We start from the raw sequence: 71486 nt of genomic DNA on the forward strand, positions 1-71486 counted from the left end.
ACAAGCTTCCTCCCAATCAATCAGTGGATCGATTGGGGAGAAGTGTCGCGCGAACAAAAGAGCTATGGATCAATCGGCCAATCGATCCAGAGCCCCCAATCGATCGGGCGATTGATTGGGAGGTGCGATTTCGCACGATAAGCCCTGGATCGATCAGCCGATCGATCCGGACAATTTCCCGAGAGCACAGAGGTGCTCTGGATCGATCAGCCGATCGATCTAAAGCCTCCCTGATCGATTGGGAGCAATCCAATCGATCGGGATTCGATTGTTGGCGTCGTATTTAGCTGCTGGCGAGCTGTTCTCTCGGTAGAACTTACACTGTTTCATCTCAGATCTTCATAGGGCTTCCAATGCTTCTCCACAAAGTTCTCACCACCAGATCTTGAGGGTTCTTGGAGGTTTGTCCAAGTCAAGAGGCGGATCTACAACAGAAGAAGAAATCTAGGGTTAGGATTTTCTTGTAAAAACTTATAAGCTTTTGCTTGTATTTTGTTCCCTTTCCCTTTCTTCTTGTAGTGTGAACTTGTAGGGCTTCTCCGCCTTTGGTAGTTACCATAAAGGAGTGTTTTTCATAGTGGAGGGTGAGTGAGTGTGTGGATCCTTGGATTAGTCACCTCTTGTGAGGTGGATACCAAGTAAATTCTCTTGTTAGCGTTGTGTATTTTGTTTCTTTGTATTTTCCGCTGCATATCTTGAAGAAACAAGCAACGAAGAGCAAGACGAGTGCACCGAGCTATTCACCCCCCCTTCTACATAATTGGTCCCAACATAAATGGTATGCTTTGTTTGCAATATTTGTTCATATTTTTGCTTTGGTTTACATAGGGTATATTTAGATTTGCCATTACTTTGCAATTACCATGGAGTTACCTTTACAAATATTTGAAAAAGAAAATAGTGTTGGTGCGGGAAACATCCGATGATCGAACCTAAGTTTTGATAATGGCAAAGGGATTTAAAGTTAAGATTCTTTGTTATCTAACATGCTTAAATAAGGTTTCAGGAAAGTCCTAACTGTGGTTAGGCAGGTGAAAATCCTAAGGGGTGGTAACCTTAGGTCTTAGGGGGTGGTAACTCTAGGTGAAGGAAAACTCTAAGGGGAGGCAACCTTAGGTCCTAGGGGGTGGTAACCTTAGGTGGAGGAAAACCCTAAGGGGCGGCAACCTTAGGTCCTAGGGGGTGGTAACCCTAGGTGTAGGAAAACCCTAAGGGGCGACAACCTTAGGTCCTAGGGGGGTGGTAACCCTAGGTGGAGGAAAATCCTAAGAGGGGGGGGGAGGGGGTAACCTTAGGTCCTAGGGGGTGGTAACCCTAGGTGGAGAAAAACCCTAGGGGACGGTAACCATAGGTCCTAGGGGGCGGTAACCCTAGGCGGAAAGTCCAGTCGGTCTGGAGGACCGGACTGGCATCAGGTAAATCTCCTAAGTGGAGTAGGTGAGGACGCGTTCCCCGTAGAGGGAACAGTAGGCGTCGGGTCGACCTAGGGTTTCCGGTCGGAAATCCGAAGTCAGACCCGGACAGTCTATTGACTGTCGTATATTCTGTTTATGATTATGTCTATGTGCTAACTTTGTGCTGCAGGATATTTTTGTGATTAACATATCTTGCAAGGACTAAAGTGTAAATTTGGCCTCGGATGAACAGTACCGAGGAGCCTCCATGGAGCTTGGAGGTGCCTCGGGTGCAAAACCTGAGCTGGCTACGAAGCAAGCTTCAAGGCGCCTTGGAGAGGCTGAAGGCGCCTTGAACAAGTTGATGAAGGTGCCTTAGAGAGGTTGAAGGCGCCTTGAACAAGATAAAGTTCGACCAGGTCAGTTCTGATCCACGCGGGTGACGCGGCCAGCCTGGAGGCACCTTGGAGGGGTTTAAGGCGCCTTGAACACCCTTTATAAAAGGGGTTCGAGTAGCAGCAAAAGACAATGAAATAAAAAGCTTCCTCGTGCTGTGTTCTGCTCAAGTATTGCTTCCGAAGTGCTGCTGCAACATTCTGACGACCCAGAGCTCAGATTTTTCTACCACTGTTGTCGGTATAACTTTAATTACAGTTACATTTGTAATTAGTTTGTAATAATTATACGAGCTTACAGTTGTTGCCCACGGAAAGCGATCAAGGATCGCGGGCCTTCGAGTAGGAGTCGATCTAGGCTCCGAATGAAGTAAATCCATTGTGTTCATCTGCATGTTCTTTTATTCCGCTGCTTTAATTACTCGACGAACGTTTTACGATTCCGATAATCGAACGAAATAGCCGCGAGCGCTATTCACCCCCCCCCTCTAGCACTTCTCGATCCAACAAATAGAGCTGATTATGTCTCATTTGTGGATTCTGATCACATACCTACATGCGGTGTGGGCGAAGAAGGCAGTAAATTGTCACAACATATTACTGTTCAGTTGAGAGCATCAAACAGAGATAGTATCTGCTTCATCCCATACAACACTGGTAAGATTTTAATTATTTATCAATTTCTACTACATACTAGTTAATGTTATATTTTCATTTGTGCAGGTACCATTGGATCCTGACTATAATTAATGAAGATAAGAATATGATATATTTATTGGACTCTTTGACTAATAGGAATTGAGATCATGCTTGACAAACTATTATGACCAAATAAGTAGTAGATTATGTTGATTGTGAATGCATTCAATTCATTAGAAGTTGAAAAAATAACTTTCTATTTTTTACAATGTAGTGGGGTCAAATTATCCAATACATCAAGAGGTATTTCAAAAGGACCTGGTTTTAAACAATTGACGATATGTACTGTGACTATGTATTTAGATATTAGTTAATACTTCTTATTATTTGAATTATAACTTATTACATGACATTTTCAATTTCATTAGGATAATCTAAAACAAAATGATCGTGTTAAATGTGGATATTGTGTAATGCAGTACATGAAAGAGATAGTCTTGGATGAATATTCACAATTAGAGATGAAGGTGAATTTCTTCTTTATGAAATATCTATTTTATGAAATATTGAGTTATTTTGTATTGACCCTCAAACTTCTGTTAATGTTTCAGTTTGTAACATCAAAAAATAAAGAGTATTATAATCAATCTCAGTATGATGAAGTCAGAAGTGAATAGAGTGAATTCATCTACTTCTATATAGGTGTTTAAGTGCATGTGATATAAATTTTGGATTGTATTTAGAGATTTATATATACAAAATCTTTTTGGTTATGGTTAAATATATCTTTTATTAATACACTTCTGGATTGTATTTGATACATATTTATAATATATTTGTTCAATTTGGCGGTGAAAATTATTGCGTTGTAGGAAAATATTATAATATACATTTTTGTCAATTAAAATTATATTGTAGTAAAATATGATCAAGTACTTTGACACTATAAATAAATGATGAAGTAATACAACACAAAATAGTTCCATAAATTTAAACAGTGACGTAGTTAAAGAAACTATTTACTTTACTATTGATCAAATTTGTGAAGAAAATTGTATTAATTACTTTGCTACATTAAATTTTTTGTTGTGATAAAATATGCTCTATTACTTCTATATTGCGATGAAGTAATACAATAATAAATACTTCGACCAAACCAAATATGTAGAAGTAAAATTAAACATTACTACATCAAAATTCAAAAATTGTGAAGTCATATAAATATTTTATTTCATCAAACAACGTAATCTATGAAGTAATTAATCATCAACTACTTCAATATTTCTACTAGTCTCGATAAAGTAATAGAGCTTGTTTACTTCGAAAATGGTCTGATTTTGAACCGGTGATAGACTCGGTAATCGTGTGGCGAAGGAAAAAATTGACTCTTTTAGTTCACATGCATCTACTTCGGTAATTAGCTACCTATTACTTCAGATAATATCTGAAATCTATTATCGATTTTCATATAATGTGCATATGGTGCATTTCATAGTAGCCAGAGACATTTTTATGCCACGTCTAGATAGAATCGACGGTAAATTTCATTGTAATTGTGTTGGTGTAGGTATTTAGTGACAATTATAATAGAAAATAATTTATCAAAAGATAATTCATTGAAAAAAAGTTTACGGATAGAATTTTATTTTTCGTCCATAATTTCCAACAGAATTAATTTTCATAGTTATTTTTTCCGATGGAAAATGAACTTATGTAGTAAATACTATCGACGGAATCACTGATTCCATTAGTAAATTCTAACAGAATTAATTTCCGTAGTTATTTTTAAAATAGAAATGAACTTCCATATCAAATACAATCGACGGAATCACCAATTCCATCGGTAAATTCTTCCAAAGCACGCGGCTAGCGACTGGCGAAGCCGCCAACATGTGGCTAGCGTCAGGTGAAGCCACCAGCATGCGGATGGCAGCTGCTGAAGCTGCTAGCACGCGGATGGTAGCCAGCAAAGCCTCCAGCACACGACTAGTGGCCGGAGAAGGGAAGGGAGAGAGACGATGGGACTTACCGGAGAATAGTCGGAGCAAATTTGGAAAGAAAGGAGCAGCGCACGTAAGGAAAAATTAGGGTTGTGCCCTAATTTTGACTAAGGGTTACTGACGGAATATAATTTCCATCGATAACCCAATCTTCCCAACGAAATTTAAATTCTGTAGAGAAAGTATATTCTGTCGATGATAAAATTACTAACGAAATTTTAATTCTGTTGGCAAATTATCGGCAGACAGGCCCTTTGTCAGTGAACTCCGATGAAACTCACATTCCATCGGTATTCTCCGACGAAACATGATTTCCATCGGAGACTATCGACAGAAATAATTTTTCTCAAAATTTTCGTTTATTTTGGATAATTTTTTTATGCAGATCATGCTAATAAAATAATTAAAGATAATAAAACGCGAAATAACTTTTAAAATTGAGTGCATGTGCACGATTAAGGTGCCTGAAGTATATTCAAACATCTTAATTGTAAAATCAAATTTTTATTTTTATTTTTAGTGAAGCATCTCCAACGAAATCCAGGCGCCTTATTATATGTATAGATTTTTTGAGCTCCAAGTTAAATCAATTAGATTTTGCTTTCTGAGTTTAGCGATTAGTTTTAATGTTCGAGTTAAAATACTTTTTTTAGAAAACAATTAGGTACTCAAGGGTATAATATATAATACTTAATATACGTAATTTGTTTTAAGCTTATGATTTAAAATTTAGGGTCTAGTATTTAGTATTAATGATATAATATTTAGGATGCATAAATTTTTTATCTTTTTAAAATTTAGAATTTAAAATTTAAAATTTAGTTATAGTATTTAGGATGGTAGGATTTAAGAATAAAATTATAAATTTTAACAAGAATATTATAATTTTTTAAAAATATATAATTTAATTTTTAATAAATATTTAAATTTATAATTTATATTTATTAAGCTCGTTTAGGTTCGATAAAAGTTCGAATAAGTCCGTGAGCCATGAATATATTCGTTAAATAAAGTTCGAGCTCGGCTCGATTATAAACGAGCCAAACTCAAACATCAAATAGATCGGCTCAGCTCGGCTCGATTACACCCCTACTTATAACTGTGTCGCCAAAACAACTAAATTTAGTGTTCTGTTTGTTTTTTTCACTTGTATTTCCACTTTTTCCTCTTTAATTATATTAGTGCTTTAAAAAAAATAATAATTAAAAAAAATAAAAAAAACTGGAGCTGCTTTGATAAACAACTTGTTGGAGAGATCCACAATCGATTCCCTCGTCTTGCCTTTTGTCCATAATCGCCATATAATTTTGGTGTCCTCTTCCTACGTTAATTCCCGAACATAACAGAATTTTTAGCTTGCTACACTAATTTGCATAAATTAAGAACATTGGCCTTCACGGTTTGCGCAAATGATCAAGCGAAGTAGTAAAGTATACACCACTCGCATAGATTGCAGATGACATCTCTCTCGATTTATACACACACGACAACAATGGATAAAGACTATTTCACTGTCAAGCTAGCAGTTCGAAGTTGTTTGTTTAATTAGGTGACGTAATTAGCATCATCATCTGGCTCTTGTAATCCCTAAGGAGAAGAAGAATATACCATGTGACCAGTGTGCTCAAGTCTTATATATATCAAAATTGGCTCATCATCCTCCTCGTTCTCCACCACCTGCTCCAAAGGAGTTCAATGGAGTCACTCAGTCGATCCACTGTAATCTGCAGCATCTCAAGGAATCCTCCTCACAGGCCATCTCCTACGAACTCGCTGCCTTCGACGTCGATCTTCAAGGTTAGCTTTTTGGTTGGAAGCAGATCGATATGATTCATATAACAGAGGATTGATAGATGTAGGAATTGGTCGTGTGTGAATCTATTCTTTAATTGGCAGCCTCTGCTGCGAAGGTTGAAACCGTTGCAGCTGAAGGTCGAAGTCCCAGAGCAATTAAAAACAGCGCCTTTGAACCTTTTGGATCGGATGGTGGAGACCGTCTTCAGATTCGAAAAAGAGCCTACGTTCATCGCGGTAGAAGAATTCCATTTGAAGATAATTAGTAAGCGTCCATCCGCAATGATATATAGTTAACATGCTTCGTTAGTTGCAGGGGAACTTTGCGCCCGTGGCTGAAATAGGAGAAGCGGTGCAGGTTTCAGCCATAGAAGGAGGCATTCCGGAGGGCTTCCCTCAAGGAATATACTTCAGAAATGGTGCGTATTGAGATTGAAACATTTGTTGATCTATTGATCAGTCGCTCGTCGATCATTGGCAGGACCCAATCATGTACACCCAGATCTGACCGCGGCAGTCTCGGTATTTGGAAGAACAGCCTACACAAGTGTTGAAGGTGATGGAATGATTCATGCGACGTATTTCAGCAAGGATGGCGAAGGGAACTGGAACGTTTCGTACAAAAATAAGTACGTAGAGACGGAAAGTTTCTTGCTGGAGAAGAACAGAAACAAGAAACTCTTCCTTCCTGCAGCGGCTGGTGACCCTTCCGGAGTGCTGGCTTCTTTTTTCATCAACACGGTATATAATTAAATGATGAATCCTTACTTCAGATGGGCATATTAAGTGCCGACTATATATGTTTCAATTGCGTTAGGTGAGGTGTGGCCAGCCAGTGAAGTTTGAAGCCAACACCGGTGTTTTTGTGCATGCTGGAAAAGTGTATGCAGTATCGGAGCAAAATTTGCCTTATGAAATCGATCCTTCTAATCTGGATACTCTCAAATCTTGGGATGTCAATGGCACTTGGGACCGACCTTTTACTAGTCATCCAAAGGTTGTGTTTATGCCAATTGAATTATTTCTAGCCTTATAATATACAAAGGTAATTAAGTTTACCAGACTGTCTTTTGGTATAGAGAGTCCCACATACTGGAGAGTTGGTTACCATGGGCGTTGACATACAAAGACCGCACTATGTTTTGGGAGTCATATCAGGTACTTGTCGATCTCATTTATGATTCTAGTTCTAGCAACTGAAATGAATGCATAGGTTTTAATGGAGAAAAAGAAAGGAAACTGTCTTTCTTTTTATCATCCATATACTGATGCTTGAGTTTTCCTTTTTCTGCTGTCTCATTAAGCTGATGGAACTAAGATGCTTCACAAAGTCGACCTGAAATTTAAAACTGGGGTTCTAGTTCATGATCTTGGCGTGACTGAGAAGTGAGCACTTCATCACTTGTTCCTCTGAATATAATTTTGATTCAAGTCTCTCCAATAGTAGAATGTATTTAAGTTAAACTAGGAGCAAGTTCCTAACTGATTGATTATGTTCTTCAGCTACAATATTATCATGGATTACCCACTGGGAATTGGCATTAATAGACCTCTTTCTGGGAAACCGTAAGTTAACTGAAACCTCACAATTTCCAACTATTTTTTTGGGGGTCGAATTATAAAGGTTTAATCCAACTCCATTTCGACAAAATTGAAGGTTCATTGGTTATGAGCAAAATGGAAAATCGAAGATAGGAGTTATGCCTCGTTTTGGCAATGCAGAGTCAGTTTCTTGGTTCAGAGTTAAAAATCACTGCAGTTTCCATATCATCAATACCTTCGAGGATGGTGATGAGGTAAAACTAGGTCCCTAATCAATTGCTAGTCATCAAAGAAAAGATGGTTTACTAAATCCGTAGCAGGTTGTCGTAAGAGGGTGCAGAACAACAGGATCAGTGATTCCTGGTCCAGGCCACAAGGCAAACAAACTGGAGTGGTACCGAAGAGCATTCCAATTTCCTGACAAGGACTCCAATACCTTTGATCCTTCAGTGGATGGATCACTTTTTTCGCGTCCTTATCAGTGGAGACTCAACATGAAAAATGGTGCTGTCACAGAAGCATTCCTCACAGGGAAGGAGTTCGCAATGGACTTTCCGACGATTAACAGCAGATTTGTCGGTCTGAGGAACAAATACACTTATACTCAAGTAGTGGATTCGGAAGCAAGCTCAAACTTAGGTGACTGTTAAATCTCAGCACTCTGATTCTATCAAATAAAAAGCTCATGGCTAGATAATATTGTTGATGCAGGTGTTGGAAAGTTCAAGATGATCGCTAAGCTACACTTTGATTTGCACGATAAGGTTGTGAATTGATGCAATAGAATGATGAATGGATTGATCACATAACTTTGCTAGTTTTTGTCTCAGGATAATGAGGAGCTGATAAAGGTTGAGTACCATGCGCTTGGTGAAGGCCAGTTTTGTTCAGGCCTAGAATTTGTTCAGAACCTACAAGGAACCGAGGAAGATGATGGCTGGTTGATTTCCTACGTGCATGATGAAAAATCAGACAAATCCATGGTAAGAATTTCCATTTTTTATGGTTAAAACAAATCTGAGAAAATGTCTGTTGCAGGTTTATATCATTGACGCGAAGAGGTTTACTGAAGGGCCTGTAGCCAGAATAGAATTACCCCAAAGGGTGCCTTATGGCTTTCATGGTACTTATAAATATATGTAAACGTTGAATTTTAAGTCATTTGTGATCAAATGGTTCTACTATGGAATCATCCCTAGATTAGTCTTTGGCGTTGTACTGGACCAAGATTTTTTAGTTTAATTCTGAAGTAAAGTTGTGGGCTAATCCCCTATTTCCATAAAAATATTCAGGAGATATTTTTTCAGTTTCGGTTATGCCTGTGGCATAGATAGAATTAGTAATTGGATAAAATAAATCAAGTTTCAAGATTTTATGTAATATGTAATTATCTAATGAAATAACACAGTAAAAATATTTAGCTTCTCTTTTATTTTCTACAAATACTACAATCAACAGCAAGGCAAATATGCATAGTTAGTTGCCTATAGGCAACTAACTTTTTTCCTAAATTTTAATATAAAAATTCTCTCCCTATCTCTTCTCGTTCCCTTCCCCTTCTAGATTCAAGGATCTTAGCTTTTATGCAAAGGTCAAAACGTTATCAACGACTATAGATTCGCTGTACTAAGAACAGTTGTTAAAATTAGTGTGTTAATGATAATAGTGATAATATGATGATAGTGGGCTGATGAGTTGACATGTTGAGTTAGTGGTAGATAAATAATAAGATGTGGTATTAGTGGTTAACATTGTCGTGTTAGTGGAGTTAGTGTATTTTTGAATATGTATGATGTATTAGCTATAAATAGGATATGTAATGATCAATGAAAGTATGTGAAATTTTTTTTTTATCCTCCTTGTATCCTCGACTCGTCAGTTTTCTTATCAGTGGTATCAGAGTGAGGTTTCGAAGAGAGTTATGTATTCCGAAAGTTTTGTACAACCTGTCATTCCTCAATTTGATGGTCACTATGACCACTGGAGCATGCTTATGGAGAATTTTTTAATATCCAAAGAATATTGGACGGTCGTGATTTCTGGAGTAGTAGAACCGATAGAAGGTGTTGTGCTAACAGATGCACAATTGAAAGATCTTAAAGCAAAGAATTATCTCTTCCAAACTATTGATCGCTTAATCTTGGAAACCATTCTCAGCAAGGATATTGCCAAAGCTATCTGAGATTCTATAAAAAAGAAATACCAAGGTACGACAAGAGCTAAGAGGCTGCAGCTTCAAGCACTTCCTTCGGAGTTCGAAATGCTCTAAATGAAATCAAGAGAATCGGTTTTAGATTATTTTTCAAGAATAACAACAATCGTCAACAAAATACAGATCCTTGGCGACAAGATAGAGGATGTTCTCATTATCGAAAAAAATTCTTTAATCTATGACACCAAAATTTAATTTTGTTATCTGTGCCATTGAAGAAGCAAATGATGTAAGTCTACTTTCAATTAATAATTACAAAGTTCATTATTAGTTCATGAGCATAAAATCAATTAATATGAAAAAAGAAGAGCAAGCATTGAATGCTTTATCAGAAAATCACTCTACAAATGGTAGAAGTGATAGAGGACGAGAAAGAGGGAGAGGTCGAGGAAGGGGAAGAGGAGATAGAAACAACAATGATCATGAGAACCAAGGACAAAATCAACACAAAGAAAGCTATTTTCAAAAGAGAGATAGAAGACGTGGAGACAATTATTTTACAACTAATATAACAAAGTCAATAGACAAGTCTAATGTTGAATGTTATCGATCTCATAAGTATGACCATTGATCCTGTCCAGAATTTGAGTCGGATGAAGGCCAAATGAGGTATCACTGGTGTTGACGGAGGAGAGACTGTGATGCTATGGTCGTGCGAGCTTAGGCGAACAAACTCCCAGGTGGCCTTGAAGGACTACTGGGCATGAGCCGGCGGTACTAGAACTCTGCGCACACTCATACAAGTACACAGAACGTTAGAGACCAAACACTAGGGAAAAAGTCCCCGGAGCAGGCCCTCTGACGCTTAAGTCAGGTACTTTTTTCCCAGAAGAACAGTGTACGAAAGAAGAAGAAAAGTAGACAAGTGTGTGAGTGAGTGTACCTATACAAGGGAGAGGACACCCCTTTTTATATGACAGTGCGTACCTTCTGGAGACTGACCCCTGTCAGAGTGTCAGGTGTTATGACTTATCGAGTGATGGAGGACACGTGACCTTCTTTTATAGATGGAAGGAAGGTTCCACTTGCAGATGACCCCAACCGCTGGAATATTCTCTGACATGCAACAGATATTCTCTGACAGGTAGTTACGATTCCCTGACCTGTTGTCGCGTAGCGCCTTTTATCCCGCCCGGGTACCATCGGAGCAGCCCGGGTCGGTCTACTAAGTGTTGATGAACAGATTGGATGGATGGAAGGGCGCGACCAGAGTCCCTCTTTGCCGACCTTTATGCTTCATACCCAACCGAGAATGACAAGTTTGTTCACATAGGCTAGTTTGAGAATACCCGATCTGTAAAGCCAGGTTGAGCCTGGTCCTGATCACCCTTCCTGCAGCAGGCCTGGTTTCCCGATCGGTAAACCCCACCCTGGCTTTATACGCCGGATGAGCCCAGTCGGTCCTACTCCGCATATTGATTGCCACATTTTCTTGATTTCTGATTGCACATCTCCTTGACTTCTAATTGTCACGTCTCCTTAACTTCTAACCAGGCCTGGCCCTGGAGGAGGGTCATCCTGGGCGATGGCCCTGGGCCTTGAGTTTTGGGGGGCCCAATTTTTTTTTTTAAAAAAATATTATGTTTAAATTTTAATAGGTGTAGTGCAGGATTAGATTTAGGGCTTTTCTTCTGCCGCCTACACCTGTGCTGTGCGATGAGAAACTCGCCGCGGTGCCCCCTGTTGGCTGCTGCCTTCGGCTTCACCTGCGCCTACGAGAAAGAGGACTCAAAAGATAAGTCTTCTCCTCCTTTTCTATTTGAAATTTTCTATCCCTATCGCATCTCTTCTTCTCCTTTCACTCACGGCTTGTCTTCAACGGCTATTTCTGTCACATCTCTTCTTCTCCAGTTCTCCTTTCAAATCTATGTCACTTCTCAAGATTTTTTTACTGTTATTTTTTTATCCACAAAGATGATAAATACAACCCATTGAATTAGATTTTTCATTGTGAACTACTGAACTGTGAGCTCTGCTTTGGTTGTCTACTTGTTTGTTGTCGTTGTAAAAAAATTGAAGACTTGCTCTTGGTTAGTTGGTTGTATACTTGTATGCAACTAAGCTAATGATTTAATTGTAAGCTTCTCAAGGTGTTGTTTTTCTTTACTCAAGCTAATGATTTAATTGTCTTTCTTCAACTTTACATCTAAACTTTGTTTCTGCTTCAAATGATTTTTGCATTACTTGCTGCAGAAATAACATTAAAATCTGCAGCATTAAAATTTGTAGAATTAAAATCTGCTTCAAATGATTTTTGCATTACTTGCTGGCTTGCTACAGAAATGACATTAAAATCTGCAGCATAGTGACTAGTGATTATAGAAACTAGTTAATAAGGCCAAAGAGAAGTCTCACTATGATGTTGTCTAATGTACTTAACAAGCTAATTTTGAACTGCTAATTTATATTATGTGTTTTATCTTCAGTATCCACTTTCTTGTGAGCTTCTCAAGGTACTATTTTTCTTTACTCACTTGAAGAATTGCTCTTGGTTGTATGCAGCTAAGCTAATGATTTAATTAGTCAACTCATATTGATCATGCATACATTGTATGCAGTTACAAGAAAAACTTGTTGCATTTTGCATATTTGTTGTTTGTTAACTCAGATATCCATAGTGTAAATGACAATGTGCAATGGATATAGTTGGACTTATAGTTGAAAACCTAATATAAAAATTTAGCACAAACAAAGTTTGGACTTGATCTTAGGATGTTAGAATGATTACAAAATAACTCTCCTTTCAAATGGAAATGAAATGCTAAGTCTGTTGGTACAATGATACTCTTAAGTGGCCAAGTTTTATTTAACTGAATTACTTATTTTAATGTGTTTTACAAAGGGTGTTGTTTCTATGCGCTTGAACTTGTTACTTGTGTTGTTATAATTAGTATTGTTATTTCTTTAAGTACCATAATTTTACTAATTAGTTTTAATTTGATAATGATTTGATTTTCTTTTAACATGTGTTGTCTGACGAGGTGCTTAACTTAACGACCTAGGACATTTCCATTAATATTGAAAACTATCATATTCCAGGTGCTATTATTCCTTTACTAGTGAAATAATTTGAATTATCTTTTTTTTTTTGTAATTGTTGTGGTTTTGTACATTATAATATGTTGCCTAAAAAACATCTTTCTAGATACGAGAAAAGGAAAAAAAGAAAAAAATTAGAACAATTGACTGAATCACAAAGATGTGCTATTAATAAATTCTTTATTAAAAGTTCTCATGATAATGCACAAAATTCAACTATGATTGTGAATGATGTAGATGAGTGTAATGAGATTCACGATGATAATGAAGAAAGGGAAAATTTGAATGAGCATGAAAATGTTATAAATAGGGTAGATAATGAGAATATTAACATTGATGAACAATTTATTTCTTCACTTGATATATATGATCCAAGAAATTGGGATAATCTTGATAACAATGCACATGATATTTTAGTTGAAAAATGGCCTATAAGAGAAATGAATATTGTATATCCTTTGGATGATACTTCTAAGCATTTTTCTTGTGCTCATTATTCTAGACATTTAAGTAATGGAGAAATAAGAGACCGAAAGTGGTTGGTTTACAGTAAATATGTAGATAAAGTTTATTGCTTTTATTGCAAGTTGTTTAAATCTGAAAACAATAGAAGTTCATTAGCAAAGGATGGATTTAGAGATTGGAAACATCTTAGTGAACGACTTAAAGAACATGAAAATACTATTGAACATATAACTAACATGAACACTTGGAATGAATTAAAAATGCGATTAGATTAAAATCTAACAATTGATAAAGACTTACAACGAGAAATTTCCAAAGAAAAAGAGCATTGGAGACAAGTTATAACAAAATAATAGCAACTGTAAAATGTCTTTCTAAACGTTGTTTGGCTTTTCGAGGATCTAATGAAAAACTTTATCAAGACAATAATGGAAATTTTTTGGGGTTGATTGAAATGATTGCTGAATTTGATTATGTGATGCAAGATCATATTAGACGTATTCAAAGTAATGAAATTCATTATCATTACCTAGGTCATAAAATTCAGAATGACTTGATTTCTATTTTAGCTAATAATGTTAAAAGTGTTATCATTAATAAAATTAAAGAAGCAAAATATTTTTCAATAATTCTTGATTGTACCCCAGATATAAGTCATCAAGAACAAATGACTTTTATAGTACGATGTGTTAATATGTCAAGTAATAAAGTTAAAATAGAGGAGTACTTTTTAGAGTTTCTAAAAGTAGATGATACATCTGGTTTATGACTTTTTAACGAATTACAAAATGTGTTAAAATCACTTGATCTTAGTATCGAAAATATTAGAGGTCAAGGTTATGATAATGGTTCCAATATGAAAGGAAAACACCAAGGAGTTCAAAAGAGGTTACTTGAAATAAATCCAAGAGCGTTGTACATGTCATGTGCTTGTCATAGTCTTAATCTAACTCTTAGTGATATGACACATTCTTGTGTTAAAGTTGTTTCTTTTTTTGGAGTGGTGCAACGCATATATACATTATTTTCAAGTTCTCCTAAGAGATGGAAAATTTTACTTAATAATGTGAAGGGATTAACCGTCAAATCTTTGTCGAATACTCGTTGGGAAAGTCGTATTAAAAGTGTTCAAGCTATTAGATTTCAAATTGTGGAAGTGAGAGCAGCTTTACTTGAATTAAATAATATTTGTGATGATGCAAAGTCAATAAGTGAAGCTGAAAGTTTAGCTAATTCAATCGAAAAATTTGAATTTTTACTTGGTATGGTTATTTGGTATGATATCTTATTTACTTAAACATGGTGAGTAAGAAATTACAATCAAAATCTATGTGCATGGACTCTGCCATGAAACAATTAGAAGGTGTAATCTCATTTTTTGAAAAGTATAGGAATGAAGGTTATGCTGCAAGTTTGACTATTGCTAAGAGTCTTGCATTAGATATGAATATAGAGCCAATATTTACAACAAAGCACCGTATTTTTAGGAAAAGACAATTTAATGAAAGAGAAGATGATGAAGTTTCACTATCATTAGAAGAGTCTTTTAAAATTGATTATTTTATTGTTGTTGTGGACATGACAATTGCTTCTTTAAAATGTAGATTCGAGCAAATGAAAACCTTTGAAAATATATTTGACTTTTTATTTGATTCAAAAACATTAAGAACTTTGAATGATGATGAATTAAGAAAATATTGTGTCAATTTAAAATCTACTCTAACTCATGACAACTCATCAGATGTTGAGTTAGATGATTTATTTACTGAATTAAAAATATTACAAACAACTTTACCAGATATAATAATGTCTGCAATTGATATTCTTGAATTTGTTCAAAGTATAGATTGTTATCCAAATGTTGCAATTGCTTATAGAATTTTCTTGACTATGTCTGTTACAATAGCATCGGCTGAAAGGAGTTTTTCAAAATTAAAATTATTAAAAACATATATGAGATCGTCAATATCTCAAGAAAGATTAAATGGATTGACAATTTTATGTATTGAAAAAGACATCTTAGAAAATCTTGAAACTGATAATATTATAGAAGATTTTGCAAATAGAAATGCTAGAAGAAGTCATTGTAGATAAATTATATATTATTAAAAATTTATTTAGGATCTCATTTTATTATTTCGCCCAGGGCCTCCAGAGTCGAAGGACCGGGGTTGCTTCTGACTGTCACGTCTCATTGACTTTTGACGACCGGGCCCTACCATTATGCACCATATCAACCATTATAGATTAGAATGTTATACTAATTTGAAGAAACAAATAGAGATCAGACTGACTTTGCAGAAGAAGAAGAAGTGCCCCTTTTAATGGTATGCCATGAGAAAGAAAAAATTCAACGGAATATATGGTATTTAAATACAGGCTACAACAATCACATGTGTGGAGAAAAGGATACATTTTCAGACTTAGATGACTCCTTTCACAATTTTGTCAAATTTGGCGACAACTCTACAATTTCTGTTATGGGAAAAGGAAAGGTAACCATACAAGCAAAAGGAGATTCTACCCATATTATCTCTAATGTTCTTTTTGTGTCAGATTTAAAGACTAATTTGCTTAATGTGTGTCAATTACAAGAAAAAGGATATGAAATTTCTATTAAAGAAGGAGTTTATCGGATTCAAGATGCAAAGTTGGGCTTAATTGCACAAGTTAACATGACAGCAAATTATATGTTTTCGCTTTATCTTCATACTACATCACATTCATGTTTTTCAGTAAAATTTGATGATGAAACATGGTTATGGCGCTTTTGCTACTAACATCTAAATTTTGGTGGATTGAAAACACTAAAATAGAAAAATATGGTGATCGATTTTCCTCAAATTACAACTCCTCAAGTTCATGAACAATGTGTTGTTAGTAAACAACACCGTAATCAATTCCCATAAGGAAAATCTTGGAGAGCAAAGGCGGCATTGGAGCTTATTCATTAAGATATTTGCGGACCAATAACACCACATTTTAATGGAGCTAAAATATACATAATTACTTTTATTGATGATTATAGCCGCAAAGTATGGATTTATTTGTTGCAAGAAAAATCCGAAGCCTTTTCAGCTTTCAAAAGTTATGAAGTACTTGTCGAGAAAGAAATTGACAACTCTATTAAAGTTCTACGTACAGATTGTGGTGGAAAATATAACTCATATGAATTTGTAAGTTTTTGTGAGAATCATGGAATCAAGAGGCAACTTAGAACAGCTTACACACTTCAACAGAATGGTGTATGCGAGAGGAAGAAACACACTATTATGAATATGGTGCAAAGCCTTCTAACGACAAGTGGTATTTCTAAAAGTTTTTGGCTAGAAGTAGTTAATTGGAGCATCCATATATTGAATAGACCTACATTATCTGTTCAAAACATGACACTAGAGGAAGCTTAGAGTGGAAAAAAAACCAACTGTTGACCATTTTCAGATGTTTGGGTGTATCGCTTATGCGCATATTCCAGATGAAAGGGGAAATAAGCTAGACAACAAAAGTGAAAATGCATTTTTCTTGGTATGAGTAATACATCAAAAGCTTATAGATTATATAATCCCTGCACTAAGAATATCATCATAAGTCGTGATGTTATTTTTGATGAAAAAGATACTTGGCCATGGAATCAAAATGGCGTTAAAAAAATTATCCCTATAGATTTTGATTATGATAAGAAAGTACAACAACCTATGGATGATGAACAACACGAGGAAGTCTCTCAAAATATTCCTATAGCAAATCAAAGTTCAGTTGAAGCAGAATCACAAAGGCCAGAACGTGTTCGAAGAAGACCGACATAGATATCTAATTTTGGAATTGATCAAGGTGATGATCCTCTTACACATTTTGCTTTATTTTCATATTGTGACCCCACTATTTTTGAAGTGGCTGTTAAAGAATTAAACTGGAGAAAGGCTATGGATGATGAAATTACAACAATTTAAAAAAAAAAATAATACATGAGAGTTATGTGATCTTCCTAAAGGACAAAAGACAATTGGTGCAAAGTGAGTTTACAAGACAAAGCTAAATGAACATGGTGAGATTGACAAGTACAAAGCATGCTTAGTGGTGAAGGGCTACAAGCAAGAGTTTGGTATTGATTATAAAGAAGTTTTTGCTCCTGTAGCAAGACATGATACAATCAGAGTGGTGATAGCGATAGTGGCACAAAATGCATGGCCTATCTTTCAATTAGATGTAAAATCAACATTCCTCCATGGAGATTTGAAAGAAGAGGTATTTATCGATCAACTTCCGGGTTATGTGAAATTTGGTAATGAGCATAAAGTTTATATATTAAGGAAAACTCTATATGGATTAAAACAAGCTCCACGAACTTGGTATAATCATATAAAACTTATTTTTTGAAGGAAAGCTTTCAAAAATGTTCTTATGAACATACTCTTTTTATTAAGATTGATGATAGAGGAAAAATATTGATAGTTTGTTTATATGTAGATGACTTAATCTACACTGGAAATAGTACATCTATATTTGGAAATTTTAAAACACCCATGATGAAAGAATTTGAAATGTCTGATCTTGGTATGATGCATTATTTCCTTGGTATTGAAGTGGTGCAAGCTTCTGTTGAAATTTTTATTTCTCAAAGAAGATATGTGTAAGAAATTCTGGACAGGTTTCAAATGAAAGATTGCAATCCTATAAATACTCCATCTGAGTTTAAAGTGAAGTTACATAAAGATATTGGAAGAAAGAAGGTTGATGCCACACTTTACAAATAGATAGTGGGGAGTTTAATGTATTTGGTGGCAACGAGACCTGATATTATGCATGTTGTAAGTATGATTAGTAGATACATGGATTGTGCTACAGAAATGCATCTCTTAGCCGCAAAGAGAATTGTTCGGTACTTGCAAGGTACTAAAGAGTTTGAGTTATTTTATAAAAAGGGAGAACAGTCAGATCTGTTTAGTTTTACAGATAATGATTATGCAGGAGATTTAGATGATCGAAAAAGTACATCTGGGTACATTTTCATATTGGATATAGGAGCTATTTCATGGTCTTCGAAAAAAATAATCAATTATTACATTATCATCCATGGAAGCTGAGTTTGTTACTATAACATCTTGTACTCGTCAAGCTATTTGGCTAAAGAAGATTATTACAGAATTATATTTCAAAAAGGATGGACCTATTCAGATTTATTGTGACAATAATTTAACAATAAAATTTTCTAAAAATCCAGTGCTACATGATCGAAGTAAACACATAGATGTGAAATATCATTTCTTGAGAAATCTCACAAATGATGAAGTCATTAATCTTATTTACTGCAGAAGTGAGAATTAAATTGCTGATATACTAACCAAGTCTCTCATATTTTTTACATTTCAAAAGCTCAGAAAGCTACTTGGTGTTTCTACATGGAGTTTAAAAGTTGGACTCTTTCTAAACTGATTATTACATTTGGAATATCAGTTTAAGGGAGAGATTATTGATAAAATTAGTGTGTTAGTGATAATAGTGGTAATGTGGTGTTAGTGTGTTGATGAGTTGACATGTTAGTTAGTGGTAGAAAAATAATAGGATGTGATGTTAGTGGTTAATGTTATGGTGTTAGTGGAGTTAGTAAATTTTTGAATATGTGTGATGTATTAACATATAAATAGGATATGTATTGATCAATGAAAATATGTGAAAATTTTTTTCTGTTAATTTTCTTATCATGAACCACTACAACCAATGCTCTAAAAGATCCAAATAGGTAATTTTGAGGTCAAACTCCCTTATGAATAGGGATGTAAACGAGCCGAACCGAGTCGAATAGTATTAGGCTCGAGCTTGGCTCGTTTAAGTTATATTCGGGCTCGAGCTCGGCTCGAGCTCGAATCGAACTTTTATTACAAGGCTCGAGCTCGGCTCGTTTTGGAATTATCAAGCTCGCGAACAGTTCGAGCTCGGCTCATTATTAACTCGATTATCATAGTTAACGAGCATAATTTGTTAAGCGAGCTCGGACTCGTTTTCGGGCTCATTTTAGAGCTCGTTTTTTTGGCTCGTTTTAAAGCTCGTTTTAAGATTCATTTTAAGGTTCGTTTTAGAACTTATTTTTTGACTCGTTTTAGAGCTCATTTTTTGGCTCGATTTAAGGCTCGTGAGCCTACAAATGAACATGTTCGCGAGCTCACAAGCCGAATATCCTTAGCTCGAGCTCGGCTCGATAAAACTGTCGAGCTCAAAATGAAGCTCGAGCTCATCTCGAAATCGAGCTCGAGCTCAGCTCGAAATCGGGCTCGAGCTCAATTCGATAAGATAAACGAACGAATTCAAATGAGTTTTTTTATCAAATCGAACTCGGAATAACTCACGAACTGTTTAATTTATTTACATCCCTATGAATAAAAAAAATGAGGTTTATCTCAATTTTACGACTTGATCCCACTAGACACTTTAAAAAATTCCCCTGTGAGTTTAGAAAATTCCAAAGCTCCTTTTGAAAGTTGAAAAAAAAACAAAAATGGTCAAATAAATATATTTCCTACTAAGCCAGAAAAGACTAAAGACAAGTTCAACTCCATAATTTTCCAAGTCTTCCACTGTCTCAAAAAAATAAACAACGACTGGTCGACGCCAGGCCCTTCCTTTTGTAAGTACTATTTCATTAAATTTTCCTCTTTTGACTTGGACTTTGAGCGAGTGGACTTGGACTATCTTGCATTCAGCAATAAATTCTCCGTCTTCCCTGCTGCACAAGTCCACCAGATTGCAACTTGACGAGTAAATCCAACTCTACACTTTGGCTCGTTCCTCTCTATCGCTTAGTTGTGTTTTTTCCACACTTAGTCCGTCAATGCTCATCCACAGGAGTGCTCCGCTAGTCTCTATAATTAAGCGAAACATGGTTGTTTGTGGCCACGAAGCGCAAGTGTTGCTCAATGCTCACTGCCATGTATCACTTGGGGCTTCTCTTCCCCATCCTTGCTCTATTCTCCACTTCACCTGTTTCAGCAGCTGATTATAACAAGACCTATATATATGCCGACCACTGCAGGGATATCGTCCCAGAATCAGTAGCAACCACCCTCTTCGTCCAGCACAATGATCAGACCTCCTTCGAGGATGGTTATTTCACCGGTGGAGCTGGCCTCTTTCAGTCTTCCAACTCCACCGTGTTCGCCCCGCCCTCCGTCAACTTCCGAACCAAGTCCCTTCACAGGACCAAGAAGAATGGCATCTTCCAAATCCAAGCAACCATGTCCCTCTACGGCGCCTTCCAGAACCGATCGCAGCACTACAGGCGCTTCAATTACCACCCCAAGACAATCGTGGAAGAAGCTACCTTCAGCGACCTTGCCGGCTTCTGGTCCGAATCCACCGGCATGGTCTGCCTGGTTGGTCATGGCGTCTTCCAGAACGCTACAGGCATCTCCCGTGATCTTTTTGCTGTTGTGAGTCTGACATTTCCCAGAGTTTCCAGCTTGTCAACTACCTGGATTATTGGCACGGTAAAGATTTTCGATCATGTTGATGAACATAATAACTTCGGTCCCATCTCACTTTTAGCTTATTATGCCCCAAAGACCTATAGTTTCACTAAGATCCCATACGCTAATACTTCATGCTCCGCTGTCAAAATTGAGGATGCCCCAAAGTTAGAAATGTCACCTGACATAGCGTGTGCCTACTTTTATAGGGTTTTTAGGATAAACTATACCAGCAGCGTTGACTGCACTCAGGGCAATTGTAGGTCATTAAATCAAACTCTAGGATTCACCCCTCGATTCCTTTCCTTACATGGGATCACTTGCCGAGAGGATGGTAACACAAAATTTTATATTAGGTTCTCCAATTCCAGTAATTATCAATTTCATATGCCTATGATACCAGAAAGGTCCTTAGTCGGTGAAGGATTTTGGGATCCTGAGAGCAATCAGTTATGCCTGTTAGCTTGTCGTGTAAACAAAGACAATTCACTGAAGGATACTCATGTTGGTGACTGCGACATAGGGTTGACACTGTGGTTCCCAGAAGTCATGAAACTGAAAGAAAGAAGCAGCATCGTCGGTCGCGTTTGGAGCATCAAGAACAAGGAAGATGTGAATTACTTTGACATGGCCTCCATCTATAGTTTGAACGATCGCTATAACATGTTCCATGGTCTGCATTACACTTACACCGAAGCTGATTCGGTTCGCGATTCTTGTAGTAATGGGGGACATTCTTCCACTGAGTTGGGTGATCAAAGATATCCGGATCTAAAATTTTTGGGTGGCGGGAGATTATCCTTAAACATGAAGAATGCTAAAGGAAAAGGACAGTGGGGGGAAGCGAATTTCTTGTCAATAGGAAACGACGTTTACGGATATGATTTTGAAAAGATGTCAGCCGTTAGAAGCTCAGCTTCTCTGGCGGGATCAACAAGAAGCTCGGATGCTGCTAACAGTAGCATGAATGTGGCCATTGGAATCCATTTATGGAGTCATTTTGATGATGACAACCACTTTGAAATAAATGAGCTTGCAGCAGAGGGTGTATACGACTCTGCAACTGGAAGAATCTGCATGAAAGGATGTCAATACCCGAAGCACACTGACGGAAGCTCACTGGATTATGATTCTATCGACTGCGATATATTGATCCATATCCAGTTTGCTCCAGTTGATGAAAAGGCCGAAGTTCACTTAACTGGGACGATCACTAGCACGAGGAATAACAAGTCAGATCCTTTTTACTTCGAGACTGTAACTATATCCAGTAACCAGATGCAAAGAATTGGAGCAGATCGAACCGTTTGGAGAATGAATGTGGAAATCATCATGGTTCTAGTCTCTCTAACATTTTCTTGCATTTGCATTGCCATGCAGATCTTCCACGTCAAGAAGCAACCACGCGTTCTTGCCTCCGTGTCCATCACAATGCTTCTTGCGCTAATCCTCGGCTACACAGTCCCTCTGGTGGTCAATTTTGAAGCCTTGTTCATGAAATCGAGAAGCGGATCTATACTTTTGCGGAGCGGCAGGTGGATCTCTACCTATGAAGTGATTCTGAGGATGCTCTCGATAATAGCTTTGTTCTTGTCCATGCGCTTGCTCCAGTTGGCGTGGTCCGCGAGATCATCAGCAGGAGACAGCAAGGATTTATGGGTCCAAGAGAGGCGTGCGCTCAAATGGTGCTTGCCTCTGTGCGCTGCAGGGGCGCTGCTCACTTGGCTCGTGTCTTCCAATTGGGAAGCTTTGATACCTTACTCTGGCTTTGTGCTCGATGGATTCTTGCTTCCCCAAATCATCTTCAACGTGGCTCAAAGGTCGAAAGGGAGAGTTCTCACACCCTGTTTCTACATCGGGATCGTGGCCGTCCGAGCTTTGCCTCACTTGTATGACATTTATCGAGCTCGAAACTACACTGCTATAGATTCGACTGACATTTATGGAAGTGGAAAATGGGACTTTTACTCCACGGCGTGGGATGTCATCATTCTTTGCGAAGGACTGCTGCTGGCTGCGCTCATATACCTGCAACAACGGTTTGGCAGTGAATGCCTGGTTCCCAAGAGACTGAGAATGTATATCTATCGGTATGAAGAAGTTCCTGGTGTTGATATCTAGAGGTGCGTAGTGAGTTTTTCAAAAACGTCGTGCTTGTAATATTGTAGTTATTTGGTATTACTGAAGTTGTTTACATGGTATTATCATAGTAGAAAGTTCAATAATCATCTGTAATTTGAGTTCAATAAAGGTCCTGTAATCTATTATTAAGATTAATGTGGGTCGAATTATACTTTTTATTTCTGCAATTAGTCTAATAATGGACGATTAGGAAGAGGAATATTTTTATGGATATCTCAATAAAAGTTTCAGGAATTGTAAGGAACAAACTAATCGAAGCAAACCTTTTTCTACTTTTCTTCCTCAAATAACAAGCATCTCCAAGGCCATATATCGCTGCTAATACTTGGGCAGATGACATTCGTGAGGTAGAACTCCATTGAACCTCTTCTCGTCCTTGCAGTAATCATAGATCATGTAGTTCTCCCTCACCCAATTCATCCGCCCCTGTTGTTGGTAATCCAAAGTCTCAAACCCCGGCCTCGTCCACCAATTGGCAGGAGTCGTTTCAGCACATTGGCCTGTGCTTGTTGGTCCATACCATGGACAAGCCCTCAGTCGCAGGTACTCGTAGTAGGCCACGAATGGTGCGCAACTCCAGTCGACCTTCACCAGCCCTCCCCTTGTCGCCCAGTCATCTGCCACCCAGATGCTCGAGTAGGCCCTCATTGCTTGTTGATCAGGAAATGGAATTCCCTGGCTCTCATAGTTTCTGAACACTCTGATAGGAATCCCATCGACAAACCACCTACATGCACGGAAAACAGTACTAACAAGGCCCTTTACAGGAGTTTTGTTCATTGTAGAGGAAACTTACACAACTTGGCTGGGGTTCCAGTGAATGGTATAGTTATGGAAGTCAGTTGATGGATCAAACCAAGGATAGAACTGTTCTTCCCTATTTCCTACACCTTGCACAAAGATGTTTGTGTGGATTATGTAGGGTTGTCCTGTTTCATTCCCGAGGAACTCAAAATCTATCTCATCGTGCTTCTCTCCTGTTGAGGACAGCTGCAATCAAGCATGCAACATAACTTTTTGATCCAATTGCGAAATAATCCTAACTTGAGATCAAGCTTTTTGAATTGAGTTCACTACATAATAGGCTATCACTGTTCCAGCAGAGTTGCCTTTCACCAGTTTAATCTGCACTTCAATGCTTCCGAACAGGTACTGATTTCTTGTCACCATTCCACAACCTGAAACATGTTTATCTAGCAGTCCTGAAACTGAGCAATAAAGTTTATGTGAAAATGATTAAACCTGAGACATTGTTGAGCATGAGAGCAAGGCTGTCGCCATTGTTCCAGATTCCTGAGTTCTGAGAACCCCACACGAAATCGACATCTCTGTAGAAATCAGCATCCACCAAGCCACGATCCAGAGCTACAAGAAGAACGAGAACCATTGCGAGAGCAAATAATCTAGCCATCTTTTTGAGTCGCCTCAATTAACCACTACATTTAGAGGAACCTCTACTTTATGTGCTTTGCGTGCCAGGAAGCAAGGAATGCATCAGGAGAACATTAAACAGTAAAATCCAAGCGATCCCGATTGCTACTTTATTTTTATTTTATTTTATTTTTTTGAGAAAAGAGTCCCAACTAACTTAACTGCAACATAGACAAAAGTTGATTCCAAGTCATATTTCTCCTTCCATTGTTTGTTTCATCATGGGCCTAAATTGATGCTAAAAAGAAATCTTTTTCCAAAGGCTTGGCATATCGCACAAACTATTTTGTAACTTTATGTGATATTGATGTAAGATATCTCAAGTTTGAAAGAATCTTAATTACAGAAAGTCTATGTTCATTCCCAATATCTTTCTTTGTTAAACATTAGATTTGTCTTTGATCAGTGATTAGACACCACAAATCTGCATCAAATACTACAATTTTTATCAGTTACAAGAAATCCCTCTTCAAGTTTTATGCAGTTGGCACAAACAATGAGAGCTGTCCTACCTCAGCTAAGAGAAAAAAGGGTTTTTGATTTGCCTCCCTCTCTATCTGTCTGTTTCGTCCCTAACCTCCTACAAATCTTAATGCCGAGATGTAGGGCTTCTCAAAGCTTTTAAATTCTCAAGCTTCTCTAAGTACGAGAGCTTCTTGTTAGTCACAATATTAGGAGGCTTCTTCATCTTCACATCATTCTTATGGGGAATTTCTTCTGTGCTCATCAGGTTGTTATTTTCCATCTCAGAGTCTGGATTAAAATTCCAACCCATGAAGTCTGATAGAGTCATTGAGTTTGGTGCTTCATTCAACTTCTCCATCTCTTCTTTTGGGTCCAGTCTCTTCACTGGCCCAACCTCTGAGTCAGTCAGTGATCTTCTTCTGGTAGAGTTATTGGGTGGGTCTTGAATTAGAGAGTCAGCATAAAGGACATCATCAATTTGAGACATCACATTGAAGGCCAAGCTTTCTAAGACCCTTGAGTAGCTCTCCAGAATAGACTGTCCCACATCCTGCAGAAATTTCGGTGAAGTGAATATTTTCGCTACTTTGGTTATGTTGATTTTTATTATTTTTGGTTAGAAATGTTACATATGGTATGAGTCTGTTACTTACACTGCTGTGTTGGATCTTGCAGGTATCAAGAGATGACTGAGCAACTCCAGAGAATCTCTGCTTGATAAGTTGTAAGATGGTCTCAGCTCTCTCCTCAAACTGCTCCCTCTTCCCCATGCTCACTGCTGAGCCCCAGGATGACTTGCTATCCTTATTGTGCATCTTTCTCATCCAAATGATGACTGATGCCTCGATTTGATTTTTCAGATCGACGATCTTATGTTCTGTCGACAAGTCCACAGATTCAAGGAATTGTTCGGGGTCGAAGACATCATCGGTGATGCTCTTGTAAATTGCATCCCCAAGGATTGCCCTCCCATTCTGTTATGCATTTGGAAACATTCAACTAAGACACCATACAAAAGAAAGAAATGCTAATGTGGTAGTAGGAATACAAAGACAGAACTTTCTCCAAAAATATTTAGGTCCTCTAAGCTTCAAAAGTTGTAAGGATGAGAAAATTGGCAGCATTGTACCAATGAGTCTATTCTTTTACATGATACCAGATATTAGCAAATTGGCATTCTCTATAAATCATTAATCAGAAGTAGACATGTATTGAGGATTAACATAGTTAATTTATTCTAAATGTTTAATCAAAGTGACCCTGAATGATGTTCAGCTCCCGAAGCTGAAAATTTTTGGGACATAAGTGGGCAAAAGTGCACAGTAAAGATGAAGAAGAGTTTATTGCAAGAAAGAGTAATCATATGAAAAGTGTACTGCATCTGGTAATGAACAAGAAGCCACATATTTTCTGAAACTATAGTGAAATTATTGGGGAATCAATTTCAGTAATTACCTTTGGCAGGGACTCAATGTAGGCCTCAGGGACCTCCATTTCTGTTAGAACTTGAGCATTTATAGCCATAGCTGCCTTTAGAACTTGGTGAACGGATTCTTTCTGATATTGCAGCCATTTCCTTGACACTTCAGAAAGTCCATTTAGGGGCACTTTCACAGCAGGAAGCCACCATTTGCCCTCATTTCTCTCTGTGCTTCCCTTCTCAGACTCATCAGTACCTTTTGAAACATACCAAAAGTCCTTCTGATCCTTGAAGTCATCAAGATAGGTCTAGAATTCATATAGGATGAAAACTGTCAATCATTGTAGAAATTTTTTGGTTCAGATTGTTTATGAAAGCATGATTGCACAACTTACTAGGAGCATAGCATCAAGCTTTCGCAGTGCAGGGATATTCGCTTGAAGATCTTGTCTCTGCTGAGTTATCATAATCTGCATATAGATTTTTAACATTTTAGAAGAAAAAAAATGTAGAAGAAGAGGAAGAAGAAAGAATACAGCAAGAAGGAGACAATTGTTATATAACCTCCATGTTTGATCCATCTGTTGATCGAGAAGAAACCAATTCTACAATATGATCAGTGACAGATAAAAGCCAGTCAATTTCTTTTGTCCACCTTGCTTTTGTTTCAGCAGGCATGGGTTCAAGACGTCGTTGCTCACTGAATACAGAAGCTGCATCAATCAAACAACATGAAGTTAGAGGATTTAGCTTCTGTCAGTTAGGGAAGAAATGACTCTATTGACGTTCAGCATTCAATATACTCAACCAGTTCTGAAATGGTTTTCAATCATCATTTAAGCCTGAAGACTAAACACCACAGCAGATATATAATTAAAAGATGTACTTAAGTTGAAGATTAACAACAAGCTAGTTTGTCTGAGAAGTTATTTCTCAAACACAGGCATATAGTAATCGAGAACCTGAAAGATTACTTTTTTAGGCTTTTATTTTTCTGTTTTTTTAAGTTCAAATAAGGTAGATAGATTAAGGGAGATGGAATATACCAGCAAGATTGGTGATGGCATTGGATAGAGCAAGGGCAGATGAAACTCCTTTACCCCCACCTGACATGTCTTCCCCCAAAAGCAGCTTCGCAAACTTCTCCTTCATTAAATCCATATCTGCACCACAATGCATCAAATGGGAACCAACACTCGTTAGATTCATAAATCATCCGAAGCGCCTTGCCACAGGAATTGATCATCTAACCTAAACATCTATCTCAATCACACGATCTTTACGGCATCATATATCATGGAATAACTAGTACATTAATTCTCGGCATTATGTCGATCACCTGAAGGTGGTCCATCTCGGCAGCCGTTTTCCCTGCTCAGACGGGACTTTGGGGTGCCACCAGACGGCCGACCCGTTGGTGAATTAGTCATCACGTCGCCTCGCTCCTGCTTGCGAAGGCTGTGCCCGCGCTTGAGAAACTGAACCATCACCTGCCTCCTTTCTCAGAACTCAGAATTGAGCATGCAGATGAGTTGAAATTTTCTTCCACAGAAAACACGATCGGCAAGAACTGAGCTTATTCTATAAATGGAGGACAGAGCGGTGGATATGAGAAGAACGACAGGTCGTGAAGAAAGGAGGACGTAGAAAAAGGAGGACAACTTCCCGTAAAGGAGAAAGGAGCGCGAGGATGTTGGCGGCTAACTGTTATAGTTAGTTTCGTTTGGCTGAGGTTTGTAGGAATGAAGGAGAAGAAGCTTATTTTTGATTTATTAAGGGATCGACACATGTTGATTGGAGAAGATGCAGAGGGATTGGAGTACGAAAATAGTAAGGAGGAAAAGAAGGTGCTCGGTATTTTTTGTTCTTAATTGGAGGGAAGGAACGAGAGGTGGGGATTGGGGAAGATTTAAGGGCGTTTGGTTCGGATTTATGAATCTGAATGTATATTAAGGCCCATGTTTTTCTTTGTTATAAATTATTAATATTAATATTAATATTTTGATTTTGATTTTTTTTATTTTAACGATGCAATAACATCGTTCACTCCATGGTTATTTCATATGCCCAAATTCTCTCTCTTCTGCGTGGGAAATTATTAAGGCCATACTCGTCAAGGGGCCGCTGATTGGGCGGTTCCGCATTAAGGCAATTCTCATAGTGGGGCCGCACATGAGAGAGCTATCCGTTTGGCTATCACGAGTATTTACTAATTTATCATTGATGATATATTTATGTGAAATCAGACCGATGTTAAGAAAATAATTACTCAACCAACGAATAAAAGACTGATAGAAGTGTTTTCTAGGTAGAAAATTTATATGAGACTAATTAATGACGCCAGAATTATTGAGAAACTAAAAAAATTAAAAAAATCAATTATTCATATATTTAACATGAATCCAAAGTTGATATAAAAATTTTCTATCATAAATCATGAAATACTTGTAGTAGGCGACATATTAGTTTAATCATCCTTTATTAATATAAATTCATTATCGAAACTGAAATTCAATTCTTATATATTTAAAAAATTAAGAAAACGTCCTAACATTGCACTATTATCTGTGATACGACGATAGAAAGGAGCCTACCTGACACTAATTAATTACCACGGTATAGGTCAAAGTTAAGGCGGTCAACGCCAGAGCTTAAGCAAGGCTCGGTCGCACCCTAACAAGAAGCGGTTCATCGGCCGATCAGAGGGAATCATTGTCCGGTCGACCATCTGAGTAAACCAGTGTGGTCAACTCGGTCGACAGGAGAGCAAGCTGAGCAGCCCAAGAGCCCGAGCCGAGCAGATCACCTGTTCGGCTCGAGGTATGGTGTTGGCATTGTACACATAATGAATCGATAAAATAATAAATAAAAGATGAAAAGATAGATAATTAATAAGGGAATGAGAAAATAAAAGAGAGCATTCCATCTATCATTAAATAAGAAGAATCCAAGAAAAAGATACCTTCTATCGGTAATTAATATCATTAAATAGGGGAAGAGGGAGAGTCACTAAGATAGGTATAAAAGATTATGCAAGGTATGAAGAAAGGCAAGATGAATCTCTGTCCCTAGTACTTTCACTCTCTCTTCTTCTTCTATTTCTAATTTGAACGTCGGAGAGCCAAAGACAGGGACCCCTTCCCTAGTTTGGTTTGGTTTTGTAGAGAGGAGCGATATCTTCATCTAGTCAGCGGAACTGCCACATCCCCGGGTTTCCAGCTTCACGCCTTTGGATAGGATCATTTTGGCATCGTCTGTGGCGGAACTTATCTTGATCAAGGCCCCTTGGGAGGTTGATGGTTGCTCGGTTGTCGCCGTTCAGATATTCCTGCGGGCTCGATATGCGTCTCCTTCTTCCTTGCCGCCTGAGCTTCTTCCACGTTGATGTATTCGTTGGCCAATTTTTGTAGGTGGCCAAAGTACTTCGGCGGTCTCCCGATGAGTGAACGGAAGAATTCCCCTTCAGTGAGCCCTTGGGTGAAGGCGTTTACCAACACATCCGGGGAGACAGTCGGGATGTCTATCGTCGTCTGATTGAAGCGTTGGATATAGGCCCTTAATGGCTCTCGGGGCCCCTTCTTCAACGAGAATAGATTCACACTCGTCTTCTGGTGGCGGTGACTACTAGCGAAGTGGTGTAAGAAGGTCGCTCGGAAATCCTTAAAGTTATGGATCGAGTTGCTCGGCAACCGCTTGAACCAACGTTGCACCGATCCAGATAAGGTGGTGAGGAAGACTCGGCATTTCACCCTATATGTGTACTGGTGAAGTGTGGCCGCGTTATTAACCACCCGAGACTCCTTATTTTTGATCTCCAATTCCTCGATGGCCCGGAGCTTCTTGGTGTTAGCCAAATTAAGCTTGGACTCGAAGGAGATAAGCTGTTTATCAAGTCGGACCAATTGTGCAGCCTGCTCGGCGCTTTTTCTCTTCTCCGCCTCTAGATGCTCGGAGCTCTTTTTCAGATCAGCTCGTAACTGGGCCATCTTAGTGTTCATATGCTCCCAGTTGTGCTTGAGAAGCAGATGATTGGCCGCTCGGAGCACGGATCTATTGGACTTCATGCTCCAGGTAAGCAAGCCTATGGCACATGGCCAGACTTTCCACCCAATACTGCAAAAAACGCTAAGCATTATACAAACCGACCGGATGAGAGAAAGGGGAAAGATATACATATCCAGTAGACATCTGAGTGTGGCTATTAGCTAATTCCCCCGGAGCTACAATCACTACATAGGCTCGGGCATCAGCCCATATCTGTGCAAGCGACCCTTGTATTCTTATTTGATGCTTGGGGATGAGGGACGCTGGGTCATCCGAATGGCGGTACTCGTCGGTTGGCAAATGGATGATTGCCATTATTGATCTCTGACCGCTCGGGTCAGAAGGTGCAGAAGTTGCTCGGCCAGTGGGATATGAAAAGACTGGTCATATGCTAGACACTTGTACCGTCGGCAGAGGAGGGGGCATGAAGGTGGTTTGCGGTGCGCAGATCGTCCCTTAAGGTAGCCCGGACAATAAAGGTGTCTGGTCAGAGGACAGGTACGCAGGGAGTTCCCTAAGGTCCTACTAAAGAGGTGGAAGAGAAGTATCACCCCGCTCGAATGGGGGTCTAGAGTTGACTGTGGTAGGAGTTTGTAGGGCTGAAGTGGCAGTTCAGGAGGAACTTTCCGCTCGGCGCCTCTTGCGGTGTTGCAGGGGCACGTCGGAAGTTGCCCACTCCGAAGCGACAGTGATCAGGACCATGGATGGTCGTTCAGGCAGAAGGTCCGTTGTGACAGCCGCTGCATCGCTCGCGTCTGTCCAACTTCCTCCAACGCCGCTCCCTAGCACTTGAGTTCCCTTCTCCTAGTCGAGTGGATCCTCATGGGAACCGACCGGCTGGAGACCGTGGCTCTCCAGCTCGACCATGGCCACGGGGTTGATGTTTGTGTTCACAAGCTTACACTTGCCGGCCAGGCGCGCTTACAACATGATTTAAGCTACACAAAAGGAAGAAAAATCAGTTAGATTCAAAGGTTGGGGAAAAGAAAGAGCATACCTAGGCTAGACAGAAGCTTTGTGCGGAGCGGGCTCAGGCCGAACACGTAGAAGACACCCTCCAACAACAACTTGTGTATATGATATTTCTGACCGGCCAAGCTGGAAGCTGAAGGTAGTCCGAGCGGCTCTTGTATTTCTTGAGCTCGGGAGGGTTCGACACCTCTAGTTGCCACCTGGTCAGAAAATTCAGCCGCTCGGGAAAGCGAACAAAGAAGTAGTAGTCCTTCTAATGCTTGTTGGAGGACGACATCTTATCAAGGAAAACTAGGTCCACTCAGGCTTGGAAGAGAAAAGTCCCCAGTTCGGACAATTTAGGATAATATAAATAGTGGAAGAGCTAAGGAGTAAGAGGAATGCTGTGCAGGTGGAATAGAACGACAACCTCGCACAATAGTCGAAAGGAGTTCGACACTAGTTGATGGAGAGAAATATGAAAATATTTACAAACGGCAGAAAAGAAAAGGTGTATCGGGAATCGAAGACCGACGGTAAATTGGTCCTTAAAGAAGAATACAAAACCCGGAGGCGGCTCATTCGAGCGGTCAAAGGCCGAAGGAAGACCGATTTGATAATCGGAAGAAATTTCAAAGGTGGCTCTCAAACTCTCAACATCACCTCCGTCGAACTTGGACTCGATGGACGTGTACCAGAGCCCAGGGACGGAGACAGAAAGTTGTGAGGAGCTTGCCATCAGAAATAAGCGTCGACAAGAAATAACGAAGTTGTTCGAATGAAAGAAAGGGCGCTAATAACAACGAACAGATCCTATTGAACGGTACAAAAAGCTTACTAGAGAGATCGCTACGATCGCTGGAAATGAAGAAGAATGCAGTGTCGTTGGAAAGCTCGAAGATGAGGACGCAAGTGAGGAAGATGACAACACACGCGAGGTTTATAAATGTTGCGACCAATTGACCTCAGCCGTTCGATCTAAAGCTATGGAAACCTAGAAGCAGATCCCATCGTTGATTTTGAAAAGGCGTATTCCTCGTTGCAAGAGAACATCCGCCTGTCACATCGAGCGTGCGGCGACAGTGAGGGACACATGTCCTTTGGTCACCAGATAGCATTTAATGAGCTTAATTAAAAAGGTATGACTGTTTGCTCAACCATAACTATTAGGGATTTACATGGTCTTTAAGAAATCTAGATGACGTTAGCCAAAACCGAGCTTGCATGAGGACGCATAAGGAAAAGGAAAACATGTGCCAAATGTTGCTACTCATTGTCCCGATCGACGCAAAAGAACGGGTCACAGGGCTAAACCTGGCAATGGCAAATGAAGTTGAGCGGCGTTGGCTTGTGGGTCGATCAAGTGTTTACAGACTGAGCACAGCCTGATCGGACACTGTAGCATTTGGGCCGAACATGCCTCAGAGTCGTTGAAGACACATCTTGTCCAGTTAGTAGGACTTGCAGCCTCCTTCGACTAGACTTGAATGGGAGGCTTGTGATGCGGCGATAGGGAGGAGCCTACCTGGCACGAGTCAATTGCCACAGTGTACGTCAAAGTCAAGGCTTAAGCAAGGCTCGGTCGCACCTGAGCGAAAAATGGTTTATCGGTCGATCGGAGGGATCATTGTTCGATCGACCATTTGATTAAACCAGTGTGGTCAACCCGGTCGACAAGAGAGCAAGCTGAGTGGGCCAGGAGCCCAAGCCGAGTTGACCACCCGTCCAGCTTGAGGTATGGCGTTAGCATTGTACACATAATGAACTGATAAAATAATAAATAAAAGGGGAAAAGACAGATAATTAATAAGGTAAAGAGAAAACAAAAAAGAACACTCTATCTATCATTCAATAAGAAGAAGCCAAGACAAAGATGTCTTTTGTTGGTAATTAATAGCATTAAACAGGGGAAGAGGGATGGTCACTAAGAAAGGTATAAAAGAGTGTCAAGTATGAAGAAAGGCAAGATGAATCTCTGTCTCTAGTACTTTCACTCTCTCTTCTTCTTCTATTTTTGATTTGAGCGTCGGAGGACTAAAGCACCCTGATTTGGTTTTATTTTGCAGAGAGGAGCGAGGTCTTCATCCAGTCAGCGAAACTACCATATCTCCCGCTTTCTAGCTTCACGCCTTTGGACATGATCAATCCGGAAGGCTTTTATAACATTTAAAATTATGAAAAAAAAGTTATATTCCTTGTTCATAGCCGCTAAAACTGTCCCAAGTATAATGAAAGAAAACAAATTATGAAAATCATTCGGCTAGTCAAATAGTCTCCTAAGTAAAAGAACCTAACAACGACCTCCTAAGTGAAAGAACCTAATAGGACAAATCCCGCTATTTAAATCCAAAATCTATTATGATAATTTCACACTCAAATACTAACTCGGTTACAACCGTGGAAACTTTTATAACATCTAAAATATTGTATTTAAATCCAAAATCTATTATGACAATTTCACACTCAAATACTAACTCGGTTACGGCCGTGGAAACTTTTATAACATCTAAAATATTGTAAAAGATGATTCACTTATTTTCAATAGTCCTACCAATCTATCTCTATGTCAATACAAAATAAATAAATTATGAATGACTATTAATTATTAATAGAACTGATAAAATTACATTGAAGGTACTTTTATAGCATCTAAAATTATGGTATAACAAGTTAATAGTCTCTCAAAATTGAGATTCTTTATCGGGAAGCAGACGGGTCCGATCAGACGGCTAGCGTCACAAGTACCATCGTTACTGGGGAATCCGTCCCGTTGCTTATACCATAGCCCGGGGCAATAAAAAGTAGTTTTTTTTTTATAAAAATTAAAATAAAACTTAGATAATAGGTGGGTTTGATTTTCTAAAGAGCGAAGGGGAAAACGAATATCGTTGAGGGTTACGGCGATCGTAGAAACGGGGCGGTGTCAGTGGGTTGGCAGTGGTCGGGCGGCTACAGCAGCGGTGGCGGGGTTGGTGGAGGATGGCGGCCGAGAGGAGATCGAAGCGGCGGTGGCGGTCACGCAAAGGGGGGAGATGGAGTCGGTGGGGACGCCGGTGGTGGTGGCTCAGGATAGGAAGGGAATGGCCGGTGGAGGGCGGTGCCAGCTTTGGAAAATGGCGGTGGGGCGACGTGGTGGCCTTGGGTAGGGCAGGGAAGGTGGCGCATGCCTTATCCGTCCGTTCGCGGAGGGCGGCTGTTCGCTGGGGGCTAGGCGACGTCCGCTGCCGCCTCGCGAGAAAAAAACAAACCTTTAGAAAAAAAAAAAAAAAAAAATCAAATGAGCACCTAATGTTGAGTTCGGATTTCTGTCCCCGTGTCTCACTGTCGATCGGACGGGTTAGATTACATCTCAAGGATGTTTTACATATCACGAAAATATTGCACACATCTTAAAGATGTTATGATACATTGAAATGTAATCTGATCCGTTCGATCGACAGTGAGATACGGAGACAGAGAAAAATGGGGACAGAAGATCTGAACTACATAATATTACAGACATACCCTCTTTAAAACGACTTCTTCGACATTTTGCAGGATCAAATTCAATATCTCAAACATTTCAAAGCTATCTACAAAAGTAGGTAGTAAAATTGGGAAGCAACCTAAAAATCCCAATTTTTATATGCAATGGCAGATCTGATCCTTGGAAACCTGGAGGCAAATGTGATGAACAAGCCACTTCTATCCCCAGTTGGTGTTTGTTTGCACAAGCATGCCTTTCAATAACATGGGAAGAAGTTTGTTGGATCTGAAAAAGAAGAGTGAAACCTTGCCTAGTATTTGTACAGGAACAACATCTAAATTTCCACAGATAACATGTGAGACTTGAGGGAGGAGATCACAACTTTATTACTTTTGAACTTCCAACCCTAACTAACCACCACTACCACCAGCAGCAGCTCCCTTGAAGATGAGAAAGTTGAGAGTTTCCAGGCAGAAGTAGATGAAGGTGCCCCTTGTGTGGGTGAAGAAACAACCAAAGTTGGAACCCACCACGCACTGCCATCCAGGTCCATAACTTAGATCAAACTCCTGGCAGATCAACCATCACAAATCCAGAAGAGTTGGAAAAGAAAAAGGTCAACAACCGATCTAAGTTCACCAGAGAGTGAAAGAGAGAGAGAACCTTCTTGATGTGAGCAGCTATGCTCTTGCAGTCAAGAACATCAAAGAGGTCAAGAGCTACAGAGGCACAAGACATGGCTTGCAGCTGCATCTTCAGTGGCATGTCTGTGTCCTGGATCATTGCCTTTCCTTCCAACATTCTGCCTTTTTTTTCTCGTTTTTCTTTCTAAAAATGAGTGATCCGGAGGAGAAGGCTAATAAGCGGCACATGGATGGAGGTGGCTGGGGATTTCGTTTTTTTTTCCTTCCTTTTCTGAGATGTCCTCTTTCTCTTTCCTACGTACACTTTACAGGAACCCAGCACCAATGCATCCACCCTATTCAATTCCAGATAAAGAGTGGCATTCATTCCCAAAATCAAAGTTCAAGAGCTCTGAGGTGCCACGAGCAGTCCTCGCCACATGGCACTAACTGTAAAGATAAGACGCCGTTGAATGCTGCTCTTCCTCTGCAAGATAATATTGTTAATTTCTACAATTAGGGTTTAGCATTCTATCAAATTAATTAATTTTTTTAAACAAATGGAATAGACAAAAGTTTAACGATAAAATCGAGCAAATCTAATCGTATAAAATCAATTAATTTAATAATCAATTGAATTATTATCAATAATTGAATAGTATGTGGACAGTCAATTATACTGATTGTTTGTTAAATTTATTATATTGGATTTGTAGATCGATTTTTTAAAAAAATAAAATTTTAAATTAATTAATCGATTCAATCAATTATGTCAATTTAATTATAATTTTGTTCACCCAAACCTACAACAGCCAAACTTTACTGCATGAGAATTTGGAGAAAGCGAGGATCCATGTGAACCGCAGTAATGACATTAATTATTTGAGAAAAGAAATATTCGATCATGTTGTTTCGCAGATAGACCAGACGTGACGAGAATGTTTGGAGTATGCACTTTGGTAACAATGTAATGAGCAATGACAGCTTCATTTAGACTGGCGAATAAGATATTGCATACCCAATCTTAACTGAAGGCTGCCAACTAAGCAATATTCAGTCCAGATGGAGAGAGTACAAGAGTGGGGAGGGTAATAGGAATCAGATTTGGTTAATCCCAAAATTCATCTCGTCAAAAAAAAACCTGAATTCGGACCCACCCATCTAATTTTTCAACCCATCCAAGCAAGGCTCCGTTCAAAATCCAACGGATCCATAATGGATTGGATCTGTCAACCGTTAAATTTAAAAAATATATATAATTCAATAATAAATTATTACTATTATATATTATATAATATAAATATAAATTATTATTATTATTATTATTATTATTATTATTATTATTATATACGGGGCAAGTTTGGGATACTTTTATTGAAATCTATAACTTATCTCGTAATTCATTTGACCAAATTTAAATCCGTTTTGAACAGAACAAATTTAATACAGGGTCAGATTTAAATCAATCCCATTGTCATCTCTATATAAGAGAATTCATATTAAATTTTCTATCCAAAATTTAAAGTTTAAAATAAAAAAAATTAGTTTATTGAATTTACATATTCAATTTTAACTATATAGTATATTAACTTCCCTATAATTTATCCTATCTTTATTTATTATTATTATTTTTTCTTTCTTTTCTATATAATATCTATTTTTATGATCTAATTTAGGTTCTTTATTTTTTTCTTTTCTAAATTAAATGATATTTTAATATTTATAGAATAAATTTTATTCCCTCGAAGTACTAAAATTTAAATCTGAAGAATAGATAAATGGATATAATTTTTTTTTCATATATAATATAAAATTTAAGATAAATTTTATGTTTAAAAAAATTAATATGGATGCTAATGAATATTCAATGCTTAGGGATAACAAGCGGCGTGGATGAACTTGTTTCCACCAGATCTCATGGTGGAGCAAATTGCTAGCCTCATGCAGCTATTTGGATGACAAATTATAGTGCAGTGGATTCATGGATTCACTCACAAGATATATGAAAGAGCAATTCCATTTCCCCTCATTTTCTAAAACCACAAAAGGAGATGCATGAACCTTAGAATCAAAAGTGCCCTAATTATCTTCATCTAATCGTGGATGCCGGATCAATTCAATAAAACCTTTTAAATTTTAAAGGTCATAATTTTTACTAGAAAATCACAATCAAGTCATATCTGTCCTCATGAGTGTCAAATTTAAAAATATATATTTGTTATCGAGAACATGTAATTACTAAATTTAAAGTCCAAAAAAAATCATTTAGAATCTTTTCAAAGGGTCTAAATATCTTTTTATATTTTTAATAATTTCTGTTTCGATAATATTTTAGATATTTATGGATTAAGATTTATCTATATAAGCATTATATTCAACTGTTTGAGGGATGATCCTCTATTCTTAATGAAGTTTCCTTTTTTGGTAAAACTTACGATGGGGTTCTCTTTGATTTTCTGATGATTTCTGTTCTTATCTTCTCATCAAATTTCCCTTTTCGTCAGTTCGTAGAATAATTGTTATCTTGATCAGCGTCAGTTGGTATCAAAGTATGTCAGATCCAATAAAAGGTCATCATGATCGCAATAACAGTTAGATTTCAATTAAATAAGCCGAGCATCATGGTTATAACGTTCATGACATAATGACAATTAAGGATATAAAGAGGTAAGTTACAAATTTAACCTACCGTCTAGCGAGGCGAGATTTCGAAGATCGTGAGAACTCATATCGTGGATCTGAGTCTATCTTCGAGAATTCATATCACCAGTAGACTACAACACGCTAATAATGTTGTGGTCGAGAGGAGCCTTATAGAGACCTCAATTTTCGGGTTGATCTGTCCAAATTTCTTGGTATGTTTCAAGCATAGGGCTTCGTTGATTGGATCAATAAAGTGAAATGGATCTTGATCATGGTCTCTTGGCGACCGACTAGAGGGGGTGAATAGTTTGCACAGTAAAAACAAATCCTTTTCGACTTTATAGCTATATTAACATAAACACCTATACAAAAGAAAACTAATCAAAAAAGGAAGAGGCTCAGAAAATTTATTTACTTACAACCGGGGAGGTTGTTAATCCAAGGAAGATAAAAAACTCACTAAACAATTTTCTTTAGGGGGAGAAGCCTCTTACAACAATTGAAGCACTCAATTACAGAACAAGACTAAAGAATAATCAATTACAAGTGTTGTTCTGAACTTCTGGGACCAGGAATGTATTTATAGCTCTAGCTGGGGCACCTGGAAGGGGCCTAGGCACTTGGAAGAGGATAAACTTTTATCTCTGTCGTAATGGGACGCGCAATGTCACGTTTGGATGAAATTCTTGGTTCGAGCGCCCGGAAGGGTTCCGGGCGCTCAGACCGTGCAGATAAGGCTCCCCTTGGGCAAGGCGCCCAGGGGCACCCAGTTGATCCGAGCGTCTGGAACCAAAAGTCAACCTCAGTTTACTTTTTGATTCAGGTCTTCAGCTCTAGTTCCACTCTAGTTCTGCTCTCATTGGTCCGGGTCTTCTGCTCTGGTTCCACTCACTTGGGTGATTTCGGCCATCCGGAATAGGGCTCATTCGAACCCAACTTCCGAGCTTCTCGAGTAAACTTTCGCTCTGACTTCTCGTGTAACACCCCACCCTCCCCACTACTAGTCTGTGAGAGTGGAGCGGTACTAGACTACTAACTATACTTAACTAATGTTGCTCACATGAAAATATCTATGCTTAAAACTCTCATAACTCAAAGCATACAATATGTAACAGCGGAAAACATAAATAACTCATCTATACATACTACTTAAGCATATGTACACAACTAAAACTATACATCAATCTGAACATGCTAAAACTATATATATGAATCTGAAACATGCATGCAACAATAATACAACTCAATTAATGGAACTAATGTGCTTAGCAATTAAAAGAAAGAGTTCTAAAACATAAAATATCCAATGCAAATCTAACAACATGAAGGAATAGTTCCAATATTCTGAATACAAAGTCTTAATGAATTATTGAACTAAATCCCAAGGCTTCCATAGTCCAAACATCACACATCCATCCGCACCTCATTGTCGCCTTCCTTCGCTATAGCTTTTCCTTTCCTTTATCTGCAGTAAGAGGAAATGCAACTATAAGTAAAATTGTTTAGTAAGCGATATCTAACTCACAAAACTCGAATATGCATGTGAATAAGAATGAATCTAAAACTGAATGCTTTAAAGGAAATACTACACATACTCATCTGATAATAGAGGAATCAAACATACTAAAATGCTAAACATGTAAAGCTGCTCATGCTCATCTAACAACAGTATGAAAATCTAAACAACATGCTAGCATATCAGAAACCAAACTTGCTGAACTTTAAACTCATGTGAAGCTTATTTCACTTGTTTAAAATCTTATACTTTTATACTTTAAAATAATAATCTTTTCTTGGGCCCAGGCTTATTATCAATGCGCGTTCCCTAAAAGAAACTGAGGTAGCGAGCCACCAGTTCTATGAGAGTAAAGACCTCGGTCTTACCAGGGCCGAGACCTCAGAAACGGTCACCTGGATTTGTTTAACGACAACCTCGAAAGTCGGGTACTAGCCTTCTCAAATAAAATACTTGTTACTTGTATATACTTCTAATAAAAGATTGCTTCTTTGAAAAAAACTAAAATATTTGAATAAAATCTTAGAATGCAACCTTCAAGCTTAACATATAACAATTGCTACTGTAAGGAAATTGCTACCATAAGCTTAACCTTAATTGTTGTTCATGCTATGTGCCACGGCAACAAAAAGGAAAACAGGAGATGGCTACTGTTTCAGTCCACGGCAAAGAACCAAGAAGAAATTGCTACTGTAAACAATTGCTAAACAATTGAAACACTGCTATGCCAAACAAATTTAAAACCGGAATACTAAACATATCTAAAACTGCCATATTAAACATAACCAAAAACTTCGTGCATGGATTAGCTACTAAGGGTCCAACTGAAACTCCCCAGATTAAATATGTTCATTGCTGTTTACTTGGCAACAAAAGGTTTAGAACTGCATATTAAAGGGAATGAACAGAAAACTGCACAAATCCGAATACACAGCAACTTTAAAGGTTGTTCTTACTAAATGGATACACACGCCGAATACACAGCAACAAAGGGATTAGAACTGCATATTTAAAGGAGTGAATAGAAAACTAGTCGAATCAACTTGCTGAAATTTGACAAACAAACTTATGAAACTTATTCAAAACTTATACCTTCACAGAACCACAGAAATCTTCATGCATATTACAGCCGAAATGCAAGGGAAAATCAAAACCTCGGATCTACTCTAAATTCCATAACAACCACAATCCTTTGTAGCATATGCCGAAAGCCAAAGAAAACTAAGTCAAAGCTCGAAACTACCCTTACCGCAGGTGAGTAGCACTTACCTTGGTGTTCTTGGACTTACAACCGAAGAAAGCAACTAGGGCTTCGGATAGCTCAAGATTCCGGCTCTCCCTTGTGCCCACGAGCTCTCCTCAACGAAGAGGTCGTGATGGTGGAGAGAAAACCCCTCGAAGAACACCTTAAGCCGACGTCGGAGAAAAACCCTAATCCCGGCTTCAGTTTCGCTCGAGCAGAAACACCGCGCGCGAGAGAGAAGAAGAGAGGGGAAAAGTTAGGTCACGGAAAAAAAAACCTAAGCTCTCTCTTAATAACTCCCATATCCTGTTACCAACTACTACTTAAATAAAATTCGCTCCTTCCTTAATCAGCACGGCCCTGCTGGGTTCCTCGTCATCACGTTTCGCTTAAGTCTTGGTTCGTGTCGGAGGTTGCGGGTTCGAACCTTGGCCGAACCTCTTTATTTTTAAAACTTCTTTCTTTTGGTAAAAATATCAAACGACCTCCAAAAATTACATAAAAATACTCTAAAAATTCCTAAAACCCTCTAGAATATTTCTAAAGCATTTCTAAATATTTTTAGACACTATTAGGACTCGTAATAAGGAAATTTGGGTTGTTACATCTCGCCCCTCGAAGAATGTCGCGCGTCTCCTTCTCATCCGCCCATGTACTCTTCCACAACACCTCGTACCTCAAACACACCGAGTCTGTTGGCTCTCTTCCGTGTCATCCTTCTCGCTAGCTGCGTCTTTCACTCGACTTCCTGTACTCCTAAATTCCTACACACTTAGACACAGGGGTTAAATACCAACAGGACCTAACTTGACTTGGTTAATCACATCAAAACTACCTTAAGGTACTAACAATATTCTCCTTTTTGATGTGAACAACCCAAATTAAGTTAGGATAAAATAAACATAAACAACTAATAACAGTTAAATTTTACAAATAATAATGTGCAAAAATTACAAAAATTAATGATACCCTCCCCCTAGACTTAATCTTCACTTCTCCCTTTTTAATCACATTAAAAATGGGGTACTTTAAAATAAAAAAAATCTAAAACAATGTCTAAGGGAAAATACTATTAAAAAATTTTGAAAAATCTGGAGTCTAATAACGATTTTTTTTTAATTACTAAGGACCGAGTAGACATAAAATTTTTCACAAAAAATATTTTTTCTAGAAATATGATAATGTTTCACAGAAAAATAAAAAAATAGAAAATATTTTAAAATTTTTGTACAACTAAGTGATGAAATCTTCTTTATAAAAAATTATCTTCTAAATAATTTCTAACAATTTGTTTGAAAGCATTATATAATTTTTTTAATTAAATGCTTCACAATTAGTAATTAAACATTTATTTCAATAATTGGATTCTAGGTTGTGGCGAGATACTAGACTTTATTGGTTATTGGAACAACAACCACTTTTAGACAAAGCCTTTTAATAAAAGTAAATATTTAATTTTATTTCTGAAAGCCCAAAAAATAATTAATCTAAATATAATTTTGAAACACAAAATAGATTCCTTCCTACAAGATTAATAAAAAAAATTAGGAATATATTTTTGTGATATTTTCCTAATTTAGCCCTTATGGTATTTAAAATGTCAATTTAAACCATTATATCTTCTAATATTTTGAACATGTGAGTATGCACGCTCCTTCAAATATTCTATTTCTATTTTTAATTTTTATTTTGTCGAGATCTTCTAATCGACAAGATAGCTAAGGTTGATTTTAACTCTTTATTTCTTTTTCTAACTTACAATAATTTTTCGATAACATTTTTACGAACTGAAATAACTTGTCAGGAGGAAGAGATCGTACTTGACTTACCTTGTCGATCTAGTAATCTGAAGCTCCCCCTGAAGTGTTGCTTTCTTCCAATGTCACCCCCTTCATCGATTCTCATTTTGGATGAGCTTGCTTCGTCTTCGTCTTCTTGGTGACTTGCCACTAGCGCAAGTCCGACATGGGCTTCTATCTCTGATTCGGACGATGTTTTGTCTTCGTCTTCGTCTTCCCATGTCACCCCCACTTCACTTTTAGATTATACTTGGTCTAGGCTAGCTTCTTGTTCTTCTCCTTGTCCTTCTTGTCCTTGCTCTTCAATTTAGGGCAATTATCTTTCACGTGTCCTTCTTCATTCTAGTGGCAACATCTTATCTTTCTTTTCCTTCTGTTACTCTGCACTTGATTAAATTTATTAGTTTTAAATAATTTTTAAAAATTTTTTTACCATGAGTGTCATTTCATCGTCATTGAGAGAAGATTCAGAATCTCATTCATCCATTTTTGCTTTTAAGGCAATGTTATACTTGGGCTCCTTCTTCAGGTTTGCACATTTTGTTTCATGGACTTCAAATGTTGAAAATAATTCTTTTAAAGTACTTAATTCTAGATCCTTAGATATATAATAAGTATCTACTAATGGTACTCATTTAGTAGTCCTAGGAAATGTGTTAAGTGCGTACCTTAGCGAATCTTAGTTGTTTATCTTTTCTCCAAGATTCGAGAGTCCGGTGATGAGTTCCTTTATTCTTGAGTGAAAGTGTGCAATGGTTTCTCCTTCTTCTAATTTGATGTTGCTGATATGGTTCCTAAGCAGATCCCGTCTCGCGAGTTCCCCCTCGAACTTCGGTGGATTGATGCTCGGTCCGGCCATCTCTTGTGTTTCGTTCGACGGTTAGTCCTCCTGAAACTGTTGGACTTTGATACTACTTGTTGGTCCCTTGGCAATCGGCTAGAGGGGGTGGATAGCTTACATAGTAAAAACAAACTCTTCTCGACTTTATAGCTATATTAACATAAACACTTATACAAAAGAAAACTAATTAAAGAAGAAAGAGGCTTAGAGAATTTACTTAGTTACAACCGGGGAGGTTGTTAATCTAAGGAAGATGAAAAACTCACTAAACAATTTCCTTCAGGCGAAGAAGGTCAGAGTTGAGTTTGAGTGAGCTCAACTTCGGTTAACCGAAACATCACCCACACGAAGAAGATTAGCTAAGGAGTTAATCTGCCTTAGGGAAGATACCTTCAATGGCTTGGAAGGCGCCTTCCATGAATAATATCGAAAGCATCTTCCAGCTTGTTAGAGGCGCCTTCAATAGTCGTTAGCTAAAGATAAATTGTTGCTATCCCACTCAGCCCAATAATGAGGCCACTATAGTATCTCTCGACATCCTTTTTGGAGATAGTGTCGCTGACACGAGGCATGGTTGACAGGTGGATCGCACGGCGAAAGCTTCTATTGTCATGTCAGGGATATGTGTGCCCTATTAAGGTATGGTATTAGAGGTACTTTTCTGACAAGGTCTTTTCATGGGATACCTAGGAGAGCATGTCCATGCCTCTAGAAGCGTGCACGCTGCCCACTAGGGCTCTATATAAAGGGGGGTCTATTACTGGTGGAAGTACGTGTTATTCTTGAGTTCTACTATTATTACTGTTGCTCCACTTTTCTCCACATTCCAATGACTGGGTTGAGCGTCGGATGGTCAACACCGGGGACCCCTTCCCTGGCTTGGTACTGACATCATTCATTTTGCAAAGCGGAGCAAAGTCCACGTCTGGTCAGCGAAGCCGCCACCTCCCAGCTTTCCAGCTTCATGGTTTCGAACAAGATCAATAATAATTTGAAAAAGCAAATTTTAAAATTAAAAATAATTTTAATAAATACATGTCCTTTAGAAATGTATGATAAATTAAAGGATGAAAATAAAAATTGAAGGGCTAAATTAAAAAATTCTGCATGTGCTAATCGTAATACATCAAAAAATTATAGAAACCTAAATTAGTACTTTAAATATCATAAAGGTCAAATTAGAAAAGTATCATAAAAATATGTTCCAAAGAAATTTCTTATCAATCCTGTAGGAAAAAATTTATTTTGGGTCCTAAAATCTTACTTAGTATAAATAAATAATTATACATGCTTTATGTTTAGAAATATTAATTTTATTTACAAAATTAAATATATATGCCTACTGTTAATATTAACTGTTGAAATTTTTTTTCTTTACTAGAACAAATAACCTCTTAGTATTAAATTTTTTAGAATTTTTTTTTGATTAAAAATTTTTTATTGAAAATTAATAATTTAAAATTTTTTCATATAAGTATTTTGAAAAACTTGATTTTTCATAGAATTAACATTATATTTTGAATAAATAGAAAAATCATCCTAATTTTTAGGTTAATAAAATTATTTTTAAAATATTCATTTTCAAAAAGAATCATATCTGTTTAAAATATTTTACGAATAATATTTCTATTTGAAATTCTTATCCAAATTTTTTATAATGATAGAACTATTAAATTTATGTTTGAAAATATTTTTTGTAAATTTTTTGATAAATAATAAATTTTCTATAGATTATTTATCGAAAACTTTATTTTTAAAACTAAAAAGTATCGAAAACTTATTTTTAAAAAATATATTTTTTCATTAGTTATACATTCCAATACTTGAAAAAATTTAGAGATTTGTTTGAATAAGAATCTATTTTTAAAATTTATCTTGTAAAAACTATATTTCTATATAAAATAATTTAAAATTTTAGTGAAATTTATTTTACGTATTCATAAACTACTGTTGAACTTTAATAAAAAATTTTAGAATTTTTCAAAGTGTTAATCTTATTTTTAAATTAAAATTACAAGTGTGGTTATTAAATCTTAGAAATTCAGTTTTTTGTAAATTTTTTTTACCTTGAATTCTATTTCCTTAACCCTTAGAAAAAGTTTTTAATTTTTATCTAATTTGTTTTCTCTCTGATTTTATTTTAATGTGATCAAAGGGAGAGAATGAGAGATGAGAGCTTAAGTCTTGTTGGGGGACTATATTTGTAATTTTATAGTTTACAAAATTCCAGTTTTAGTTGTCATTTTATTACTTCTATGTTTTTACCCTAACTCTAACTCGGGTTGATATATATTAAAAAGGGAGAGATTGTAAGTACTCTGAGGTAGTTGTTAGTTAAAGCCCTAGAGCCTATCATTTGATGATTGTATGGACTCATTGTATCATATTCTTGTATATTAATAAAGACATTTGTTTGGTTATTATACTTATTTGTATTAGTGCCAAATAGACTAAGTATAATAGCGTCCTTGAGTAGAAGGTTAATACCTATATCAATCGATAGTGAGATGATATAGGGAACACTACTCTAAATCATTCCTAGTCGAGTATTAACATTCAGGGACAATGTTAATATAATAAGACTAGCATGTAGGTCAGCTCGATGACTTGATCTCACAAGTCATGGATATAGAGATATCAAGCTGACACGTGGGTATGCATTAGAGAATGTATACTGAATGACCCGCCATGAGAAAGTATCATGGATCGTTATATGAGTGTCATATATTTTCTCATGTGGCTATTAGTATGACTATTAGTCCTTAGACCTGAAGTCACCATGGATCCCTACATAAGGAGTTATGTACTTTGGTTTCGTCAAACGTCACCCGTAACTGGGTGGACTATAAAGGCGATTACTGGGTATGTAACGAATTATGCAGAGGGATGTGAGTGATGTAGATGGGATCTATCCCTCCTATATGACAGGAGTGACATCGATATTCTTGATAGAGTGAGACCACGAAGTGTATGACCATACCCAAATGAGTCAATATGAGATATTGAGCTCATTTGATTGAGTGAGTCTACTTGGAGTTCAAGATTTAGATTGGTCAGAGGATGACACGGTCTATGCCTCACATTGATCAATCTAGATGTCTAGGATAGAAGGACACTTGTCATATATTGTGAGGAGTCACAATTAATAGTCACAAGGTGATGTTGGATCTCAACATTTCTTGTAACTTGGGTAGCAATGATGTATTGCTAGATGCCGCTCATTGCTTATGTTTCTAAAGGAGTTTAGAAACATTGCCAACGTTACAAGAACCTATTGGGTCACACACAAAGAACAAGTGGATGGAGATTTGGTTCATATGATGAACCAATTGGATTAGGTTCATATGATGAACCAATTGGATTCAAATTAGACTTATTGAGTTAGACTCAATTAGATTCAATCGTTGAATGAGTCTAATTTAAATTTGATTCATTGAGTCAATTTATATTGATGAATTGAGATTCATTAAATTGAAATTGACTTGAATCAAATGTTGGATTTAACTCAACAAGGAAGAAATTGGTCAATTTTGACTTGACCAAATAGAAGTTGAAACATCAAGTTTGACTTGATGTATTGCCACATCATAAGGTTGACTCATCCTACATGGCATGACTAACCTTGCCACATCATCTCCACCTCATGAGGTGTGCCACCTCATGGAGGTTACAACACCTCCCATTCCATTTAATGTGGCCGGCCACATTAAATGAGGGAGTTATGAGTGTGTGGCCGGCCACACTAAAGGATGAGAAGGTTTTCATTTAGTGTAATTGATGTGTGGTAATTATTCCATCTTCTTCCTAGCTTCTTCCTCCTCTTCTCTTGTGGTTGCCGTGGGTTTCAAGGGAAGATGAAGGTGGTTGAGTGAGTTCCAAGAGCAAAGGAAGAGTGAAGGTCACAAAGGAGGGATACTACTTCTTGAGTGTAAGACATTCCTTTTGCATCCTTTCTTTTCTTCCTTTTAAATCCTACCCGAGAGCCCTAGAAAGTGCTAGCACACTTGGGGCTCTCTTCTCCATCATTGAGTGCTAGAGAGCACTCCTTGTTCGTGTGGATATCACTAGAGAAGTATCTACCTTGATACTTTGGAGATCCGACACGTACCTTGGACGAGCGGGATTTGCGAGGGCACGCATCAAAGGTATAAAGTGTTTTCCTTTGTAGATCTAATGTAGATCGTAGTTTATTACTCGTACTTGTGTTTTTCGAAATTTTTCCTTGCACGGATCCTACGGCTTTGGGTGATTCGGGGTTTCCGCGACTCAAAAAGCGGTTTTCGCGGCCCGAAAAACCCAACAGTGGTATCAGAGCCACGTGCAAGGCTTGTACGAGTTTAATTTTTGGTTTTATGAAAACTAAAGTTTCTGTAATTTTCTGTAAAATTCTGATTTTTATAGTTTTTATGGGTAATTTTTCCGTAGAAGCGAAGCACAAGTGTCTCGGCACTTGTAGGCTTCGGCTACCGGAAAGATTTTTCCAAAACGGCTTCGTTTTGCCCCAAATTCGTTTGGGACAGCGGGCTTGGGTGCCATTATATCGCAAAGGAGCAACTCACGATGGTTAGATCGTGGGTAGGGGTACTGCCCCTAACCCCGCAAGGGGATTTGCTCCGCGATTGCACTCGAAATCGCTAAAAACGAACCTGTCGGGAAGATTTTTCCGAAACGGCAATGTCTCGACCCAAATCGTTTTGGGACAGCGAGTTTGGGAGCTTTTGGATCGCAAAGGAACCCTCGCGATGGTTAGATCGCGGGTAGGGGCGCTGCCCTTGGCCCCGCAAGGGGATCCGTTCCGCGATTGCGCCCGAAACCGCTAAACGGGACCGCCGGGAAATTTTACTCGTAAAAATTGTAAAAATTATTTTTAAAATTATGAAAATATATAATTTTGAATTATATATTAATTTTGTGATAGTCATGATCCAAAAATCCAATATGATTGGATTGTGTTGTAATTCATAATACGGCCTGCGTGCCGTTATGTGTTTGGGCGTGTTGTATGTTTTATTTTTCCGTGACCTGCGCGTCGTGCCTTTCTCTTATATTCTTGTTGTAAATTAGATTTAGACTCGAATGTAACTCGAGTTTCAAATTGTAATGTACAAATTGGAGCGGTGGAGGGTCCACACGAGACGGAGTTCCGAGGCGGGCACGAGCAACACAAGGTGGTCAAAGGGAGGAGCTTGGAGAAGTTGTTGACCCTAGGTTGACCATTCGATCTTCTCATTGGCTTGAGAAGATCGTAGTAGGGCCATGAATAAATCACAAATATATTAATTAGTTAATTGCTTATGTATATGATGCATGTTTAATAAGTAATTAATTAATTAGTGCCTTACGATTAGATTAGATCTAAGTCGTGCACATGATGCACCCTTGCGATTAGATTAGATCTAAGTCGTGCACAAGATGCATCCTTTTCGATTAGATTAGATCTTGATCGAACCAACTCTAAATGTCTAACCGTGCCGTGATACCTATCACTACCTCGATCACATGTATTGTTGAATCTGCCAAAGCAGAGCAATACATATTATCTTGGTAGGGTACGGAGGGACAATCTTGGTCCCGCATATCAACGCATGGGTGAATACAAACTCAATTAGATTGAGTATTCCTAGTTACTCGGTTGGATTGAGTCAACTATAGGCATTCTTCCAATAGTTGGAATGATAGGTCAAAATCACATCTATATTAACTCTCGGGCGTATTAGCCAAAGCTAACTCGAGTTTTAATATAAATGCGGATATTGATTTTATAAACAAGAATTGCATAGAGATGTAATTGGTAATCGTTACCTACCGATCATACTAAGCCTTGGGCGTATTAGCCAAAGCTAACTCAAGGGTTAGTATGATGTGGATCTTGTCCCACAAGAATTATAGAATTTAGTGGGAGCATCATTTAATTAAAGGCCTAATTAAATGATTTTAAAAGAATATGATATTTATTTCTGTAAATTTTCTGTTGTAGATAACCATGACGTCGAATACGAACTCTTTCTCCCTGCGTTCTGTCCTTAAGAAGGACAAGCTCAACGGAGCAAATTTCCTGAACTGGTACAGGAACCTGAGAATAGTTCTCACTCAGGAACGTAAACTGTACGTTCTGGAGCAGCCCATTCCGGAGGCTCCTCCTTCCACTGCCACGTGAGCTGACCGGGATACTTACAAGAAGCATCAAGATGACGCATTAGATGTGTCCTGTCTTATGCTCGCAACCATGAACTCTGAGTTTCAGAAGCAACATGAGTTGATGAGCGCTTACGATATGGTTGAACATCTTTGTCACCTATATCAAGGACAAGCAAGGCACTGGAAGAGGAACTCCAAAGAATACCTGGAAGATCTTACGAAGAAGAGAAATAAGATTTCTACTTCAGGTATACATGTTATAGAAGTCAACCTCTCTATTTCTTCATCGTGGGTATTAGATACCGGATGTGCTTCGCACATTTGTACTAATGTACAAGCGCTGAGAAATAGCAGGGCATTGACGAAGGGTGAGATAGACCTACGAGTAGGCAATGGAGCATGAGTTTCTGCTATTGCTGTAGGAACTTATCATCTATCTCTACCCTCTGGGCTTGTACTAGAATTAGATGATTGTTGTTATGTGCCTGCCTTGACTAAGAACATAATTTCAATTTCTTGTTTGGACAAGAAAGGATTCTCGTTTATAATAAAGAACAAATGTTGTTCTGTCTATTTAAACGATATGTTCTATTGTAGTGCACCTCTAATAAACGGACTCTATATTCTAGACCTTGAGAGCCCTATCTATAACATAAATACCAAGAGGTTCAAGTCAAATGACATGAACCAAACCTACCTCTGGCACTGTCGCTTAGGTCATATAAATGACAAGCGCTTATCCCAGCTCCATAAGGATGGTATGCTGGACTCATTTGATTTTGAATCATATGAGGTATGCGAGTCATGCCTACGAGGCAAGATGACCAAGACTCCCTTTAGTGGGCACAGCGAGAGAGCGACTGATTTGTTAGGACTCATACATAGTGATGTATGTGGCCCTTTCAATGTCGCTGCTAGAGGCGGTTATAGGTACTTCATCACATTTACTGATGACTTCAGTAGATACGGTTATGTGTACTTAATGACACATAAGTCCGAATCCTTTGAAAAGTTTAAAGAATTCAAGAATGAAGTACAGAACCAGCTTGGCAAGAGTATTAAGATACTTCGATCCGATCGAGGTGGAGAATACCTTAGCCATGAGTTCCGTGACTATCTAGCTGAGTGTGGGATTCTATCCCAACTCACTCCTCCTGGAACACCACAGTGGAATGGTGTATCTGAACGGAGGAATCGTACCTTATTAGATATGGTACGATCTATGATGAGTCACACAGATCTTCCGACATATCTATGGGGATATGCTCTAGACACGGCAGCTTTCATACTCAACCGAGTTCCATCAAAGGCCGTGATAAAGACACCATATAGGATATGGACTGGGAGAGATGCCCAGGTGTCTTTCATGAGGATTTGGGGTTGTGAGGCTTACGTTAGACGTCAAGTCTCAGACAAATTAGGACCCAAATCCGACAAGTGCTTTTTCATTGGATATCCCAAGGAAACTAAGGGATATTACTTCTACATTCCCAGTCAGCACAAGGTAGTTGTGGCAAAGACTGGGGTCTTTCTAGAAAGGGACTTTGTTTCTAGAAAGACTAGTGGGAGCACGTTCGATCTTGAAGAAGTTCAAGATGCGAATACTAGCACTGAAGCCTCGATGGAAGTTGAACTGGAGCCACAAAGTGTTGTGGATGATGTTCCACAAGGAGTTGAGGAACAACAACCGGTTCAAGTAGACATGCCTCTTCCCAGGTCTGATAGGGTACGTCGTCAGCCTGAGAGATACTCATTTCTCTTGTCTGACCATGATGACGTTATGCTCATAGAGGATGAGCCTACCACCTATCAGGAAGCTGTGATGAGACCAGATTCCGAGAAATGGCTAGAGGCCATGAGATCCGAAATGGAATCCATGTACACCAACCAAGTATGGACTTTGGTTGATCCACCTGAAGGGGTAAAACCCATTGGGTGCAAGTGGGTCTTTAAGAGAAAGACTGACATGGATGGACTTATCTATAAGGGTCGCTTGGTAGCTAAAGGTTTCAAGCAGATTCATGGTATTGACTATGATGAAACCTTTTCTCTAGTAGCGATGTTTAAGTCCATTCGGATCATGCTTGCTATTGCAGCATACCATGACTATGAGATATGGCAGATGGATGTCAAAACCATGTTTCTGAATGGAAACCTGCTAGAGGATGTGTACATGACACAACCTGAGGGTTTTGTAGATCCACAGCATACTAGCAGAGTATGCAAGCTGCATAGGTCCATTTATGGACTAAAGCAAGCTTCTCGGAGCTGGAATCTTCGTTTCGATGATGCAATCAAATAGTTTGGTTTCATTAAGAACGAAGATGAGCCTTGTGTCTACAAGAAGGTTGTAAGAGATATAGTTATCTTCCTCATATTGTATGTGGATGACATACTACTCATTGGGAAGGACATCCCTATGCTTCAGTCTGTCAAGACCTGGCTAGGGAGTTGCTTCTCAATGAAGGACTTAGGTGAGGCATCCCGCATTCTAGGGATACAGATCTATAGGGATAGATCTAAGAGATTGCTTGGCCTAAGTCAGAGTACATACATTGACAAGGTACTCCTTCGGTTTGCCATGCAGAACTCCAAGAAGGGATTTCTGCCGATGTCACATGGCGTGAGTCTTTCGAAGACTCAAGGTCCCTCTTCTAAAGAGGAGAGAGACCGCATGGATCAGATCCCTTATGCCTCAGCCAAAGGATCTATCATGTACGCCATGCTATGTACTCGACCTGATGTCTTGTATGCTTTGAGCATGACGAGCAGATACCAGTCAGATCCAGGTGAAAGTCACTGGATAGCGGTCAAGAATATTCTTAAGTACTTAAGAAGGACTAAAGAATATTTCTTGATATATGGAGGCAATGATGAGCTAGCTGTAAAGGGTTACAGTGATGCTAGCTTCCAGACCGACCAGGATGACTATAGATCGCAATGGGGTTCGTGTTTTGCTTAAATGGTGGTGTTGTGAGTGGAAGAGTTCAAGCGGACACAGTAGTCGATTCTACAACAGAGGTCGAGTATATTGCTGCATCGGAGGCAAGAAAGGAGGTAGTTCGCAAGTTCATCACTGAACTTGGGGTGGTTCCTAGCATCGCTGACCCAGTTGAGCTCTATTGTGACAACAATGGAGCTATAGCACAGACGAAGGAACATCGCTCACACCAGCGGACCAAGCACATACTACGGCGCTTCCATCTCATTCGAGAGATTATCGATAGAGGAGATGTGAAGATTTGCAGAGTACCTACAGAGGCTAACATCGCAGATCCCTTGACCAAGGCTTTGGCACAGAGAAAGCATGATGGTCACACTAGGTCATTAGGCCTTAGAGCCTATACTGATTGGCACTAGTGCTAGTGGGAGATTGTTAGTTAGAGCCCTAGAGCCTATCATTTGATGATTGTATGGACTCATTGTATCATATTTTTGTATATTAATAAAGGTATTTGTTTGGTTATTATACTTATTTGTATTAGTGCCAAATAGACTAAGTATAATAGCGTCCTTGAGTAGAAGGTTAATACCTATATCAATCAATTAGTTGAATCGATAGTGAGATGATATAGGGAACACTACTCTAAATCATTCCTAGTCGAGTATTGACATTCAGGGACAATGTTAATATAATAAGACTAGCATGTAGGTCAGCTCGATGACTTGATCTCACAAGTCATGGATATAAAGATATCAAGCTGACACGTGGGTATGCATTGGAGAATGTATACTGAATGACCCGCCATGAGAAAGTATCATGGATCGTTATATGAGTGTCATATATTTTCTCATGTGGCTATTAGTATGACTATTAGTCCTTAGACCTGAAGTCACCATGGATTCCTACATAAGGAGTTATGTACTTTGGTTTCGTCAAACGTCACCCGTAACTGGGTGTACTATAAAGGCGATTACTGGGTATGTAACGAATTATGCAGAGGGATGTGAGTGATGTAGATGGGATCTATCCCTCCTATATGACAAGAGTGACATCGATATTCTTGATAGAGTGAGACCACGAAGTGTATGGCCATACCCAAATGAGTCAATATGAGATATTGAGCTCATTTGATTGAGTGAGTCTACTTGGAGTTCAAGATTTAGATTGGTCAGAGGATGACACGGTCTATGCCTCACATTGATCAATCTAGATGTCTAGGATAGAAGGACACTTGTCATATATTGTGAGGAGCCACAATTAATAGTCACAAGGTGATGTTGGATCTCAACATTTCTTGTAACTTGGGTAGCAATGATGTATTGCTAGATGCCGCTCATTGCTTATGTTTCTAAAGGAGTTTAGAAACATTGCCAACGTTACAAGAACCTATTGGGTCACACACAAAGAACAAGTGGATGGAGATTAGGTTCATATGATGAACCAATTGGATTAGGTTCATATGATGAACCAATTGGATTCAAATTAGACTTATTGAGTTAGACTCAATTAGATTCAATCGTTGAATGAGTCTAATTTAAATTTGATTCATTGAGTCAATTTATATTGATGAATTGAGATTCATTAAATTGAAATTGACTTGAATCAAATGTTGGATTTAACTCAACAAGGAAGAAATTGGTCAATTTTGACTTGACCAAATAGAAGTTGAAACATCAAGTTTGACTTGATGTATTGCCACATCATAAGGTTGACTCATCCTACATGGCATGACTAACCTTGCCACATCATCTCCACCTCATGAGGTGTGCCACCTCATGAGGTGTGCCACCTCATGGAGGTTACAACACCTCCCATTCCATTTAATGTGGCCGACCACATTAAATGAGGGAGTTATGAGTGTGTGGCCGGCCACACTAAAGGATGAGAAGGTTTTCATTTAGTGTAATTGATGTGTGGTAATTATTCCATCTTCTTCCTAGCTTCTTCCTCCTCTTCTCTTGTGGTTGCCGTGGGTTTCAAGGGAAGATGAAGGTGGTTGAGTGAGTTCCAAGAGCAAAGGAAGAGTGAAGGTCACAAAGGAGGGATACTACTTCTTGAGTGTAAGACATTCCTTTTGCATCCTTTCTTTTCTTCCTTTTAAATCCTACCCGAGAGCCCTAGAAAGTGCTAGCACACTTGGGGCTCTCTTCTCCATCCTTGAGTGCTAGAGAGCACTCCTTGTTCGTGTGGATATCACTAGAGAAGTATCTACCTTGATACTTTGGAGATCCGACACGTACCTTGGACGAGCGGGATTTGCGAGGGCACGCATCAAAGGTATAAAGTGTTTTCCTTTGTAGATCTACTGTAGATCATAGTTTATAACTCGTACTTGTGTTTTTCGAAATTTTTCCTTGCACGGATCCTACGGCTTTGGGTGATTCGGGGTTTCCGCGACGCGAAAAGCGGGTTTCGCGGCCCGAAAAACCCAACAGTAGTTTTGATGTGGTCAACCAAATTAAGTTAGGTCATGTGTGTGTTTATATCTTGTGTCTAAGTGTATAGAAACTTAGGGGCACAAGAAGTTGAGTGAAAAAAACAACTAGCAACAAGGATGGTACAGGAGAGAGTCGATGGGCTCGATGCGTCTGAGGGATGAGGTACTGCAAAAGAGTATGTTGGCGAACGAGAAGGAAGTATGCAACATTTTCGAGTAACGAGAAGCCAGAGCAGAAGCTTGCTCAAGGACAAGAACGGAAAATGGGTTCGGGTGTACCTTGTTTCGAATGGATGAAATCACTCAAGCGAACGGAGCCGGAACAGATAAGAAATTGGGCAGTGGGTGCCTCCTCGAATGCAAGGCTGAGCAAGGGTGTCTGGGCACCCGGATCGGTCCAAGTGCGTGGACCAAGAAAAGTTTATCAACTGCGAGCTATTGCGAATTGTTGCAACGTGGATAAAGTTTTATCCATGCTTAGGTGCCCGGAGCCCTTCCAAGCGCCCGAAGCTGCCACGTATGTAACGACCCGACCCTTTGGCCTCTTGGCCGGCCCTTATGGTGGCCCACTGGTGGCCCTTATGTCGTCAGCCCATTTGACGACCTCTAATGTCGTCGACTGATGACCCTTTGGCCGTGGCGTTACTCACTAGGACTTTCCACCCCTGGCCAATGGATTTTTGCCTCCCTCAGGATTCGAACTCTAGACCTCCAAGCTTAAGTACTAGAGTTTATGAATCCTAGTAACCAAGTGAGTCCTTCCAAGTGAACTCTAGCATTGTAGCATGTTAAGAGCTTTGAAGTCCATTGATGCTTTCTTTTTCATGTCCGGAGTCCACTGTTCTGGGTCCAATGGAATTCCGGAGTTGTCAACTGATGCTCTGTAGCCTTTTGTGACGCTGAACCATTGGTCGAAATCCATCTTTAGATAAACTTCCATCCGCTTCTTCTAGTACGAAAAATCATCCCCGTTGAACAGGGGAGGGCGTACTGTGTTGAAGCCTTCAATTTGAGACATCCTGCACACAAGAAAAAAATAGACAAAAGAATGTCTCAAGACTAGGTCTTGGATTAGTAGGCGGGATAAGATGGAAATAATTTAAGACTTGAATTAGTGCTGCACCAATTCAAATTTGTAAAATACGGTGCCCAGATAATAATTAACTATTATGTGTTATTAGAGAAATAAATAAGTATATATATATATATATATATATATATATATATATATATATATATATATATATATATATATATATATATATAATATTAAGTAAATGGGTTAAAATTGAATTTTTATTAGTATCGGATAGGATGATTTAAATTTGCCTATTTAGAGTAAATTGAAATAATTTAGTAATATTAATTATCATAATAATTGATTGTAAGATAAAGTGAGATAAATTCGTGTAGGGACTTTATTGGAATTAATTGGATTTATTAACTTTATATTTAATCAAACCCTAAGAGTTGATAACAACGCACGTTATCTCTTTTCTCCCTTTCCTCGTGTACATCGACGCATTTGCCACCCTGGTGCACAATCCCTCTTGCTGCGGTCTCCACTGCCACTGGCACCTTCGTCGCCGCCCCATTGCTAGCCTTCCTCCTTCTCGCGTGCACAACTCTCACATGGCATCCCCCTATCCGTTGATCATTGGTTGTTCCTCTCCTCTTTTCTTCTGCCGGCACTTACAAAGAAAAGGCTCTGCTTTTCCCTTGCGCCACCGATGAAGGAAAAGCTCTATATTTTTCTTTGCTACTATCAGCTGAGACAAGAGGAGTCTTGTGTAGCCACCAGCAGCCTCTGCCAGCAACGTCGGACAACAAGGAGAACCTATCGCCTTGTTGCTGCTGCTAGTCAGTCCTGCTGCCACCCAAAATGATTCACCGCCGGCCTTCGCGTGAGGTCAATACGACGATGTCGCCATCGCCGGCTCGAGACGCCATCGGCCATTGCAGAGTCACTCCCTCTGCCCATGCGTTGGTGACGCGTATCCGTACGAGTTGTGCTTCTTGTTGGGAGCACGAGCCGATTATTATTCCGACTACAACACCACCAGCCATCGACCTACTTCACTGTCGTAGGAAGCCATGGCCACAAATCATCATCTGTCTCCATCGCTGGATAGAAGAACTTGGGACTTTGACTTACGACGAGCCACTTGACGAGTGGATAAGTATGGACGCTCGGCCTATATTAAAGGTGGGCACTTCTTATTTTGTTTTCTTTTAATACTTTGATCTTAGTGCATGAATTATTTTGGATAAAAGACTGTTTACCTTGACTCTACTCTTATTTTTCCTGTGCTTGATACTTCCACGTGATCTTTGAGATATTCGTTTCCATATCTATACAGTCTCTTGTTGTTGTCCATGATCAGTAGCAGATACTAGATATCATGTTTGTATGCTTTGACTGTTGTTTATTATGTACTATAATGAGCATGTTGGCTTCATGTAGCATACCTGTTTCTGCTTATATATATATATATATATATATATATATATATATATATATATATATATATATATATATATATATATATATATATATATATATATATATATATATGATATTGCCTTCATCTCAATGCATGCATCCTCGGCCACTTGAGAGAGTGGTAACTGGAGTTAATGTCGCTTGTCCTGTCGTGCCGCACTCGGCCACTCGTGTGAGTGGTAGCTGGAGTATGAGCAACAGGGACCCCGTCGCAGATGTAGCTAGTTAGTTACTATGCAACTGTCCCCTCGGTCACTCGTGTGAGTGGTAGCTGGAGTGGTGTACAGTCTGTCACTGACCCGGCCTCTCGACCATACAGGGGTCATGGTGCAGAAAGGTGGGCGGGAGTGACCATCCGTGCATACGCTGTTACTATATTTGCTTGGACTGCTGTTGTTTATATATGCTGATATTGCTTACTTGCTGTTATTGTTCACACATGCTGATATGCCTACTTATGTTGAGATATATTCTCATTGTAGATGCTTAGTTATTGGAAATTTGTATATACCTTGCTTATTACCTCTGTAGTTATGAACAGTAATGTAGCAGATTAGTACCAGTTATGACCTACTATACCTAGCCTAGGATATGATTTCAGGTATGAGCATTTATTTTTATTCTATTGTAGTATCTGCTATTTCCTCTTATGAGACTTTATACTCTTGGCTCACTTTCTAGTTATATGTTATGTTCATGCACTATCTCTTTCCTTACCCGCTGAGTTCCAATACTCACCACCTCGCAAATTGGTTTTCTTTCGCCAGGTAACCGATAGATGAGTCATGGATGCTTGGAGAGATGTCGGCTGCCAGTCCTAGGTCCTACGTCACACTCGAGGATAATTTTCGTTTTGGTTTTGTTATCGTTTGGGGTGGTATATTGATTTTGTGTATTTTGTTTTTCAACAAGTCGATGTGGGTTTTACGTTCGTATTATTTTGTGTCTTCCACTGTGCATGTTTCCAGCCGTGTGGGTTGTTGTTAACTGTATGGTTGTTTTTATTCATTTATGTCCAGCCGGGTAGGCTGTGTATATTAATTGCGTGGTTATATTATTTCTATTGTATATATATTCCAGCCGATTGTGGCTGATGTATATTTTGTATGTAGTAATGCTTCAGATTGTCACCCGTACAGGGAAGATGTTGCCGAAATTTCTTCGGACAGGGACTCCTCTGGGACGTGATAAAATTAATTGCGACGAAAGAAAAATTTCCAAAAAGGTAATAGTACTAGTTTGGAAAATTATGAAAATCTGAAAATCAAAGAAAAAAAAGGAACTAGTTTCAACCCCTGTTTGATTGGTGGTTGCACCAAATCAGAGCGGTACCTGCTCTGATATCATTTGTTAGATCGTAGATTCGATAGAGGGGGGGGGGGGGGGGGTTAAATATCGATTAAAAAAAATATCTTGAGTAAGCAGCGGAATAAGAAATACGAAAATGAATGACACAAGTAGTTTTACTTGGTTCAGAACCTATGTAGACTCCTATTCCAAGGCCCGCACTCAAGGGTGCTTTCGATGGGTAATTCACTAGCAATTTGAAATAATTGTATACAACTTTAAAGTACACGAAAGCTAATGAAAAAAAAACAATACTGATAAGAAAAGGAAGAATGAAAAAAGCAGAGCGTTGTCAGACTGGTTCGCAGCATCATAGGAGCACCAGAGAGTGAATCGTGAGTTGTTGTTGGAGCTTCAGCCTTTACCCTCCTTATATAGGAGGTTCAGGGCGCCTGGAACCTCCAGGGCGCCCTGAATATGACGTAGCCAAGCCAACCAGGGCGCTCCATATGGCAAAATGACGTTGCGGATAAAAGTTCACCTCCGGGCGCCCGGATCCCTCCCGGGTGCCCGGATCCCTCTCGGACGCTTGGACCCTCATTTCCAGCACCTGTAAGAAAACGTTAGTCTAGAGACAAATATAAGATATATATCCTATAGCACAGAGTATTAGCACAGTTTAAAATCAAACTGTAAGATACCCTAAAATTAAATAATAAATGTTATTGGACGAAAAATCTTATTGGATTTTTTTTGGAAATTTTTAGAAATTTTTCGGGATTTAAACGGAGTCTGTATGATCCGTTTTGAGGAGATGGATTCGGGATACAATGGAGGGCTGTTTGGGATACCCATTTAAATGGGAGTTAATTAAGGATTAAACTTAGGGTTTAAATAAATTAAACCTAAGTTTTATTTTATTTTATTTCCCTTTTCCTTTTATTTCCCCCGATCCTTTTTCTTCCCCCAATTCGTGTCGAGACCTTCTTTCCCCGATCTCCTCTCCCGGCTCTCTCATGCGACCTCCTCTTCCCCGATGCCGACGATTTTCTCCCCCCGACGTTGATACCATTCGATGCACCGCCGATCAAGCCTTCCTCCTCCCTCTCCCTCTCGCAGAGATGCCTCCGTCACACCTTCGTCGTCGATCAGCGGAGCACCCATTGGCGCAGATCCGATCACTAATGGCCCTTCTTCGGCCTCCGGTGAGAGCGCTCGATTTCCCTTTGTGCGCCACCACTTGACGGGTAGATCAGCGCCAACCCTATCGCGGACATCCGGTGCTCGCCGGAAGTTGTGCGCGCGACAAGGGTAGGTTTCTTGTGCCTCTTCTCCTATCTCTCTCTTTACTTGCGCTGGTGCTGACCACTGAGCCCTAATGCCGGCAGTTGCTAGCTCCGATCGTCGTGGCCAGCCGTCGCTATCCCCTCCTCTGTTCTTAATCATTGTCTTAGCTGCCATTGTCATAGCCCTCTCCTCTGGGTCATCGCCAACGACCAAGACCGATGCCTGATCTCTGGTCCGACATGAAGTCTTCGACTAAGCAGTATTGATTCGACAATGTGATCGAAAGGTGAGAGTTAGTTCTTGATCTTGTGCTCTGTTGTGGAAGTGCTAAATTTGAATTAGGGTGTATTAGGTTGCAGATCTTTGGCTGTGGGGATCCCTGTGGTGTGGAGGTTTAATCCACGAATTCACAGCAGGATAGAGCCACCAAATTTTGGTAGAGGTCAGCAGCTTCTCTCTCTCACAGTTGCATTTGGTTTTTTTATCAAGGAGGCAGCTATTGTCGATATGAAATTGGGGTAAGCTTTGTCTCCAAGTTCCAGGATTTATGAAAAACCTAATTGCTTCAATAAGTGGGATAACAGTTGGATTAACCTACTGATTTGGTTGATTAATTGCTAGGTTTTGGGTGGCTGCTGGATAGGTGGGGCTGGTTGGAGAGGCTTGGCTATAGGGTATGTGGTTGACTCATAATGGTTATTTAGTGATTGATTTCTTTAGTTGGTAACATGGTTGATAGTAGGATCTTTGTTTTGGGTGATCATGGAAGGTTGAAAGAAGGATTAGGGTTTACTTCTAGTTGTAAGTGGTTATGTTTTGGTTAATTAGTTGTTGATGACGATTGGTTGATATAGTTGGTTATGTGATTATTCTTAGGATCATTGAATTGATTGTGGTTGGATTATCATATGTGGGGGTTAGGGATTGATTATGTGGAAGAATTATACATGATGGATTACATGATTGGATGATTATCGTATTTGGAAGTATTGTGATATGTTGATTTGGGTGACTTTTTGGAGATGAATCGTGTATAAACCCATGCTAATAAGGTTGTATGATTGAGGATTAATCGGAGGATTTATCAGAGATTAGATTTGAGTGGAGTTATCCTAATTGGGTAGAGATTTTATTTAGCTAATTTATTTCTTATGAATTTAGCTAAATAGAATATAAACATATTGATTGCTGCAGGACTTGGATTCGGGATGAGTGTCTCGACGCGGGATTACTTGGCACAATCTACATTTTAAGGCGGGTATTTCTTCCTTGACTTCTATGTAGATTTTCTCGTACTTAGTGCATGGTTATTATTGGATGAATTAGGCTGCTTTATCTTATATCATGATCGGTTGCTGTTTTTCCTGCATGATACTTATGCTTGACCCTTGTGATGATCTAGTTATATCATATACAGTCTCTACTCTTGATATCTACTCTATTGTGATTACACGTGTAGAGTATGTCTTGTAGGGATTGTCGGGTTGTTGGTATTACCATGCTGATTGGGTATATGACGTGGACTGTACATAGGTGGGTATGTGTTATAGGAGTCATCCTGTTGACCGTGCATTTACATGTGGTGTGTACATACGTATTTGCCATGTACTTTTGGAGGAGTTGTGTTGATTATGGGGTTGTTGTATATACACGTGTCTGATGTGTTTACCGGAGGATACATGTTGATTGTACTTATGTTCTGTGTACATGTGTCTTGTGGGGTTATTGGAGATCTTTGGTCGATTATACATGCGGAGTTGTGCGCATGTGGTTGGTGGTATATATGGAGGTATCATGACGATTATACTCATATTGTGGGGTACTCATGTGGTTTGGGGGTTGCATTGATGATGACAGTGTCGGTATCATGATTATATATGTATATATATCATGTCATCATTCATTGCATACTGACGACTATTGTCTCCCTTGTGGTGAGAGAGTCGTCGGTTGTTTATAGCTGTCCATTCGACCACTGTTGGAGAGTGGTAGCTAGGAGTGGAGCTAGTCCTGTCGCGCTCATTCAGCCGCTCAGTGTTCTGTCAGCCTCGACCACTCTGGAGTAGTGGGTCTTGAGGGTACAGTAGTCAGAGGGTTTGAGTTATGAGTGGTCAGGGACCCTTAGCTATGTAGTTATATAACTACTTAGCTGACCGTCCGCTTCGGCCGCCTATAGCGGTGCATGTACTGGAGGCTAGTACGGTTTGTCACGGACCCAAGCCTCTCAGCCATACAGGGGTCGTGGTGTCTAGAGAGGTGGCGGGGGTGACCATGGAGCATGCATGCACATTTGCATTTGATGCACGGTGCATCTTTGGAGATATATTTGCATACATGCCTAATAGATACTAGTTGCATGTGTTTGTGGTATGTTGCATTTGTTTGCGATATGATTGTTGCATATGATTGTCATGCTGCATACATGTCATTTATTTTACATGTATTTGCAGTCGTATTTATATATTGCACAGGTGTCACGAGTAGGTCTGTTGCAGATATGGTGAGTTTACTGACCATTGTACCAGGTGTTGATTCCAGATTGGGTATGTATCTATCATTAGGTCAGTTGTGGTTTGTATAGTATGTATGTCAGGTTAGTAGGTCTGATATGTTCAGATGCATTGATTATGATAGTAGGATCATGTTCTTTATTTCCCTACTGAGACTGTATACTTGTGATCTCCATGTTTATTTATGGACCATGCACTATCTTGTCTATTACCCGCTGAGTTACCTATACTCATCTATTACCCGCTGAGTAACTATACTCACCACCGCATGTATATCTTTATGTTTTCAGGTAGATGGTTGGAGTGTCGCTCGGAGTATCCTGTCTGCCGGGTCCTACGTCACATCCGAAGGTCGTTTTTGGTTTGGTATATGTTTTATTTGTATTTGTTGTATTTGGTGTGTTGTTGTATTTGTTGTGGTGGTTGTTGTATAAAGCCTAGCCGGCTAGCAGTGTGTTGATTGTGTTGTATTGGGCTTTCCGTTATCGTTTTTCCGCTGTGTTGGTTTGTTTTGTACAGCCGTGTGGGCTGTTTTATATATAACTGCGTGGTTGTAATTGTTTCATTCCAGCCGTGTGGGCTGTTATTATAACTGCGTGGTTGTGTATATAAATATTCCAGCCGCATGTGGCTGATGTATATTTTGGTTGTAGTGATGCTTCATATTGTCACCGATACAGGGGAGATGCTGTCTGATTTTTGTCTGGCAGGGACTCCTTTGGGGGCGTGACACAAACAGAATATTAATTAGATTTCGTCTCTCCGAGATCGGAATCTAGTCAAGATCACGACTTAGAGTTTCCAAATGGTTCTAAGTCGGATCGGCGTCTAAGTTCCCTTCCCGGGAACGCGTCCTCATAGTCACTCCCCTCCAGTGACTTACCTTCACTTACCTGCCAGACGTCCGGTCAGCCCTTCGACCCGTCTGGGCTTCGTGCCAGCTATCCGTCAGCCCGTCGACTTAGCTGGACTTCGTGCTAAACGTTCGATCAGCCCGTCAACCCGTTTGGACTTCGTGTCAGCTATCTGGTCGGCCCGTCAACCTAGCTGTGCTTCGTGCTAGACATCAGGTCAGCCCGTCGACCTGTCTGGGCTTCTCCTGCACACTCGATCAGAATGTTAGATAACAATAAAACTAACTTAACCTATTTTGTCATTCATCAAAACTTGAGTTAGACCGTTAGTGCTAACCGCACCACAGCTTTATTATTTTTGCTACTAGCATTTTCAAAATTGTAAAGTTTGTAAATACTTCAACTTTATCACCCTTAGTATTTTTAAATGATGGCTTTGTAAATTAGTTTGGCCACTATTTAAGTTTTGAAATATTATTTTAAAGACATTTTTGAAAAAAGTTTTTCAAATGTTTTCAAAAGTTATCTTAAAAAAACCTAGCTATTTTCAAAATATTTCTTGTTTTTATTTTGAAAAATAATTTTGAATTTTCTAACCTTAAAGTTATTTTTGCAAAAAAATTTCTTTTGAAAACCTTATGAAAAATTAGTAGATTTTGAAAATAATTTCAAATTTTCTAATCTTTAAAGTTGTTTTTACAAAAACTTAGAATTATCAAATTTTTGTATCTTTTGGAAATCTTATATTTTGAAAACTTTGTAGATTTGGAAAACAATTTCAAAATCACTTTATTTTTGAAAATCCTAACATAAATTTTTTTACTTTTAAAAATCAATTATCAAAGATGTTTTTAAAGATTCTCTTCAAGTTAATTAATTTATTTTCTAAGATGTTTTTAACTCCCCCAAGTAATCCTGAAAATTTTCTATTGTCAAAGTTTTTTTTTGTTACTTAGCAAATTTTTTTTCCATGTATTGTCTATTTCTATTTTTTGATGAATGTTAAAGGGGGAGGGTTAGGTGAATTAAGTTAGCAAAATACGAAGCATAACATCAAAACAAGACTAACTTAAAAATCATGTCATTTATTTTTGCATATTGTTTTTTCCTAACTTAACTCAGGTTATCATTACATCAAAAAGGAGGAGATTGTTGGTGCAGATTGCACTAAAAGTCTAACTCAGGTTTTGATAAATGACAAAGTATATTAAATTAAGTTTAATGTGATCTAACGATTTAACTAAGTGTGCAGGAGAAGTCCAGATAGGTCGACGGACTAACTGGATATCTGGCACGAAGTCCAGCTTGATCAACGGACCGATCGAATAGCTGGCATGAAGTCTAGACATGTCAACGGGCTGACTGGATATCTGGCACGAAGTTCAGCTTGATCAACGAGTTGACCGAATAGCTGACATGAAGTCTAGACAAGTCAACAGACTGACTGGATGTCTGGCAAAGCTGTAAGTTAAGGTAAGTCACTGGAGGAGTGTGACTTGGTGAGGGCGTGTTCCCCATTTGAGGGAACAGTAAGCGTCGATCCAAATTAGATCCATTTGGAAAATCTAAATTGAGATCTTGACTAGATTCTGGTCTCTAAGAGATAGAATCTAATTACTACTCTTGACTATAATTATGCTAACACTTATTTTGTAGGGTAATATAAGTTTTATTGTCTCAAACTAACTTCATTTTGTAGAAAATAAAGGTTGCTGGAAAATTTGGTGTTGATACAGTCTGACCTGGCTGTTGTTTTGATGTTGACCTGGCTATAGTCAAGTCGAATGCCTCGATTATGATGAGACTTATGCTCCTGTGGCTCGATTAGAGTCCATTCGTTTAATGCTAGCTTTTGCTGCACATAGAGGCTTCAAGCTCTATCAAATGGACGTTAAATCATCCTTCTTAAATGGTTTCATTAAAGAAGAGGTATATGTTGAACAACCACCGGGGTTTGTGAATACTGAAGCTCCAAACCACCTGTATAAGCTCAAGAAAGCTCTTTATGGGCTTAAACAAGCACCTCGAGCTTGGTACGAAAGGTTGTCAAATTACCTATTAGAAAAGGGTTTTGTAAGAGGTCAAATAGACCCAACACTATTTCTGCGTAGAGATGGTGAAAACATATTTGTAGCCCAGGTGTATGTCGATGACATAATTTGTGGCTCAAATAACAAGGGTTATTTGAATGAATTTATCACTCACATAGAAAGTGAGTTTGAAATGAGTCTTGTGGGAGAATTGACATTCTTCCTTGGACTTGAAATCAAACAAACTCGAGATGACATTTATGTCCATCAAACAAAATATACTCAAGAGATGCTCAAGAAATTCAAAATGAGTGACTCTAAGGAAGTATCCACTCCAATGGCGACGAACACTCGCCTAGACAATGATGAGAATGGAAACCCAGTTGATCTAACGCAATATAGAAGCATGATTGGTAGCCTTCTATATCTCACGGCTAGTCGACCTGACATACTTTTTGCTGTGGGCATGTGCGCTAGATATCAAGTCTGTGCCAAGGAATCTCATTTAATTGCAGTTAAGAGAATTCTGAGATACCTTAATGGCACAATTCGAGTAGGACTATGGTACCCTCGTACGGAGTCTTTTGACTTGATAGGTTATACCGACTCTGATTATGCTGGGTGCAAATTGGATCGGAAAAGCACTAGTGGGGGTTGCCAATTTTTAGGTTCATCATTAGTTAGTTGGTCAAGTCGAAAGCAACATTGTGTTGCTCTCTCCACGACCGAGGCTGAATACATTGTCATGGGAGAGAGTGTATCACAATTGTTGTGGATGATCCACACTCTAGAGGATTATGGGCTCTCGTATAAGGGAGTGCAAGTGTTGTGTGACAACATCAGCACAATAAACCTAACAAAAAACCCAGTCCATCATTCAAGGACCAAACATATTGAAGTACGTCACCACTTCATTAGAGATCACGTAGCTAGGGGAGACATTGCACTCACCTATGTTGAGTCAAAGTCAAACCTAGCCGATATTTTCACCAAACCTCTTCCGGAAAATGAATTTAGTCATTTGAGGAGAGAATTGGGAATGTGTCTGGCTCAATAGGCCATTAGGACTTCATCATGATCAATAAGGACAATTAAAACAGCAAGAGATATAGGGAAATTAATTTGGGCAACTTGGGAACATCTCACACAAACTATAAGGTTTAACAAATGATTTTTGTTTGCTAGAAATGGGGTGAGATGCTAGGATCAGCCGAATTATTCAAAATGTATCATGCATCCCTTGAATAATTAGGTTGAAGAGACATAAATTGAGTATGGGGAAGACCATTACATAATTCATATGTATTTGGTTCCTAGATCTTACTCATATATTCCAACCAAGGGAACTTGGTTGGACCTTTACCTAGAAATTATGAAACTTTGGTTGATGGACTGTTTAATACACTTGACCGATGCTTTTCATGATTTTGATTGATACTAGGACAAGTCCTTGAAAGGATGATAGCAAGTTGATTATATTTTGACAAACTTGAAACTAAACAAAGGTCAAAAAATTTCAGTTTTCAGGCCTTAAGGTGTTTGTTTGTTATAAACAAGTTAAGACCATAACCTTTAGGTAATAGTTATGCTTGTAGATCCTCCAGATTCTAGGTTCTGACCTTGGAAGTTTTCCTAGAGAAACTTCCACGAATTATCGAACATCTCCACGAATTTCAGTTACTGAAATTACTGAAGTGATGTAAGTATCAGACTCTGATCGGTCTACGGATCGATCAGGTCAGCCTGGCACGCTACTGATCACTTTCTGATCGGTCTGTAGACCGATCAGAGAGTTCCCTGATCGGTCCGGAGACCGATCAGATCAATCCGGCACGCAATTGCCACTGATCATTTTCTGATCGGTCTACAGACCGATCAGGAAGTTCCCTGATCGGTCCAGGGACCGATCAGCGAGTACTGATCGTCTCCTGATCGGTCTGCGGACCGATCAGGAGGCTCCTGATACCTCCTGATCGGACAACCGTCCGATCATTTCTTCACTGTACACCCATCTGTAACCCTTAAAACTTCCCGATCCTTTCTTTTCCTCCTTCACGCGAAACCCTAGCCGACTCTTCCCTACACCTCACCACTTCTCCTCTTCTTGCACGCCGGAATCCTAGCCGAAGTTCTAGCCCTCCGAAGCTCTAGCCAAAAGTTCAATGGCACCAAGGTAACTCCCTATTTCTCTAGAACTTTGGCATTTCGATTTCATTTCTCACATATCTGTGGTTTTTGTTTCTGGCGGCTCCGGTGCTCATTTACTTCCCATTGTATCCCATTGTTAACATCTTAGAAAGAAACCAGTGGGTGAGGGGACCTCTAAGTCACCTGAGAAATCGAAGTCTAAGGCTCCTTCCCGACCTCAACCATCTCTTTCCGGGAGATTCCCGAACCACAATTTTGAGGAAGCCTTTAGACAAAGAACTTTTAAGTTACTCCCTTGTAGGTCTGTAGATCGTAAATTCATGGACGAATTTTGTCCAACTGTGTCTGAAACCATTGCTTACTACAAACTTGACTCACTTGTCTACTTAGAACGGGATATTAACTATGACTTGGTCTCTGAGTTTTATAACAACCTTCATCAGACTAATGATGTAGGTTATAAAACAAGAGTTGCTAAGCGGACTCTTGATTTCAGTTTTCCATCCTTCTTTGACTATCTCGATTGTCGGAGGTGTTCCGGTAATGTCTTTTCGATATTTCCTGATTTACCAGATCCTTTACCTCCACCTTTTGATATCTCACCTGACGATATTTATGAGTACTTCTTCAGACATCCTAGACAAGGCCTTGATAAGCTAGATGTTGACTTTCCTACCTTTGCAGCCTTGAGATTATCTCCTCAAGACTACATTCTCTTTAAAATTGTTACAAACTGTCTTATGCCTATCACATCTAAACCATTGTCTGAGATCCGACCATATCATTGCCTGATGCTTTATGGATTGCGTCGGCGTCTCGACTTTGACATCGTATCTAGCATCTACTCTTCGATCATCTCCTATAGTGAACCGAGCGGCTACACTGTTTACATGCCCTATGGCATATAATTACAAATTGGCTCGAGACCCTTCAGATTGATGTCTCTAAGGGTAGAATAGTCAAGATGGTCAGACAGGATTGCAGACTTGGGAAGCGGGCATTTTCCAAATCTGGAATCCTAGGACAAAATGGGGATGTTTGGTGGAAGGATGGGAGAGCTCTAGGTGAGTTACCATGGAGACCTCCACAACAGGTTGCGGCTGCTCCTGTTGCTCCTTCTGCTGCTGCTGACGATGGAGAGGCCGATCCTGATCTGCGCTGGCAGATCGCAGAGCTAGAGAGTCGCTTTGACCGACACGACGAGCTACTAGTTGCTGAGCTTCACGGGCTACGCGTCCGGATTGACCAGCGCTACGATGATTTACGCAGTCAGCAGCTGGCGACCCATCAGGCGATTATGGATTGGATGGCCAGATATCCACCACCGCAGGATTTCCCGGGCTATCCATCTTCGAGCAGCGGCATGCCACCTCAGGGACCCTTTCCTCCTACTGATATTGCTGATGTTCCTCATGATGAGGAAGTTGATTGATACACTTCGTTCTACAGTTTGTCTGTCTATGTTTTTGATGTTGTTTGTTGGATATTTTTGTCTGACCTGGATAATTGTTCATTTTATCTATGTATGCTGTTCATTCTCTTGTTTTCCTTATGTTTCACTTCTTTTTGGTTATTGATATGCTGTTCATATGCCATGTCTTGTATGTCTCTTATTTCTTTATCACTGTCTTATAATACACGTAGAGGTATTCTGGGTGAATTAAGAAAAAGCCAGTATGAGTTAAGGGGGAGTCCGTAACGTTCTCTTACCTAATTCGCACCTTTTCGGTGTTTGACAAAGGGGGAGAAGGTAACTAAGTTTAGAATTAAATAAAAGTCTGGCTTTAGGGGGAGGACCTTGATTCCCCTATCCTTACATGGTATTGTATCTGTCTTAGGGGGAGGACCTTGATTCCCCTGAAATTAGGGAAATATGAACATTTCTGATCTAAACTTAAATCGTGTTGTCAAACAACAAAAAGGGGGAGATTGTTGATACAGTCTGACCCGGCTGTTGTTTTGATGTTGACACTGATTTAAGTTTGTATCAGATATTAATTAAACTCAGACTGATTATTGATCAAGGTTGATCATGAGGAGAGGAAAAGTCCAAGTACGGATACTTGGCACGCGAAGTCGGAGAGGGCTCGGCAGCTCGTTCTCCGGACTAGGTCGGAGAGGGCTCGGTAGCTCGTTCTCTGGACCGGACGGAGTCGGAGAGGGCTCGACAGTTCGTTCTCCGGACTAGGTCAGAGAGGGCTCGGTAGCTCGTTCTCTGGACTGGACGAAGTCGGAGAGGGCTCGGCAGCTCGTTCTCTGGACTAGGTCAGAGAGGGCTCGGTAGCTCATTCTCTGGACCGGACGAAGTCGGAGAGGGCTCGGCAGCTCGTTCTCCGAACTAGGTCAGAGAGGGCTCGGTAGCTCGTTCTCTGGACCGGACGAAGTTGGAGAGGGCTCGGCAGCTCGTTCTCCGGACTAGGTCAGAGAGGGCTCGGTAGCTCGTTCTCTGGACCAAGAAGACGTTAGAGTTTAGGGCTGGGAAGCTCTAAAACTAACTCAGGGACTTTGGATCGGTCAACAGACCGATCCAGTGATACTCTGTGTGACTGGATCGGTCGACAGACCGATCCAGTGATACTTGAAGTCTCTGATCGGTCTATGGACCGATCAGAAACCACACAGAGAGTTTCTGTGGGTTATCTGATCGGTCTGTGGACCGATCAGTTACCACACAGAAGCTTCTGTGGGCTATCTGATCGGTCTACTGACCGATCAGCAACAATTGACGGAGCTCAGAATCGAGGGGGGGATCGGTCTGTGCACCGATCCACCCATAGTCTGATCGGTCCACAGACCGATCAGACTCCTTCCAGACCGATCAGGAGAAATCCTGATCGGTCCAGAGATCTATGGATCGGTCTGTTGACCGATCCACAACATGTCGTTTGTGTCTGCTGCTTCTCTGATTTTGCTGATTCACCTAATCGAATTATCTGCTGTGAGATCTTTAAGTTACAGGTTGCAGGTATCATGTCATTGGTTAATTTCAAATGAAGCCCCATCAGAAGAATAAGAACAAGTGACCTTTATGCTGTATTTCGCTGCAAGTGATGCAATTCGAGCTTCAACGTTCACTGACCGTGATCAGTTGGACTCTTGCTCATTGGTTCGAGCTCAGAGACACCAGAGAAGACCATGGATGGTATTGGTGTGAGTTCAGAGAACCAGGTGAGGAGCAAGAGTGACTGGCGACGCCTGGTTTGGTTGCAGTGATCCGATACAGGTGACAGCGATTCTCTACGGTAAGCAAGCAGAATAAGAAGAAGGAAGACGAGAGGTTTGAGAAGGTTCTGGAAAAACTCTCTCTGTCGATCAAGCAAGAGGCTGTGTGTGTTGTTGAGCTCTTGGCTGATTCCTTCGGTCTTTGTTTTTCTGCTTCGTGGCTGTAAGTTAAACTGTTCAATCCTTTAGCCACACTTTGTAAGTAATTGTGCTTCACTTTCAAATCTACTTTTGTGATCTTTGTGGAGAGGTTACTCCACCGAGAAGGAGAGATTCTTAGCCAGAATTTGTCCGGGGTGTGATCTACCGAAAGATCAAGGGATCGTCCACCTTACGGACACGCCGAGGAGTAGGGGCAAGTTATCCCCGAACCTCGTACATCATTTTGTTAGTGTTGGTTGGTTTTCTTTCCTTGCATCAGTTTTTGTTCTTGTTTATATCCGCTGTGCTAACAAAGTTTTGTGAGGAAATTGGTTGACTTTTAGTGGAGGCTATTTACACCCCCCTCTCTAGCCATCCCAAGATCCTAACAGTTGGTTCAGGCGCCCAGAATGCTCAAAATCAATCTTGTCGCTAGATTGGAGCGTGTTGATTGGATGGCT

The 71486-nt window shown here is 39.1% G+C and overlaps 6 protein-coding genes and 1 pseudogene across 6 annotated transcripts; 3 read left to right on the forward strand and 4 right to left on the reverse strand.

The window, feature by feature from the left end:
• Nucleotides 1-6111: 6111 nt before the first annotated feature.
• LOC121983256 (carotenoid 9,10(9',10')-cleavage dioxygenase 1-like) lies at nucleotides 6112-9043 on the forward strand. Its single transcript, XM_042536206.1, has 13 exons — nucleotides 6112-6225; nucleotides 6325-6459; nucleotides 6539-6641; nucleotides 6704-6963; nucleotides 7040-7219; nucleotides 7302-7380; nucleotides 7527-7608; nucleotides 7726-7788; nucleotides 7880-8018; nucleotides 8085-8403; nucleotides 8476-8528; nucleotides 8595-8747; nucleotides 8803-9043. Exons 1-13 carry the CDS (start codon nucleotides 6124-6126, stop codon nucleotides 8905-8907), a joined length of 1773 nt encoding a protein of 590 aa, XP_042392140.1. The 5' UTR covers nucleotides 6112-6123; the 3' UTR covers nucleotides 8908-9043.
• Nucleotides 9044-13095: 4052 nt separating this feature from the next.
• On the forward strand, nucleotides 13096-14249 carry LOC121980036 (annotated as a pseudogene).
• A 6154-nt stretch (nucleotides 14250-20403) lies between these two features.
• On the forward strand, nucleotides 20404-23061 carry LOC121980037. The gene has a single exon (XM_042532008.1). It carries the CDS (start codon nucleotides 20404-20406, stop codon nucleotides 23059-23061), a length of 2658 nt encoding a protein of 885 aa, XP_042387942.1.
• A 272-nt stretch (nucleotides 23062-23333) lies between these two features.
• On the reverse strand, nucleotides 23334-24683 carry LOC121981906 (probable xyloglucan endotransglucosylase/hydrolase protein 26). The gene is made up of 4 exons (XM_042534682.1): nucleotides 24325-24683; nucleotides 24160-24260; nucleotides 23879-24072; nucleotides 23334-23809 (listed from the first exon to the last, which is right to left on the reverse strand). Exons 1-4 carry the CDS (start codon nucleotides 24491-24493, stop codon nucleotides 23401-23403), a joined length of 873 nt encoding a protein of 290 aa, XP_042390616.1. The 5' UTR covers nucleotides 24494-24683; the 3' UTR covers nucleotides 23334-23400.
• A 196-nt stretch (nucleotides 24684-24879) lies between these two features.
• On the reverse strand, nucleotides 24880-28251 carry LOC121981905 (rho guanine nucleotide exchange factor 8-like). The gene is made up of 7 exons (XM_042534681.1): nucleotides 27738-28251; nucleotides 27445-27561; nucleotides 26963-27111; nucleotides 26794-26868; nucleotides 26434-26706; nucleotides 25632-25952; nucleotides 24880-25528 (listed from the first exon to the last, which is right to left on the reverse strand). The coding sequence occupies exons 1-7, from the start codon at nucleotides 27883-27885 to the stop codon at nucleotides 25103-25105; spliced, it is 1509 nt and encodes a 502-aa protein (XP_042390615.1). The 5' UTR covers nucleotides 27886-28251; the 3' UTR covers nucleotides 24880-25102.
• Nucleotides 28252-33739: 5488 nt separating this feature from the next.
• On the reverse strand, nucleotides 33740-34954 carry LOC121981907. Its single transcript, XM_042534683.1, has 2 exons — nucleotides 34898-34954; nucleotides 33740-34641 (listed from the first exon to the last, which is right to left on the reverse strand). The coding sequence occupies exons 1-2, from the start codon at nucleotides 34952-34954 to the stop codon at nucleotides 34228-34230; spliced, it is 471 nt and encodes a 156-aa protein (XP_042390617.1). The 3' UTR covers nucleotides 33740-34227.
• LOC121981908 (dynein light chain LC6, flagellar outer arm-like) lies at nucleotides 34902-35840 on the reverse strand. The gene is made up of 2 exons (XM_042534685.1): nucleotides 35523-35840; nucleotides 34902-35428 (listed from the first exon to the last, which is right to left on the reverse strand). The coding sequence occupies exons 1-2, from the start codon at nucleotides 35658-35660 to the stop codon at nucleotides 35270-35272; spliced, it is 297 nt and encodes a 98-aa protein (XP_042390619.1). The 5' UTR covers nucleotides 35661-35840; the 3' UTR covers nucleotides 34902-35269.
• Between the last annotated feature and the right edge of the window lie 35646 nt (nucleotides 35841-71486).

This window comes from Zingiber officinale, chromosome 5A (assembly GCF_018446385.1).
Source record: "Zingiber officinale cultivar Zhangliang chromosome 5A, Zo_v1.1, whole genome shotgun sequence".
Lineage (NCBI taxonomy): Eukaryota > Viridiplantae > Streptophyta > Magnoliopsida > Zingiberales > Zingiberaceae > Zingiber > Zingiber officinale.

Coding starts and splice junctions, on each gene's coding strand:
- LOC121983256 (XM_042536206.1), top strand. CDS start 6,124: ATGGAGTCACTCAGTCGATCCACTGTAATCTGCAGCATCTCAAGGAAT. Junction 6,460..6,538: donor AAGAGCCTACGTTCATCGCG/GTAGAAGAATTC, acceptor CGTTAGTTGCAG/GGGAACTTTGCGCCCGTGGC. Junction 6,642..6,703: donor AGGAATATACTTCAGAAATG/GTGCGTATTGAG, acceptor GATCATTGGCAG/GACCCAATCATGTACACCCA.
- LOC121980037 (XM_042532008.1), top strand. CDS start 20,404: ATGTATCACTTGGGGCTTCTCTTCCCCATCCTTGCTCTATTCTCCACT.
- LOC121981906 (XM_042534682.1), bottom strand. CDS start 24,493: ATGGCTAGATTATTTGCTCTCGCAATGGTTCTCGTTCTTCTTGTAGCT. Junction 24,073..24,159: donor GAACAGTGATAGCCTATTAT/GTAGTGAACTCA, acceptor GCTTGATTGCAG/CTGTCCTCAACAGGAGAGAA. Junction 23,810..23,878: donor TGGAACCCCAGCCAAGTTGT/GTAAGTTTCCTC, acceptor CCGTGCATGTAG/GTGGTTTGTCGATGGGATTC.
- LOC121981905 (XM_042534681.1), bottom strand. CDS start 27,885: ATGGTTCAGTTTCTCAAGCGCGGGCACAGCCTTCGCAAGCAGGAGCGA. Junction 25,953..26,433: donor ACATTGAGTCCCTGCCAAAG/GTAATTACTGAA, acceptor AATGCATAACAG/AATGGGAGGGCAATCCTTGG. Junction 25,529..25,631: donor GCAAGATCCAACACAGCAGT/GTAAGTAACAGA, acceptor AAATTTCTGCAG/GATGTGGGACAGTCTATTCT.
- LOC121981907 (XM_042534683.1), bottom strand. CDS start 34,954: ATGTTTGAGATATTGAATTTGATCCTGCAAAATGTCGAAGAAGTCGTT. Junction 34,642..34,897: donor AAGAAGTCGTTTTAAAGAGG/GTATGTCTGTAA, acceptor TTTTTTCTAAAG/GTTTGTTTTTTTCTCGCGAG.
- LOC121981908 (XM_042534685.1), bottom strand. CDS start 35,660: ATGTTGGAAGGAAAGGCAATGATCCAGGACACAGACATGCCACTGAAG. Junction 35,429..35,522: donor TAGCTGCTCACATCAAGAAG/GTTCTCTCTCTC, acceptor TTGATCTGCCAG/GAGTTTGATCTAAGTTATGG.